The sequence below is a fragment of the Rutilus rutilus genome (assembly GCF_951802725.1).
Source record: "Rutilus rutilus genome assembly, chromosome: 14".
NCBI classification, from domain to species: Eukaryota; Metazoa; Chordata; class Actinopteri; order Cypriniformes; family Leuciscidae; genus Rutilus; species Rutilus rutilus.
Window position 1 is genome coordinate 12,192,928 of NC_140219.1, and position 72,089 is coordinate 12,265,016.

The window sequence follows — 72,089 nt, forward strand, 5'->3', positions numbered from 1 at the left end:
TCTCAGTTGATCTGAAATCTGCCATCTCTGCTCATAGGTACTCAGAAAATAAATATTTTGTCATCATTTCCTCACTTCCGTGTTGATCCATATGCTGTTAATTTACGTGTCAAACGCGAAGGAGAACTTCTAAAGAATCTTTCAGACACTTTCAACTGTTTAATGTTGAAATACAGTTTCATACAGTGCTAAATAGGAAAAGGATCTACCGCCAGCTGTTGATTTTGGTATTCTAGGTATTATCAACTGGCCGGAATTTTGAGATCGCAATAGACGTGAAGGACTATAATGCGTTAAGAGCTCGCTCAAATACTGGGGAGCTAAACCATTTAGTGCTTTGTAAGTAATCAGCAATATTTTAAAATGTATACAATGTTTAATAGGGAGCCAATGCAGTGTTGACAGAACCGGGCGGATATGGTCATACTTCCTGGTTCTGGTAAGAACTCTAGCTGCTGCATTTTGGACCAGCTGTAGTTTGTTTATTAAGCGTGCAGGGCAACGTTAATAATAACATTACAATAATCTAGCCTTGATGTCATGAACGCATTAACTAATTGTTCTGCATTTTTCATTGAGAGCATATGACGAAATTTAGATATATTTTTAAGATGAAAAAATGCATTTTTACAGATACTAGACACGTGACTTGATTGGTATCAAAGAGCACACCCAGGTTCCTAACCGACGAGGACTTGACAGAGCAGCCATCAAGTGTTAGACAGTATTCTAGGTTATTATGTGAGGAAGTTTTTTGTCCAATAATTAAAATCTCTGTTTTTTTAAGAATTAAGTAGTAGGAAATTACTAGTCATCCAGTTTTTTATATCATCTATGCATTCCGTTAATTTTGTGAATTTGTAAGTTTCGTCAGGGTGTGAACTGTGAAGAAATATAGAGCTGTGTATCATCAGCATAAAAGTGAAAACTAATGCCATGCTTCCTAATGATATCTCCCAAGGGTAGCATGTAAAGAGTGAACAGCAACGGTCCTAGTACTGAGCCTTTTGGTACACCATACTGAACTTTTGATAAATAAGACATCTCCTCATTTACTGCTAACGGTCAGATAAGTATGATTTAAACCATGCTAATGCAATTCCACGAATGCCAACATAATTTTCAAGTCTATTTAAAAGAATGTTGTGGTTGATGCAGCACTAAGATCAAGTAACACTCTAATAGAGAGATACAACCACGATCGGATGATTAGAGCAAATCATTTGTGACTCTAATGAGAGCTGTTTCAGTACTATGGTACGGTCCTGATTGAAAATCCTCGCAGATATAATTTCTTTCTAAAAAGGAACATAGTTGTGAAGAGACAGCCTTTTTTTAGAATTTTTTACAGAAAAGGTAGATTCGAGATCGGCCTGTAATTTACTAATTCTGTAGGATCAAGTTGCTTTTTTTTAACAAGCGGTTCAATCATAGAAAGCTTAAAAGTTTTTGGTACGTATCCTAATGACAAAGATGAATTAATGATATTAAGAAGAGGATCTATGACCTCTGGAAGCATCTCTTTCAATAGCTTAGTCGGTATAGGGTCTAACATACATGTTGTCAATTTAGATGATTTAACGAGTTTAGAAAATTCTTTCTCTCCTATAGCAATGAATGAATAGAATTTTTCCTTAGGGAGGCTTCAATTCACTGCCTGATGCGATACTGTAGTAGACACTTGCATTGTTTTTAATTTTCTCCCTGATATTATCAATCTTATAAGTGAAGAAGTTCATAAAGTCATTACTGCTGTGCTGCTTGGAAATGTCTGGGCTTGAAGCTTTATTTTTCGTTAGTTTAGCCACTGTTTCAAATAAATACCTAGGGTTTTGTTTATTTTCTTCTAATAGGGTTGAAAAATAAGCAGATCTAGCAGCTTTTAAGGCCTCTCTCTGTATGCAATTGTGCTCTCTTTCCATGAAATGTGAAGGAGGGAGGGGAGGGAGGAGGGGAGGGAGGTAAACCAGCCCAGTCAGTACCCGCCTAGCGGGTCAGAAAGTCTTAGGTGACCAGGGAGGGACGGGAGGGCTGAGCCAGGGCGTAGCAGACCGGACAGACGTCCAGGGCGGAGCAGGCCAGTTATCAGGTGGCCAGGGTGGATCAGACAGTCCATCGGGTGGCCAGGGCGGATCAGACAGTCCATCGGGTGGCCAGGGCGGAGCAGACAGTCCATTGGGCGGCCAGGGCGGAGCAGACAGTCCATCGGGCGGCCATGGCGGAGACGACCCCTTGGCCGGCCATGGTGGAAACCACCCTTCAGGTGGCCATGGTGGAGACGACCAGGGCGGCGCAGGTTGTGCAGGCGACCAGGACGGGGCAGGCCCTTCGGGTGACCACGGCACAGGAATAAACACTGGCTCAGAAACATGAACAGACACCGGCTCAGGAACAAACACAGACACCGGCTCAGGAACAGGAACAGACACCGGCTCAAGAACAGGAACAGACACCGGCTCAGGAACAGGAACAAACACCGGCTCACCGGCAGCCATCTTGTCCGGAAACACTGGTTCGGTGGCAGCCATCTTGTCCGGAGACACTGGCTCAGTGACGTCCATCTTGTCCGGAGGCACTGGCTCGGCAGCGGCCATCTTATCCGGAGACACTGGCTCGGCAGACGTGACGTGAATAGTCTCTGGATCGGCAGAACTCATATGCTTCCTCCATGCATGCACAACAGCCAATGCATAGAAAGTGAAGACAGCCCTCTTGGCCGTGGCAGGACTGATGGTGGACAGCTCTGGACCAACAGACATGACGTGAACAATCTCTGGATCAGCAGACATGGTGTGAACAGTCTCTGGATCGGCAGACGTGACGTGAACAGTCTCTGGATCGGCAGACGTGACCTGAACAGTCTCTGGATCGGCAGACGTGACGTGAACAGTCTCTGGATCGGCAGACGTGACGTGAACAGTCTCTGGATCAACAGACGTGACCTGAACAGTCTCTGGATCGGCAGACGTGACGTGAACAGTCTCTGGATCAACAGACGTGACCTGAACAGTCTCTGGATCGGCAGACGTGACGTGAACAGTCTCTGGATCAACAGACGTGACCTGAACAGTCTCTGGATCGGCAGACATGGTGTGAACAGTCTCTGGATCGGCAGACGTGACGTGAACAGTCTCTGGATCGGCAGACGTGACCTGAACAGTCTCTGGATCGGCAGACGTGACGTGAACAGTCTCTGGATCGGCAGACGTGACGTGAACAGTCTCTGGATCAACAGACGTGACCTGAACAGTCTGTGGATCGGCAGACATGACGTAAACAGTCTCTGGATCGGCAGACGTAACCTGAACAGTCTCTGGATCGACAGACGTGACCTGAACAGTCTCTGGATCGGCAGACGTGACGACCTCCATGTCTTGAGGGACGGTGGACGCCCGCTTCCTCCTTCGTCTACGAGAGCGAGGCGGCGCTGCAGCCTCCTCGGTCCTTCGCGCACACATGGCAAAATACTCAAACAAGGAAATTTGAGACCCTGAATCTCCTCCAGGTGGAAAAACCTCACTCCGCGGTATCCACATGTTGGTCAGTTCGTTCTGTAATTCCGCCGTGCTTGCTGGATCTAATGTCACAATGAGAGTCGAAGATCCAATTGCAAGCAAGCAGTTTATTGACAAACGGGTTGAACTGATGGAAACACTCAAAAACACCACGATTAGCAGGCGGGCGACCTGGAAGCAGATATACAGGAGAGGATGAGTGATATGAATAGTCCTTGAGCGGATGTCAAACGGTAACAGGAAGAAGAGGACTCCAACGATCTCCAGAAGTCTGGGAACACAGACGAGATCTAGGAATTATCTCCGCAAGGAAACCGGGCACTGGAACTGGGTAAGAGAGCATAAACAGGAATGACGAACCGACACCATGCAATAATCACTCCCGCTAGACATAGGCAGCTAACAAACAGAATTAACTAGCTGCAGCTGCGGGCTGATTAAGTGATCAGCTGGTTTCTAAGCAACAAACAAGCAACACACATAGATCCCCCACCCACAATCATATTTACAGATACACAAAATGAACACATGGATCGATGAACCGTGACATTCGCTCTGCTGCAGAATTTCAACGCCATCAACATTGATTCCATGTGATAGTATTAGATCTAGAGTATGATTAGGACAATGAGTAGGTCCTGACACATTTGTCTAACTCCAATAGAGTTAAGAATGTCTTTAAATGCCAATCCCAATGCATCTTTTTCGTTATCTACATGTATATTAAAATCACCAACAATTAGGACTTTATCTGCAGCCAGTAACTCTGATAGAAAGTCAGCAAATTCTTTGATAAAGTCTGTATGGTGCCCTGGTGGCCTGTATACAGTAGCCAGCGCAAATCTCAAACATGATTTATCATTTACACTAGATATTGTTACATTAAGCACCAACACTTCAAAATAATTATATATGAAACTAGACTTCTAAGTAATTCTGAAAATATTACTATAAATTACAGCAACACCTCCCTCTTTGCCTTTCAGACGAGGTTCATGTTTATAACCGTAATCTTGGAGGGTGGACTCATTTAAAGTAATGTAATCGTCTGGTTTTAGCCAGGTTTCTGTCAAACACAGCACATCTAGGTTATAGTCTGTAATCATATCATTAACAATAAGTGCTTTTGAAGTAAGGGATCGAATATTCAGCAACCCAAGCTTTATCATTTGCTCATTTGTATTATATTTGTTTTTTATTTGTTGAAAATCAATTAAATTTCTACCCTTAGATGGGTTTGGAAGTTTTTTGTATTTCCTTATTCGGGGAACAGACACAGTCTCTATATGATGATATCTAGGTGAAAGAGTCTCTATGTGATGGGATTTATCTGACCTCAGTGACGTGAGACAGCTAGCAGACGGTAGGTTTAGCCAGTCTGTCTGCTTCCTGACCTGAGCCCCAATTCATGTTTGAGCTCTAAGAATATGTGCCATATTACTAGAGAGAAGAACAGGAAGGGGGCCAGAGCAAATTACAGTGCCTGACATCATACTTGCGAGTTCACACACCTCTTTAACGTTAATTTTAGTGATCTCCGACTGACGGAGTCGAACATCATTAGTGCCGACGTGAATAATAATCTTAGAGAATTTATGATTAGCATTAGCCAGCACTTTTAAATTTGCTTTGATGTCAGGCGCTCTGGCTCCTGGCAAACATGTGACTATGGTGGCTGGTGTCTCTATTTTCACGTTCCGTTTAATAGAATCGCCAATAATTAGGGCACATTCAACAGGATTCACAGTGGGTGTTTCACTGAGTGGGGAGAACCTGTTTGATGTTGTAATCGCAACGGAAGAGTGGTGTTTTGTCCCATGACTACAGCGTCTCACCGTCACCCAATTGCCCTGCTGGACGGGCCGGAACCGAGCAATGTACAGAGTTCACTAAGCTAGTTGCATCCAAAGCAGTATCTAAAGCCCTTGCACTCTTAAAATTAACCTCGATTATAGTTTGGACGCGTGTCTCTAGTTCTGAAATCTTCTCCGTCAGCCTGACTATCTCCCTGCATTTATCACATAGCCTATACATCCTGTGCTGACAGAGAAGGCTATGCTATACATGTTACATGAAGTGCAAGTGGCAATAAGAGGAGAAGATGACATGACTCACCGTGTTTGTTGACTGATCCTGCTCACCAAAGTTTGTTTGATGAACTCGTAAAAGGCACAAGCAAAAGAAAAAATAAATAAATAAATAAAGAGCGCATGGATGGCACACTAACAGGCTAGTGAATTACTAGCATATTGTGCTAGCAATAACGATTTAGATTGAAGCTAGCGATGTCAGGTTAATGTGTGATGTTGAGTACGTTATTTTTAGCAGTAAAAACAACAAGGAATGATAGTAAATAATGATTCAAAACAGAAAGATATACGAAGCTTATACAGACGCAAACCAACTCAACAGCCAGGGAGAAACAAACTGAGATTTTGTTTGTTATTCTCTGAAATTCCTTCCCCCTATATATATATCCTTTTGTGTTGATAACAACAACAGCATGCTGGTGAAATACATATTTTTTTGGTTAAACTATTCTTATATTAGTGGGGTGGTATTGGCATGAAGGTAGCATTTCTAAAATGATGCTAATTTTAGTATAATTACAAGCCATTTTCTCATATATTTACCAGACACTACTATCCAAGGTGACTTACAAAACAAAGTGTATCATCCTAAGGTGAGTAACATGAGAACTTAATATAAGTTTGATTTAATTAATTAATTATTTTAATAAAAAAAAGTAAATAAATGAATACAAAAATTACTAACATTGATTTATTAAATTGCTTAAAAAAATAAAATTGCATTATTACAATGGCCACACAGTCACCTGTGAAAAATAATGCTTGTAAAATGCTTACCATTTTATCCCAGCATCTGTCGCACATCTGTCATGCTGAATGAAGACTTTGTCTTGTAGCACTGTTAGCAATTCTTTAATGTGTCATTGGTGGCATGACTTACACAGCTTGGATTCTTCTTTGTTGACAACTAGAAAACTCTCAATGGTACAGAAACAATACCCCATCAGCAGGTATAAGGACTCTAGTCTTGGTGTGTCTGCTCTTGACACTGCATGAATCAGCACTGCTATGGTCAGCAGAATATTTTGGATGAAGCAGATATTAAATATAAATGGAATCATATTGGTCACAAACACAGTGGCTATTGAAACATTGATGTGACATATAATGGAAAAGTGAGGTGGATTTGTGGAGGTGAAATAGGATATTTTTCCCCAAATTGCCTGAGAGGACCAGCCGCTATACACAATTTAAGAACTAGCCTACGTTTCAAGAAATATACAGTATATATTTAAAAAAAAAAAGAAAAAAAGAGAGACATGTTTATGCAAGCAGCACATGCAATGCATGCTGTAGATGTGGGACTACATTTTTTAACGCCCAGCTAATCAAGGCCTGGGGTTTACTTGAAAATTAAATGCAGGTGTTTTAGAGCAAGGTTGGAATTAAACTCTGTAGGGAGGTGGACCTCCAAAAGTAGGTTTGTGTACCCCTGCTGTAGAACTAAATAAAAAATTAAAGCAAGCAAACCTCGTTGTACTGGTAAAACACCCTCTGTGTTTTGTTGATGATGTTCTTGTTCACTTTGCAGAGATGTAGATCTGTCTTGACTCGTAAGATTGAGAAGATGCTCAAGTTAAATGACGCTCATTGATATTTATTGTTGAATATAAATATAACAAAACACAAATGCTAAGCCCTATAAGCTTGTCACTCCAACACACGCTGCCAAATGGTCATCCACACTTTCTCATCTTGCGGTTAATGATTGTTACGCTGGTATCAGCACCTCCTGCAGAACTGAATGACAGCCTTTATTACGAATTTTCTCCCAATACCTGCAGGAGGAGCACACACTACATAATAACTAAACAGAAAACTTTAATAATTTAGTAATTTTTGTATTTGAAACAAAAATGAACATGGCTCCTACACTGCCACTTAACAGTCTCTTTAAATGTTAGTGATCTCCTCAGTGCAAACATCATGGCATGCAGTTCCTTGACATTTAGCAGATGACTCATTCTCAAGTGGCTTACACTGTAGCAAATATAATTACAGGTAAAGTGCCTTGCTCGAGGCCTCAACCGTGATAGAGCTATACCTCACGGCCTGTTAAGGCTCACCTATATCTGTGATTAATCCAACAAACTTTATGATTCTTAAAGGGATAGTTCACCCAACACTGAAGGTTATGCCATTAGCCTACTACCCTTGTGCCACAACTTCCATGGAACACAAAGTATTATTATTTTGTATGATGAAAGTATAATGCAAGAGAATATAGGGGAACAAGCTCCAAAAATTACAATAAATAAATAAATAAACAAATTCAAGAGAAGTTTAAAAAATTGGCAATATAAATCATGCACTATGCGTACTATACAAATGTATATACAGCTCTGGAAAAAAACAAGACACTACAGCAAAATTAACAGAAAAAAACGAAGAACAGCTTTGTTTGATGAACAGACAAAAAATTTACTTTTCAATGAATCGGTTGATCCAAAGCCATCTGAATGATTCATTTACAAATTTAGAAAGATTTAGTTGTCAAGTTTCATTATCTAAATTATTTAAATTTCAGTCTTTTTCATCACACAAATCTATCATCTTCAGAAGACTTGGAATATACCACACAAGTCGTATGAATCACTTTTATGATACTTCTTTTGTGTCCTATTTGAAGATCGAAGCCCCAGTCAATTCACCTTTTTTATTTTCCACAGAAGAAAGAATCAAAATCATACAAGTTTGAAATTACATGAGGGTGAGTAAAATAAAAAATGATCATTTATGGTTTAACGATTCCTACTTTATCACAACCAGACTTCAAAAGTCCCTCAGTCCAGTTCATCCAGTGATGGCACCCGAGAATCCCCTGCAGACCAGTTTGATACATGGAAAAGAAATGCACTCACCCATCACTTATTAAAGAGAATGAGAAACCTAATAATACACATTATCTTCTCTGATTTTGTTGAAAGGATAGTGTGGATGAACAGTAGGGGCAGGGAGAGCATGGAAAACCTCTCAGCTCTAATGACACTACTATGTGTATGTTTAGGTGCTTTCAGGGTATAATCTTGGTCATCGATGCTGCTCTGAATGGAATGGAGAAGGCAAAGCGAGATGGAATGTGTAAAACTGGCCAATATCAAAGGGAACCAATTACAATACATGAAAGTATTTGATTTACTAACATCAAAGTACCACAAAAGAGATTTTTCTGCTTGTAACTAACTATTATCTGACCTGGTGGCATGGACTTTTGGGTTTCCCATTTGTAGCTGTACAGAACCATTATGGTTATATTCTCTTAGTCCATCTGCCGCCTGAGAAAACATGAATATGAAAATGCATTGAAATTCTTGACTATGGAGTGGATATAGACATTGAATTTGAAGAAACACTCAAAAAGCGGACCACTATTCCTTTTTTAGTTTATTTTTCTTTTCCCTTTTTTTAACTATAACCTATACTCGGCTGCCGACATTGTCAGAATGAGAGTCATAGATCCAAATGCAAGCAAGCAGTTTATTGAAGACAGGTTGAGACAGTGATTATACTCAAAACACCACGTATAGAAGGTGGGCAACCAGGATACAAATTCACAGGAGAGGATGAGTGATATGAATAAATCCAGCACGGATGCCAAACTGGAACTGGATGAAGATAACTCCAAACGATCTCCAGAGGTCTGGAAACACAGACAAGATCGAGGAAATAACTCCGTAAGGAAACTCAGGCACCAGAACTGGGTAAGAGAGCACAAACAAGAGTGACAAACCCACACCAAGCAATAATCACTCCCGCTAGATATAGGCAGCTAACAACAGAAGTAACTAGCTGCAGCTGCGGGCTGATTAAGTGATCAGCTGGTTACTAAGCAACAAACAAGCACTACACACTCAGACCCCACACCCACAACAACCAACAGATACACAAAATGAACACACGGATCGATGAACCGTGACAGACATAAAACCAAGAAATACCTCTGGGATCTTAACAGATATGATCTCAGTTCGGTTAAATCAGACCCAGCCTGTCAAAGCATTAAAGAAAACCAAACATAATGCCAGCTCTTATCGTCTCTCATCTCAAGAGGTGAAATGCCAACTCAGAATGCATCACAGGCTGGCTCTAAGCATCAGATGACCTGTCTTCAGATGTCCCTGAACGCTCAGTTCTCCTCACCCACTCAGAATGCACTGTCTCAACCTGATCAGAGAACGAGTGTCATTCACACGGGCTGAGAGAACAGTGTGCCATTTGAAATGGACACACACAACATGCATACCACTTGTGTTTCTTTGAGTGAAACCTCTAATCCACAGGGCTTGCTGCCTCCCGAAGCAGAATAAAAATGCTGTTATATCATGCTGGTACTTTGTTTATACTTCATTTCAAAGAGAACAAGGCCCTTTGGAAGCCCAGTGGAAAATCAATGGCCAGAATAATGATGCAGGCTAGTGTTGGCTTGGATCTGTGCTTTGCATTCAGTGTCATCCTGAACACAGATTGGATGAGAGCCCTCCCTCACCCACATTAAGTAATTTCATTCAGTTATGTTCTTTCTTTTTTCCTACTCTCTTCTTCTGTCTCTCCACGTATATCCAGGTAATGATGTTAGTGGACTAGTTTGTGCGAGGAAAAAAAAGAAGAGGCAATGACATTGAGTTTCATTGATAATTGTGTTAATAGTGTAAATTATAAGTTGCTTATTATGTTCAGTCAAAATGATCTCTCTCTCTCTCTCTCTCTCTCTCTCTATATATATATATATATATATAGCCTATATATATATATATATATATATAGCCTATATATATATATATATATATATATATATATATATATCATTCAGTAAATATAATTCAGTAAAAAAGCGATAATGTTAGATACTATAAAAATTTTTAATTACTGTATTATTTTTTGCAGTAGCTTAAAATGTAATTTCAGTGTCTTATGATCCTTCAGAAATCATTATATTACTGATTTGGTGCTGAAGAACACTTCTTTCAATGTTGAAAAATGTGATTTTTCAGGATTATTTGATGAATAGAAAGTTACAAAGAACCTGTGTGTTTTTGAAATATGAATATTTGTTATATTATATCCTAAATGTCACTTTTGATCAGTTAAATGTGTCGTTGCTAAATAAAAGTATTACTGAATCCAAATTATTATGAATTTTAGTGTATATTGTAAAAAATATATGTAAATATATGGGAAAAATATATTTAAAGTCTTATGTGTGGTTAGTTCTAAATTTTATACTAAACTTGGAATAAATTTAAGTCCAAACTCATTGATAGATTTTGCAAAAGAAATAAAAAAATAAAAAATTCTTAGTTACCAAATGTGACTGTGTCACATTTAAAAATAATGTAAAAATAGTGAGAAACATCTTCAGATTCACAAACAAATCCAGAATAGACTACTTTTTTGGGTCTAATGAGGTGCTTAGTGGTCCATGGGGTTCCCTCCGTGTGTAATTATGCCAGAGCGGAAATGTACTTACACTTAGGGGAGATAAAAGTATTTGTAAAGCTATGTAAGTACAGAAAAAGAGTGGTGTAAGCGATCAATAATTAATTTACTTTCAGCATTCAGGGGCAATTAACAGACTTTTCCCCCCATTACAATCTACAAGGCCACATTGCCTTCTCTACCCCATAATCTGACTGACCAGTGTGACAATCACGGATTACCCAACCAGGAAATCGATACATTAGGATAGGAACCACTCCACATTTGTGCAATTAAATCACATGGTTCACGTCCTGAAATGCACAAAAGGAATTTGTGGAGGTAAAGAACTTGTGAGCCTTGCAATGGGGAATTTGAACTGCCAAGCATTTTAGACGCTTTGGTTTTAAATGCTATTGTCCTTGATGAGCAATTTTTTTGGCACTTCTAATATTAAACATTATTTATTATTTCACACGTTATGAAGGTTTCATCAAGTACATTAATGTACTGTATGTTAAATACATAATATATTAGGAACAAAATGTCTTTTTTTCAGTTCTGTTTTGAAACTGTCCATTCAGACACATGCTTTGCTCACCCAAAGCATTGTCTGGGGTATGTCTTCCGTCTCCTCAATGAAAAGTAGCACAGCTTCTGAGCATGTGTGCTATAAGCCAAACATCAAATATTGACATTCAGATGTTGTAGTGTCTCTCAGTCAGCCAAGAAGAGATAAAGTCAAAATTCCAGTCACTGTCAGGTTAGGTGCAGGTATAAAGGCAGGATTTATTCTCTAAAAGGTTTAAGGGAAAGTGTAAAGGTATTTGTACAAGATATACAACACAAGGTTATAATAAGCTCCACATAAAGTGCGGCACTCCTCTTGACGTAGGGTACTCTCTCTCTCTCTCTCTCTCTAGCTGTATAGCGCTCTCTCTCCCTCTTCTTCAGTACACTACTCAAGTTCCCATGCTGGATGCTGACAGTTGCCTGCGGCATTCAAGAAGAAAAAAAAAAAAAACGAGGTAGAGAGATTCGGGGGGAAACTGACTTCTATTTACAGATATTGCCTTCTAGTGTGTAGACCCAGGAGAGCCAGCAGTTCCCTGATCAGAATCCAAATGTTCCGGTCCCTCACAATCATCACAGCCCCTTTAGAGAAACTGTAATCTACCGCTCAGCTCATCATGTGTCAAGACTGACCTCTGCTGTTACCTCAGTGCATGCATTCATATACAGTATATGTATACATGTATATACATATATATATGATAATATTAATCTCTATTTATCCAGAGGTTACTGTATGTCAGCCGTTTACGGTCTGTATCCAGATCAGACCACAATGCAGCCCTGAATGTCAGCAGAGATCCTCAACTTAGACAGTCGTCTGCGAAGGCCTCGTCGATGTGACAGCCGTCAGCACAGATCCTCAGCAAAGACCACAAGAACCAGACAGGTCCTTTGCAGAGACCCTAGCTTCGGCTCTGTGTGATTTGAATCCGATCTTCAAGCAAAAGGAACTGGATGAATATTCGAATGCTATCAATCCAGAATCTGATTTCTGACTTGTGATGCAGCCTGAATCATGATGACACTGTGTTCGTTTGTTGGCCAGAGGAGAACTGGCCCCCAGACTTAGCCTGATTTCTCCCAAGGAATTTTTTCTCCATTCTGTCTCCTGATGGAGTTTGGGTTCCTTGCCAATGTCACCTCTCTGGCTTGCTTAATATTCACATAATATTCAACAATATTTTTTATTTGACTGCACTGACCACATCACTGTTTGTCTGCAGAACTGCTTTATAGATTGATAATTGATGATATTTACAATAGAACTGAATCAACTCTGAACTGACTTCAGCTGAACAATGACACTATTTTCTTTTAGAGATGCCGTATACAGCCAAAATGAACTCTGTTCGCATCAGTGAATCATTTTCCTCTTGCTGCTTTGAAATAATCTGAATTGTATTAAGCGCTAGGCCTATATAAGTAAAGGTACCTTGACTTGACTTGACATGGGTGACGAGTCATTTAGAATCTGAGAGTGCTTCTTCAAAATCTTTTTTCTTGTCATCTAGTTGTATTTATATTTTACAGGCTGTGTAAAGTGAGTTCTAGAAAAGTGATATATGAATTAAACCTATTTTTACATGAAATTAACTTCAAACAGTAACAAAAAAAGAATATTTTATTCAACATATATAGGCTCCTAAATGTGTATATATAAGTCTTAAAATAATCATAAACATTTGAAATTTGTGCTATTGTAATATGTTAACTTTTTTTCTATGAAGAATGTTGTAAACCGTAAGTTTAGCTTTTTCTTGACACGAACGCCCCTATCGTCCAAACATGGTCATGACTTCCTTGTTTACGACAGTCTGTGCCGGTGTTCATTTACGGCAGGCACAGTGTGGCAGAAGGCACATGTGTTTCCAGAGTCAACAGCGTGCTCATTGATTTGATAGTCCAACCGAGCACATTTAAAGGTAAATTGTGCTTTTGACTTTTCAGTGCAAGTTTTAGGATAACATGTTTATGTAGAATACCGGTTGGTGTTATTTATCTATAAGTTATATTTCTTTTTGCAATTGGAGGTATTAGATGTGCTAAAAGGCTAACCTCCCTGGTTCACCATGCTCGACAGTAACTTTACTCCAGTACAACTGTTATTTCTTTCCTGTAAGATATGATATTATGATAAGGAAAGTTTTAAAATCCCCAAAATTTTCACCTGGTTATTTAACGTTAGTCTTTGGATCATCAGGATGATTAAACTTCATGCTAACGCTGACTTATAGTATTTAATACCACGTTGCCCAGTGTAACCCGCGATTCGTTTATGTGTTTTACAGGATCTTTATCATGTCATTCCGCGGGGGTGGTGGTCGAGGAGGGGGTCGTGGCGGTGGTTTTAACAGAGGTGGTGGTCGTGGAGGTGGATTCGGAGGTGGTCGTGGAGGTGGATTCGGAGGGGGTCGTGGAGGTGGATTTGGTGGGGGTCGTGGAGGTGGAGGTCGAGGTGGATTTAACAGATATCAAGACTTTGGTCCACCGGAATATGTTATCGGTAAGGTATATTTGCTTTCTTTCATGCCTCTGTTTGTATTTGCATTCTATTGCGACTGCTTGTCTCAAGCTATAGGCTAAATTGTATTGATGCTCCTCATGTCTCAGCTGTGGGAGAGTTCCTGCACCCCTGTGAGGATGAAATTGTCTGTAAATGTGTGACGGAGGAAAACAAAGTTCCCTACTTCAACGCTCCTATATATCTGGAAAACAAAGAACAGATTGGAAAAGTGGACGAGATCTTTGGGCAGATTCGTGATTTTGTATCCTTAACTTACTTGTTTTTGCATGTGATGTTGACAGTGCTGTCAAATTTAATTATATTATATTGGCATGTAAAAAGCCTTTTAGTATAAATGTAAAAAGAAAGAAAAGTGCTGTTATAGTGTTATTAATTCTTCAAATAATTTCTTTTAAATTATCTAGGATTAATACATTTCCACTACAATAAGATTTTTCTGAATGTTATTTCATATGTCAGGCTTTACAGGATTAATGAGCTAAATTGTTTCCTTAACAAATTCCTCAGTATTTTTCAGTCAAGCTCTCTGAAAATATGAAGGCATCCTCCTTCAAAAAGTTACAGAAGGTAAGCTCAGTTTTTGTCATATTTTTTTTTTATATACACACACACACACACACACACACACACACACACACACACACACACACACACACACACACACACACACACACACACAACACTTGCAATAGAAATTATTCAACCCAGGTTTATTGGCATAATTTACAGACTTTCAGCTGTTTGCAATAAACAAATCAAACATAAGTAATTGAAATAGCAATGCGACTTTTGAAATGAAATGTGACTTTTACAGTCTCAAAATTATTCGACCCCTTCATGGCAAGCATCTTTACTACTTAGTAGAACATCCTTTTGCTGTTGCATGACCTGCTGCAAACGAGATGTATAACCAGACACCAGCTTCTGGCAGCGTTTCTGAGGAATCTTAGCCCATTTCTCATGAGCAATGGCCTCCAGTTCAGTTATGTTCTTGGGTTTGCGTGCTGCAACCGCATTCTTCAAATCCCACCAGAGATTTTCTATGGGGTTCAAGTCAGGTGACTGTGATGGCCAGTGTAGAATCTTCCAGGACTTCTTCTGCAACCAAGTCTTCATTGTCCTTTTGGAATGTCCAATGACGGCCAAGCTTCAGCTTCCTCACTGACAGCATGACATTTTCTCCTAGGATTTCCATCTTGTCTTCAACACACTGCAGGTTTCCAGTGCCAGAGGATGCAAATGAGCCCCAGAGCATCACAGAGCCACCATGCTTAACTGTAGGCAGAGTGTTCTTTTCAGCATATGCTTAATTCTTTTTCTTCCAGACATACCCCTGATCCATAGGGCTGAAAAGTTCCAGTTTTGTTTCATCGCTCCTCAGAACAGAATCCCAAAACTTCTGTGGCTTATTTATATCATATTGGGCAATTTAGAGCCATTTTTCTTGTGCTTTTGGTTCAGTAATGGTGTACGCGTTTGGAGTTCTGGCATGGAAACTTCTCTTAACTTTTTGGACCATCTTTTGACATTTCTAACATGCAGTCAAATGCAACACTCAACAAACCTAGCCAGTTTAGACATTTCATGTGTTCTAGCTGAAGCACACCTGGTGCAGCTAATGAAGCGCTTGATTAGACAACACCCATTTTGCAGATTACTGCTGTTGTGAGGGATTCTATTCAGTGGGTTGGATAATTTTGAGACTGCAGAAGTCACTAAGGCCCTGTTTACACGAGAACGCTCGCGGGTGAAAACATAAAAATATTTTATCAGATGTGCCTTTCGTTTAGACGGCTACGGCGTTTTTGGGGCTTAAACTCAAAAAAGTGAAACCACCCTCCAGAGTGGAAATCTTAAAAACGCTCCACCGTCGTGTTCCCGTCTAAAGGGTAAAAACGCAAAAGTCTACTAGGGAGAGAAGTAGAAGGAAGGTTGTACGCAGGCGCGGACTTGGTGTTGTGTGGCAGTGCTTCACATTGCCACCTAGCCGCCTGGAGTGCATACTACATCGAATTTTACACACTTTTGCGTCACCATATGCACGCAGATTTCCCCCCCATAACGCTCGTCTAAACGCAGAATAAAAAGTGATAACGCAACGCCACTTTTGCGTCTTCTCTTTAGATCGTTTCCGTGTAAACAGCCTAAAAGTTGCATTTTTATCTTTTGGGGAAACCACTTGAAACATTTGTTGTGTTGAGCTTATATATATATATATATATATATATATATATATATATATATATATATATATATAAAACAAGATGTAACACCACATAACTTTTTTTTTTTTTTTTTTATGCGGTCTTCTCTAATATTTTTTTTTTTTTTTAAAGAACACCCCACCGCTTATCAGTTTTATTTCAAATATTAGACAACGATCAGGGTTCTTTTAGGATATCCATAATTTAGAAGCAGATATTGCTCCAGAATATCAAGGGATTCTTATGAGCCTTCAAGCAGTTTTAGCGTCTTCCTTCGGCTGTTCTGCCTCTTATCAATACACTAGGATGTGACTAACAGTATTATGATGTAAATTATTTTAATTAACTTTTTCTCTCCTCTTGCATCAGTTCTACATCGACCCCATGAAGCTGCTGCCCCTCCAGAGATTCCTCCCCAGGCCTCCAGGTGAGAAGGGGCCGCCCCGTGGGGGTAGAGGAGGAGGAAGAGGTGGAAGAGGAGGTAAGACCACACAAGAAAACAATATACATATGCTGATTGGTTCGGTTTTATCATTATCTCTGGTAATAACATCTGTTTAATTAACACAGAATTGTGTAGCATTTACATTGTGCTCTACATAATGAATCCTAAAACGAGTATTGTATTTGCAGGAGGCTTCCGTGGAGGTCGTGGAGGATTTGGCGGGCGTGGAGGTGGCAGAGGAGGCGGTGGTGGAGGGTTCAGAGGAGGCAGAGGTGGAGGCGGTGGACGTGGATTCAGAGGTAAGTTAGCAATGCTGATCCTCAGAAATTAATAATGAAATTGGATGAAAGTACTTAATTAAGGTAAATGGAATATTTTATCCAAAAATGAGATTCAAAAAGATCCATCATTTGATCCCCTTCATGTATTTTCAAACACATTCCTTTAGGGATGTCCCGATACCACTTTTTGCAGAACGAGTCTGATACCGATACTTTCATTTTTGGTACTCGCCGTTACCGATACCCTAACCGATCACTGAATTTTCACTGCATTTGTAATTTTTAAATGTATTAGTAGATAAACCAAAAGAATATAAATCATATTAGTTGGCTTAATTTGTTCATCAAATATATATATTTCTTTTGGTTATTTTCATGCTTAATTAAGCCTGCTAAAATGCATTGTATAAGCTTCTGTTACTGTCACTGTTCATTCTATTGCTCTATCATATTTTATCTTTCATTTAATAGCCACAGCACATATTTAGAGCTGCTTCAGCAGGGCTCAGTGCTGAGGATCAGGTCAGCGGTTCAAATGTTTGTCAAAACCAGTGAAATATCAATTATTTAGTCCAATTTTGATACTACAACAAAAACTACCAGCCTAATTAATGTGAATTTAAAACAAGTAAGCAGTCAGTAACAAAATAAGAACAAACAATCGAATTACAAATAGGACAAATAAATACAATAGAACAAAGAAAGGCTACAAATGAAATAAACAGTGTTTTTAGAGTTTTTCGGGTAGATCTAACAGGTACAGAAATTTGAATAAAGTAATCAAATGTGAAAAGCATATTCATTACTGTATAAATTATATATAGATATTTTTGTAAAGTTGAAAAGGGTAGCCTATTTAGTCAAGAGCAGTGAGTATTTTGTCCTTTGTTTGATTAACATTAAAACACAGAAGCAGGTTTATGCTGCCCCTTTAAGACCGAACACACGGACCGCATTTGAACATGGCTACGTTCATTTGAGATATAACCGACTTTGTTTACTATAGGATACTCGCCAAGACGGGCGTTATTACTTAATTTTGTGTGAATTCGTCCGTACAAGCGCAAGACGTGAAAGACAATTTAATCCAGTATTCGCGCGCTGAGACGCTGGTTTGCGGGGCGCGCGCTTTGTATGTTTGCGTTCATGGAACTTCTTGACCTGCACACGTCCTGTAATAATGTAGGGAACCACTCGTTATACTTAAATCAGGTAACAGTTCATGTTTTACTTTACTTACATATACGATTTAGTTTTCATCCAAATAACATGTGCTGAGTGAACGATCAGCAATCAAGAGCATTCAACAGAAGTGCGCTCGCTCTCTCTCTCTCTTATCAGTTAAAGGTATAGTGGAGGATTTTCCCGAATTTTAGAAAAGAACCGCCCTCTCCATCTTTTGAAAAAATGCACATGCGCAACACTCTACCTGCTCCCGAGAGGGAACGCCTATTAAACGTGTGCATGAGAGAGCATGCACGAGCCTAGTGCGTGACTTGTGCCAGGGCTAGCATCGCTAATCATAGCTTAACGTTACATTAACTTTTACTAGCAGTGATTTTTAAATGGATTTCTCCAAATAGCATGCCAAACTTTACCTGTCGAGTAGAAACTTCGCGACTGAGGCATCAGTGGGAAGCCCAACCTGTGCTTTTAGCGCACACCAGCGTGTGAAATATTCTCCCAAAAACACTCTGGTCTTGGACACTTTTTCTCTTGCGACCCTCAGACATTTTGAAAAAACCCGGTCAGAACGGCGAGCTTCAATGAATGGCTGAAACCGTAGCTCACCACACATATACACCTGAAAGTGTGCATGTGCAGAAAGTGAAAACTATCTAGGAACGAGCACGTACGACGGCCTTACGTAAACATATCACCAGAATGATTGACAACTAGGAGGACCAATAGTCTTGATGATCCACCCGGAAAAAGAAAATCCTCCACTATACCTTTAACGTTAATAATAAGCTACATGCCTCATTTTATTTTCTTTGCCATTGACATCCGACTGAACAGTATCGGCCCGATGCCAGTATCGGTATCGGGCCATCCCTACATTCCTTGGTTACCGTTCAAAAGTTTGGAGTTGGTAAGATTTTAAATAATGTTTTTTAAAAATATCTCATGCTGCACCAATACATGCATTTATTTGTTCAAAACAGTACAGTAATATTGTGAAATGATTAGAATACAAAACTTTTTTTTGTTTTAATATATTTTAAAGTATAATTCATTCCTGTGATGTCACATGATATTTTAGAAATCATTCTAATATGCTGATTTGGTGCTTAAACTTTTTTTCAAAATTGTCCTGCTTAATATTTTTGTGGAAACTGATGCATTTATTTTATTAGTATTTTACAATGAATAGAAAGTTCAATAGAACGCAATGTATTTGAAATAGGAATGTTTTGTAATTTTGTAAATGTTTTTACTGTCATTTTTGATCAATTTAATTCGTCCTTGCTTAATAATGGTCATTTATAAAGTATGAACATATCTGAGCTGCTCTTTTCCATTTCCATTGTAGTAGGAGTAACACCTCATTTTTTTTTCTACTTTCTTTGCAGGTGGAAGATGATGAAGGACTCATAGGGTGGGATCTGTCCTGTCATCTTCTGTGGAAACTTCCGGTGAGAAGCCAGAAGCAGCATTTGGGGCCTTGCCAGAGTCTTTTGACTGTTAATTCATGCCTCTGTTGTACAGCTGAACTTTTTACTTTTTGTATTATATATGTATTTTCTCAGCAGTGGATTTTTTTTATTTGATCTACTGATAGGACTAATGTTTTAAGTTGCCACATGTCTGTGTACAAGAGGACACGAGTCTCCACAACGTTACGTGGTTGGTTTGCATCCACTTGCGTTTTTAAATTTGCTGGAGGTTGGACCAGTATCTACTTGAACAACGTAACGTAACGGGTTATGTAGTGACAAAATGGTGAAGTTAACTCCACAAATAATGATGTCAAAAACTTTCATTGTTGGATAATAATGGATGTCTGCATTTACAGAATTGCAAATTGTTTCAGTTGACCTCCAGATGCCACCATGGACTTGCAAAATAAAATCTGTTATATGGTCAACTGCAGTTTTGTTTTTAATTATTTTGTGATGTACCAACATGTTTGCTATTGCTAAAGTGTAGATCTTGGGTTGTGACATCTGAATAGGAGAGACTTGAGTCTGCAAACCTATCAGAGATTGTTTATAAAAGGCAATGCGTATTATCAACAGTTAGAGTGAGTGTTTAGTCAGGGATTTTCCAGATCTTCATCATAGAACCAGACAGAAGTGAGAATTGTCTAGACTTTTCTTGGAAAAGCAATACTGTGGTGCTGCTGACTACAGCTTAAAGTAACAATAATATAAAAATAGAAAAGGATTGCCAGAGCTTTATGCTAAAAAACAGTGGTGTGTTTTTGGTGACTATATTTGTACATTATACATGTGTGATTAAATAATTTATAGAGTGGTGCTGGTATGACATCAGAACCCGGAAGTCTAATTGGCCACTTGTTCCTTAATTTTGTAAGACATTATGAAAAATCCACCTTCCTTGCATAAATAAGATGATACCTCTTCCCTAAGAGAGAGAAAAAACTTGTTTGTGTTTTAGCATAAATGTACGGTGACACACTGCCAGCATTCACAGACATTAGAAATATAGCTATCTATATAAAGCTTATAAAAAATGTCCACCAACGAAAGAAATCCAATCGAAAGCAAATACGTACGGTTGCCTACCATCTGATTATGTAAACCTGTCCGTATGAAATTGGCGCATCTAGGCTAAATTACAGAGATGTATGGAGATATGTTTGCTGGCAGGCTATACTGATTTAGAAAAGACTAGTTCATTAATAAACAATTAAAATGCTTTGCTATTTTTTTCACACACATTTATTATCATTAGCCTACTTTTGCCGGTGCTTTGCGGCAAGTTTTATGCGTGCGCTTGAGCGCGGAATATAGGCTAGGCCTATAGCCTATTGGGTTTAGTAATTAGCTGCAATGTGATAAATATTGGAACCTCATTGTGTAAGAAACATAGGGGGAACAGAATCCGACGGCAAATAGTTCAGCTGTCGAAATCCGTTCCCCCACCCCAATGATGAGAGATGTTGATGTAATGGCTTAAAAAATGCTGATTTTATTTCTGTGTGTGGATGGATCTTAAACAGCATCAATTTGATAAATATTAGAACCCCAGTGTGTCAAAAATATGGGGGGAACAGAATCCGACGGCAAAAAAAACCAGCTGTCGGAATCCGTTCCCCCACTCCCATTATGAGAGGTGTTGATGTAATGGCTTAAAAAAATGCTGATTTTATTTTTGTGTGAGGATGGAGCTTAACTTGCATCAGTTTAGAGACTATATTTTTTTGCCTTTTATTATGATAGAACAGTATAGTATCAAGAAAGTTTGACGAACCGGGACTTAAACTCGGGTCGCATTAACCTGAAAAGCAATTAATATCTGTGCAGAGTGTAGCCTACTGACCACTAGGCTATTGGGATTTGTAATAAGCTGCAATGTGATAAATATTAGAACCTCATTGCGTAAGAAACATAGGGGGAACAGAATCCGACGGCAAATAGTTCAGCTGTCGAAATCCGTTCCCCCACCCCAATGATGAGAGATGTTGATGTATCGGCTTAAAATATGCTTATTCTATTCTGTGTGTGGATGGAGCTTAAACAGCATCAATGTGGTGTTATATTCAATACATGCACCCAGGATTGAATATAAATGTGTGATTGGTCCTAATTGCTGAATGACTACTAGTCTAGAAAAATCTTTAGTCTATGGCAACTCTAATCAATAGCCTACATTTAATATTTGACATTAGTAATTAATATCCAGCTCTTTACATTAAATTAGTTGAGTTAGCATAATTAGTTGAATGAACTAATAAAACAATAAAATAAAGTTTAAATTAAGATAGGCTACTAACCATATATTTCTATATAGCATTGCTTATTCCACCACACAAAGGACTGTTTATAAGGTGACAATCCGTTATGTGAAGATTGTAGGCTGTATCTTGAAGATTTTTATTGTATTGTATCTTCTGTTATAAAGATGAAGATTGACATTTCGTTAATTAAACAAAATAAGACAATGTTGTTAAAAATAAACAACTTAGGCTATGTTCTGTTTGATGTGTTTGACTACTTTTTGTTTAATTATATATCTAGGCAATGAAGATATAGCCTATTAACAAAAATAAATATTATATATAATATAAAAAAAACCTTAGGCCTATAAAATATATTTGAAAAAAAGGGCCTCATTGATTAATTTGCCTGATTGGGGGCTGCTAATTTGCTTAAGCTTTTTGAACGCAGAAGTGTACGTGGTAAAGGCGTGATAGGCTATCAATTTTATGTGGATAAAGCTTTACAGTCTATGGGATAAAGGCATATTTTGTACATGACTACACATGTCCTTATAAGGCCAAGAAAAGATGTCGTTTTAACGACATAACATCTCGTTATTACGAGAAAAAGATGTCGTTTTAACGACATAAGACCACGTTATAATATGTCAAAAAAACACCAATTTGTCTTATAATGTAAGTGCGTTCTCTTATGGATCATTAAACTAGACTAGTTATATTTAACTGTTAGACTGTGACAATTTTGATTTGAACACTTTTTTTTACCTCAAGTTCACAAGGCCAAAAGTGCCCGTAGTTGAACCCTATTACGACATAATTGAGGGGCAGCAGCCGCAGCAATATGCGTCACCGTATTAATGTAAGTCCTTGTTGAATAACATTTTCTCCGTAAAGTGTGTATATCCAGTGTTACAGTGTAGAAGGCATCATAAATGCGTTGTCAGGCTATTTCTAGATCGAGTGAACATTGCTCTTTCATTCATTATTTATCAGTTCAACAGACCTATTAGATGCATAAGCGCTGCAGGCGCTGAGAAAAACAACGTACTTTGCTCAAGCGTAACCACATCCTGGTCTCTCATTGGTGGAAGAAAGCTGTTCTTTAGTTTGCCACACCTCTCCTTCCCTTTCTCTCGTGGTGGAAGAAAAGCATGGACACAACTGGGAAAGTAAGTTAGCAGAGAAATTTGCCCTCACCCTACAACTACGTAAAGTATTAATAGTATACATTTGTGCGCGTTTAATGTGCACAAATGTGCAACATTTGTGAAAAACATCGAGTGTCAAGACAGTGCAGTTCAATCAAAAACGCTTTCAAATATGTAGCAGCACTTGTGCATGACAGGAGTGCAGATCTAGATACAAAGATCCATTGTGCTGCTTTGACCTGTTTTCCGGTGCCCTTGTTTTTTGTATTCAGCTTTGTGACAATGCATGCATAAAAGATCAGAAACATGTTATTCTAATCTCTGTATTGTTGCATTCAACGCGGCCTTTCTCCTTAACCACAGATTTTTTTTTTTTTTACAGCATGTGAATAGAGATTCACATTATGTTGTGCTAATTTTGCTATACGTAAACTGTATTAAACATCACTTGTTTTTGTGTTTAACTGCTTCTCGTCCTGCACAGCATCTACATAAAGTCATCTAAAGCAGTGATTTGCATAACCTTCATTTTAGGTGAAAAAATAGTCACCGAAGCATCTCTTCTAACAGTGTTTATGAGCTAACAGCTTCTTTGATTCATCCTCAGGTGATCAAATGCAAGGCAGCAGTGGCCTGGGAGGCTGGTAAGCCTCTTTCCATTGAGGAGGTGGAGGTTGCTCCACCTAAAGCCCATGAAGTTCGAGTGAAGGTAAACCATTAATCTGAACATTGTACCTCTTGACAAAAGCAATAGGTTATTTGAAGTGCATAGATTGTAGATGACACAGAGTACTTTGGTGCTCCGTAAAATCTTTGTTTTTAAAGTCACCATGACATCAAAATGGACAATTCTTTTTTTTCTTTTTTTTTTTAATGGAATAGTGCAGTATTAACTATAAATGATTTATCCATGCACGTACGTTTTTTAAAAGTCATCTGCCCTCATAATCTTTAATCACAATAACGTCCCCTCCCTCTTGCAACAGCATCTGTTCTCTGATGATGTGTTTACTGGCGTGAGGGCGGGACAACCTGTCACTCATATGAGATCATAGCAAACCACAACCATCCAATCATTGTTTGAAAAGCAGATATACAATAGGGGAAAAAAGTATATAGCAAGTTCGCAACTTCCGTTTCATGCTGCCTATAACATTTTAAACTGACATATCGGGACATTATGAGATCTTTTTATAATTGATTTAGACAAGATTTCTCTTTTTAAATTGCACCAGCTCTGCTAAAGCTGTAACAAACCGGCTTGCAGCTGCACCCTGTCAAATCACCATGTTTTGTGACAGATTTACACCGAGCAGGTTCAGTTTTGACCCTGCTGTCTTCAGTGTCTTGTGCCGTGCATGATTATGTAGAAGTGTTGTGTTTATGATTGTGTTCTTTATTACAAATAATTAAGCAATCAACTCGTGTATAGAGAAAAAATGTATTGTGCTTTGAATAATAATAATAATAATAATAATATAAATTCAAATATAATGGTGAGAAGTCTTGCGTGGTTGTGCGTTTCAGATTCATGCTACAGGTGTGTGTCACACTGATGCCTACACCCTGAGTGGAAGTGACCCTGAGGGCTTGTTTCCTGTCATCCTGGGCCATGAGGGGGCAGGCACTGTTGAGAGTGTTGGCGAAGGGGTCACCAAATTCAAAACAGGCATGTCAAAACAGGCTATTTACCCTCACTTCAGAGACATTTAATGTGTAAAATGTGAGCAATTTTGGGAGATGGGCTGAAATCCTGAAGCTCTTTCACTTTTTGTGAAGGTGATACTGTTATTCCACTGTATGTACCCCAATGTGGAGAGTGCAAGTTTTGTAAAAATCCTAAAACCAACCTGTGTCAGAAAATAAGGTAATTATGAATTATTTCCCATCATCATTCTCTCCTTTATGAAAATACACTACCATTCAAAAGTTTGGGGTCAGCATGATTAATAAAGTGATCAAAAGTGACAGTAAAGAGACAGTAAATTATTTTTATTTTATTTTCAACTTAATTTTATCCATCAAATAATCCTGAAAAAAAGATCACGTTTCCACAAAAATATTAAGCAGCACGCCTATTTTCAACATGGATAAAATGTTTCTTGAGCAGCAAATCAGCACATTAGAATGATTTCTGTAAAATCATGTGACTCTGAAGACCGGAGTAATGGCTGCATCGCGTTTTAAATATATTAAAATAGAAAAGTTATTTTAAATTGTAATAATATATCATGTCTTGGTAAACATTAGAGATTGACCCAGACTTTTTAATGGTTGTGTAGGTCTTGTTATTGTTCATGCTAACTGTAATTTGGTTTATAGATGCTCAGTTGTGATGCAATTCTTTTAGGGTGACCCAAGGTCAGGGTCTGATGCCCGATAACACCTCCAGGTTCAGCTGTAAAGGCAAACAGCTCTTCCACTTCATGGGTACCAGCACCTTCTCCGAATACACTGTGGTAGCAGAAATCTCTCTGGCCAAAGTGGATGAACATGCCCCCCTGGACAAAGTGTGTCTGCTGGGCTGTGGCATCTCTACTGGATACGGAGCTGCCATCAATACTGCTAAAGTCTGCTTCATTTAATTAATGTGCATGTCTTTATAATTACTAGAATGTTTCCTTCTGTCTTAATGTCACATGATCAATAGACGCATATTCCCCCTGGTAGGTTGAAGCAGGCTCTACTTGTGCTGTGTTCGGTTTGGGAGCAGTTGGGCTCGCAGTCATAATGGGCTGCAAGTCAGTCGGTGCCACCAGGATCATTGGCATTGACATCAACCCAGACAAGTTTGAAACTGCCAAGAAGTTTGGAGCCACTGAGTTTGTGAACCCAAAGGACCACAGCAAGCCCATTCAGGAAGTGCTGGTGGAGCTGACAGATGGAGGGGTTGACTACTCCTTCGAATGCATCGGCAATGTTGGCATTATGGTAAAACTGCAGAAACATCAGCCGTTTAGATAGGGATGAACGAAAGCCGACTAATACGGCCATCCAGATGTCTACAGCAGAACTGTAGATCTCAGCTTAGTTGAAGTCATCATTGTTCCTCTAAATAATTGCTGCCATGGTAACTCATAATTAGAGACAGTATAGTTTCCACTATTGTACTTGTGTGAAGTGCATAATTGCCCAGTTTTATACGGCTTAGGATGCTCATGATGACCATTATAATTGTCACTTTTCTTTTGAATTCAGAGAGCTGCTCTTGAGGCTTGTCACAAAGGCTGGGGAACCAGTGTCATCATTGGTGTGGCAGGAGCAGGGCAAGAAATCTCCACCCGCCCTTTCCAGCTGGTCACAGGGCGTACATGGAAAGGCACAGCTTTTGGTGGTGGGTGTATTTTTTAATTTTTTTGTGTGTAATTTAGTTTTTTTTTAATCATATTAATTGTGATATGATTTTATATTATTGTTGTATGGTTATATTATTATATTTTAATATAAATGTTATAATGAATTTTACTTTAATATATTAATTATGAGATATGATTTTCTTAGTTTTGTATAATATTATTCATTTTATATTGTTATTTTATCTTATTTTTGTATATCTTTTTTTTTATTATATATTTTTATGTTACTATTTACATTTTCAAATAGCATTATGATATATGCTTTTTTTAGCATGTAGCATATAAATATAACATATTAGGTAATTAACTTCATAACAGAAGGATTTTCTCTTTGCTTTTAAGGTTGGAAGAGTGTGGAGAGTGTTCCTAAGCTGGTGAATGACTACATGAGTAAGAAGCTGATGGTGGATGAGTTTGTTACTCACACATTGCCCTTTTCCCAGATCAATGAGGCCTTTGACCTGATGCATGCTGGGAAGAGGTACATGCCTTATAAAATGCCTGTTTTTATCTGGTGCTGTTTGGTAATATATTATTAATGCAATGTGGGAAACAAACTTGATATCTTAATGCAAACTTTTCTCTTGTGCGTCTTCCACAGTATCCGAACCGTCCTGCAGCTTTGAGCCTACGGGTTCAAACATGAGTCCTGCCATGAATAAGATCTTGTTGCTTTGATACTAATCATCAACATCCTTGTCTCAATAGTTGCAGTGTTGACTGTTGTGTTAATTAATGGTTATTTGTCTGTAGAGTTCCAGTTACACACTGAATAAATGTACCAAACACAAAACATTTTGTGCCTCCTTTTTATTTGATTTGTTTTATAGTTAAAATGTTGAAATATTAATGGCTTGGCATCAAATTCTATTCTGTGTAAATCTGCTCTGTTATAAATCTTGAATGTAGATTAAAACTATATAAAATATCCAAATAAATTATATGATGCATGTATAAAATAAATCAATGTATTCAAAAAGACTTTGGTTAAAAAAATGGTCAAATAATGGTGAAATTCTCGATAAACACGATAATTATGATGATAAAGGAATATTTTTAAAAAAATGTTGACATTTGTGACATGCGATAAGAATATCAGAGTTCAGAGGAACAATATTGTTGAAAATCACTTTCAGAAAGATTTTTCAAGCTACTTTCAGTTATAGAACATTTAAAAGAACACATTTAAATACATTTTTTATACTTATCAATCTATTATACTAATATGCATAAATGAAATACTTAACTGAAAAACTAGGGTTTGCTCAAGCAATGAATCATAAACAACCATAGCTTTACGGCGGGAGTCCTCTTCTCTCTGTGTCCTCTAGGGGTCGCTGTCCAAACGCGTGCTCCTCGTTCACTCACATGTGTTCGCTTGAGTTTGGCCAATCAAATGGTGTTTTCACACACGGAAAGACCCTTCACATTTGTAGAAGATGGCGACTGCTGAACCGGTGAGTCAATATAAGTACCCCTACAAACATTGTGATGATATCCGTGGTAGTTATTAATGTTAAATACGTGTTTTATTTTGGTCAGTGATTGTGTACAAGGACAAATATGTTTCTGTGGAGTGATATCTCTTAAAGCAAACAGTCAATTGAGCTCATGTGTCTGACTGTCGCACATATGCGTTTGAAGGATATTGTGCAAAAGTGTTATCTTAAATATTTCATGTTTTTATCTCTAAAGGGGGGCTGTGAGCATATTTGATGGTTTCTCTGTGAATTTAACATGTTGTTTAACCATTCTGTTTCTGTGATCTAGACTTATGGTTTGCTGATGTGTCACTAAAAATATAGTGTGGTTTTGTTTTTAGTCTCTATGGACAACGCTTCATGTAGCTCAAAAAACAGATATTTTATTAAAACTTAGAAGTAAATAAGTCAAATTGTTAGATGTTTAGTTTTTCAGTTTGTAATGTTTAAAAGGACCTTTTGTCAATGTCAAAATGTCTACAGTTAACACAGTTACTTGTTTAGTTACAAGATTATTGGTCTCTCTGTCTGTTTCTTTCTAAACATACATATTTGTTATTGTAAAAATGAAAGGATACTTGAGGCACCATATCCACATACAGCCTTTGGAGAACCTTTATTTTGGCTACATTTTCAAAAAAGGGCAGTTTTCTGAAGAAGATCCTGCAAGAACTTTGAAGAATGTCCATTATTCATAAAGGAAATACTTTGAGACACTTTAAATATTATATTTAAGTTATCTGAGTATGCAGCAGGAAATTTAAAGGCTGCCTAGAGGTTCTTCAGGAGGTTCTGCCAGGTTCAGAGCCTGAAGAACCAAAATGGTTTATTCTGTTTATTTTTATAGTGTCAGATATCTTAAAAAAGTTTAGTGTGTTGTTAATCCCTAATATTTAAAGATAAATGTGTGTGTGTATATATATATATATATTTTTTTTTATTATTATTATTATTATTATTATTTTTTTTTTTTTTTTTACTGCTCAACAAAATAGTTATTTTGTTTGAAATGTCACTTTCGGCTTGTAAATGTTTAGATAAAATTGTGGAAATGTAACAGAAATGAAATGTAATGTATGTTCCTTGTAGGAAAATTCAACAAATCCACCAAATTCAGAAGAAGAAAAAAAGGCTGAAAATACGCAAGAGATTGTGAGTCTGGAAGATTACATTAAACATCCTCTGCAGAACAGGTGAGTCACCTGGCCACACACACATTTCATGGTTTTTGTGCATTGTAATGCAAAAAAAAAAAAATTTATCTGGAAGAGTGATCTGTTTTTTGTTTTGTTTTTGGGTGACAGATGGGCTCTTTGGTTCTTTAAAAATGACAAAAGCAAAACATGGCAGGCCAATCTCCGTCTCATCTCAAAGTTTGACACAGTGGAAGACTTCTGGGCGTAAGTATTAACCAGAGGGAATCGAAACAACATGGACAGCATGAATGATTAAGAAAACCTTTGGTTAAATAAACAGATTGTTAGTTGTAAGCAGCAATATGGCACTAACACAGGTTTGGGTGTTTTGTTCCCAGGTTATACAATCACATTCAGTTATCAAGTAACTTAATGTCAGGATGTGACTACTCCCTCTTCAAGGTAAGGCATAGTATAGCATTCTCAAGATATTTGAGTATTTTGAATCCATCTAAATGGATCCTTTTGCACTTTTCGGAGCAGGATGGCATTGAGCCCATGTGGGAAGATGAGAGAAACAAGCAGGGCGGCCGCTGGCTGATCACCCTGTCCAAACAGCAGCGCAGAGCCGACCTGGACCGCTTCTGGTTGGAGACGGTAAGTCTGCACTCTGTCTAGTCGGTTTAACTGCATTATCTGCAAAATTCATTGTGTGCTCATAGATCCTGAAGGCTTAGGTGCTCTATCTCAATTCTGGTTTTTTTTTTTTTTAGCTTTTGTGCCTTGTGGGAGAAGCATTTGATGACCACAGTGATGATGTCTGTGGTGCCGTCGTCAACATCCGAACAAAGGGAGACAAAATAGCGATATGGACAACAGACTACGAGAACAAAGATGCTGTTGTACACATAGGGTAAACATAGTTTTGAGAAATTATACCAATATGAACACCTAGGTTAATGTCAGCAAGAATTGAAAATTCACCCTATCTATTTTTATTTCAAATGGCATTTCGCATGTTATGAATCTTATTTTTCACCGATTCATCCGCGCATATTTCATTTCTGACCTCAAAAGGTCATAACTTGATCTTCAGTTGAAACGGCAGACTTCTCTCTGGTGATGTTTGCAGTACTTCTCCATTCATTTTGTCCGCTGATACCCCGCCCCTTCACACTCACATTCATCTGCCTCCATTCTTAAAGTCGGCATGAAATGGAAGTTGTGGTAGTCTTGTGATGTATATCCGAGTGAAATAGCTTTTCAAACAAGAACAAATGTAGGTTGGAACTTGATTTTGCCCATTGGTAATTGATTGGATCATGGTGGTTTGCTATTACAATAACACTGCAGTATCCCATAAAAAAAAAAAAAACTGTCCATTTTGATTTCATGGTGACTTTTTAAGGGTGTGGTCACACTTGGCAGGTTTGGTTTGATTAAAATTAACTCTGCTGAAGTTCATTTGATTAAGTGTGAACACTGCCATTCTAACCCTGTTACGCACCTAACAAGCGGACGGAGACTCCTGAAAAGGTGGGTATCGGTCCGCTTCCAAGCGAACTCTGGTGCGGTTCGAATGAAATATGAACGCAACACGGACCACAGACATCTAAACGTACCAAAAACAACCTAAAAAAGACAGAATGCTGAATCGTACCTGTTTTTTCTCGTCATAGGAGCTATGTTGCCCAGTATAGTTCAGTACAGGCGTCAGGAACAACGTTGTTTGTGTGCAACGGAGGAATTCCTGCCGCTGTTTTGACTCCTTCACACATTTTATAAACTCTTCGAGTTCTCAGCTGGTCAGAATACCATCATATGCACACACCTACAGCAAGCTCATTTAGTCCAGAACACAGCATTGGTTTGGATGTTCGTCAAGTTCTGTCGGAAATAGTTTTTAGGTTTTAGGTTCAGTCTAAAATGTACAGTGTGAACGCTAAGTCAGCTAGGACTAAATGCATTTTTAATTATTTTGTCTGAACCAAGAGAACCGAGCTACAAGTGTAAACATACCCTGAGTGCCATGCCCACATCTCCAAGTGCCTGTCCTAATTTAATTTTATCTTTTAAATTATTATTCTTTTCCAATAATTCGTTGCACTCGGATGTACATCACCAATATGGAAGAAAAGATCTGCCGCTACTTGTTTAATCGTGACTTAAAGGGTTAGTTCACCCAAAAATGAAAATTCTGTCAGTAATTACTCACCCTCATGTTGTTCCAACCCCGTAAGACTTTAGTTCATCTTCGGAACACAAAGTAAGATATTTTTTTATTAAATCTAAGTGCTGTCTCACTCCTCCATAGGCTTCTATGTTATTGAAACTTGCCGGCCCAGAAAGTTAGTAAAGACAATGTTTAAAATAGAAGTGACTACTGTGGCTCATCCATAAGTTTATCAAGCGATGAGAATACTTCTTGTGCGCAAAAAACCCCTAAAATAATGACTATTAATTTTCTTCTATGTGGGCCTCTGAGTTAGTTCACGTAGTGTAACAGCACAGCTCTTCTGTGTTGTACGTGACACGCATCACACACATGACAAGCGTCGGCCAATAGTGAGCCTTCGTGCTGACGTACAACACAGAAGCGCTGCGCTGTTACACTACGTGAACTAACTCAGAGGCCCACACAGAAGAAAATGAATAATTGAATAAAGTCGTTATTTTTATTTTTTTTGCACACAAAAAGTATTCTCGTCGCTTGATAAACTTAAGGTTGAGCCACTGTAGTCACTTGGACTATTTTAAACATTGTCTTTACTAACTTTTCTGGGCCGGCAAGTTTCAATAACATAGAAGCCTATGGAGGAGTGAGACAGCTCTCAGATTTAATCAAAAATATCTTAATTTGTGTTCCGAAGATGAACGAAGGTCTTGCGGGGTTGGAACAACATGAGGGTGAGTAATTACTGACAGAATTTTCATTTTTGGGTGAACTAACCCTTTCATCTTTACAATCTTTTCATTTGTGGCTATAAGGTAGACATACAGTATTATCTTATGTCTTGCCTTCATCTGTAAATTTCTACATTTTTATCTGTTTATTCACAGGCGTGTGTACAAGGAAAGATTAGGTGTGCCACCAAAGGTCATCATTGGATTCCAGTCACATGCTGACACGGCCACCAAAAGTGGTTCCACCACCAAGAATATGTTTGTTGCTTAAGGAGCCTTTTAAACAGTGGGTATTTCTTGATAGAGTCTTGTACATTTACATTGTTAATTAGTAAGATTGTTCATGTTATAATTTCATTTCAGATGCTGCAACAACAGTCTGAATCTTTATCATATTCAAATCTTCATCGAAAGAGACAGAAAAATGAAAACAAAACTGTCCTGGGATCTGACCTTTTCACAGAATGCTGTGGGGGAAACACTAGAAAATTAAAGGCCTTCAGATAATTACAAAACTGTACAGTGTATAAACAGAGCCACGTTCTTTTTTTTAAATGTTACTGCATACTATTAGCAGATATTTCGCTGGCGGGGATGGGAAGTGTATTCAATTCAATTTATGAATGTTTTTCTTTCATATTCTGTTCACTTTTTTATGTTGAGTTGCAGTTACTAAATCGTAAGTGTAATTTATTTTAATTTTTTTTTACTCAATCCATTTATTTCTGCTTTGGGGTTTAGTGTTCGAGTGATGTGGACTGATCATGATATTTCTAATTACACTATTACACAATTCTTGTATTGCAGCTTGAGAATGTCAACGGTTGATTCTGTTTAAAGACTCGTATAAATTTGTATTTTTGCAGTCTTGTTCTACATTCCTCATGTAAAGTGTTCAAGGCAGTATTGAGAAAACTGATATCCATTTCTAACATTTTCCTAAGGGGTTTCATTGAGTAGCCTGATTAAAAAAAAATATATAGAAACCCCTTTCTTGAAAATGGGTGCTTATTGAAAATGTATGGAAATTGACTGTAAATAAAATGTACAGTGCATTGTCTATATCCAGTAAAGAGCCACTGAAATGCATATGTTGACGATAAATAAACAATCCTTTCTGAGATTCTTGAAATGTGGGAACCATTTTCTCATTCCAGTAGGTTAGAATTTTGTAACCATTTTAGCTCAAATTAATGACTAATTATAGTAATAAAAAAATGAAAAAAATGTATGCATTATTTAGAATTGGAAATAGTTAAGCAAAATTGCTTTAATTCAGTGTTTGTTAAAGAATACCAGAGTATTCACACTAATGTACATTAATGCCAGGTTAATGAAAATTAATGAAATGGGTTTCATTAATGGAACCCCGTTTCCAGAAAAGTTTTTTGTAACATTGGATCATTTTTTGTTTGTTTGTTGTACTTTAATCTGTGAATCCCAATAAAATGTCCCAACTTTTCTGGAAATGGGGTTGTATGTCAGATTTAAATGTATTTACTCATGACCAGAGAAATACTTTGGGCGAATAAAACAAAACAAATTGTGCCGCTTAAAGTTCGACATCCTTACTCTTTCAATTGCTCTTGAGGCCAGTTTCTGATTCCAGCTTGATCTGTTTGGCCTACAGACTGGGTTGGATCTTCCTCCACACGCTCAAGATGATGATCCAAAGTACTTTCAGATAACACAGATGGTGTCCTGCTCCGGGCATGTCTGGGTCCATCCTCCTGGAAATGTGATAGGCCTTTGGTATGATAACTAGGGCTGGGGCTGGCAGAGGACAGGGTTCTCTGGCTCCCATTTAGGTAACTACCATAGTTCACAGAGTCCTTTGAGTCCTGCCGTGAGTAGAAGGAGTTGATTTGTGAGCCCTGGTAGTTGTACGCTCTCCAACCTGGCCGTCTCCTGCGGTGACATCTGCATTTCAGGATGCGGATGAAAGCTAGCTTGAACTCCCGGCTGTAGCATGGATAGATGATGGGATTCAGGCAGCTGTTTAAATAACCAAGCCAGAAGATGATTTTGAAGACAGTTTCAGGGGGCCGCAGGCTGGCGTTGAATGCGACTGCAGAGAGAAAGCACACCGGTAAAGGTCGAGTATGAGATATTATTGTCAGAAAATGAGCCATATGACATGAGTGTTCTGTTAGTTATTCAAATTGCAAACTAGATTCACATTGCACTTGTCATCATGTTAAGAATTTGAAAGTGACACAATATTCAGAGAAAGCCTAAGCCATGAAGTGAATTCCAGAGAAAACTTGTCCATTTTCTGTCATGCTGTGTGAGTGGGATTCGTTGTTTTTTTTCTCTGTCTTATTTAACACATGACTGGTGTGCCCCCTGCTGGCACAATTCGTGACTGTTCCCCCGCCATACAACTGTTATGTTTTAAAGATCTGTTATTTGCTTTAGCATCCTGCAGGTGGCAGCAACGCTTGCTTAGCAAAATGTTCCTCTTTCAAGTTGGTATGAAACTAAAAATGTGTCATTGACAATAAACTAAAAGGCAGATGTGCATAGCATTTATAAAGAAGGAAGTTATCATAAAAAAAAAAGTTTAAATAAATGACTGTGTTCACCCTTGATGTGAACTTGGAAGAAAGGGCACGTGGTGCGGTTAAACATATCAATCAAGAGTAGTTTGGATGAATCAAGCCTATGTTTTTAGGACACATAGAATTAAGTGAATAAAGATAATATGCTACTGAAGTGTTCTTTTACATTATTATGAAGGGAATATGATGCCATAAAGAATCGCATGCGCAGGGTAAGATTTGTGAAAGTGTACACAAGTTTGCAAGCGTAAGTTAAATTTGCATGTGCAAGATTTGTAACGGTGTAAATCGCCTTTCAAGTGTAAGAAAAAAATATTTGCAGCATTTTACTGTTATTCGTAAGTGTAATTCACGTATTGTGAAACTTCAGCTTCATGCTAACGTAAAATAAATAGGATCTGTATTCCTCTGACTTCCATTTTTCCGCGCGTACACTTTTGGCACGTTTTTTGCGCACAAATACGGCCAAACGCATTGCAGGCCTGTGAACAGCAATTTGCAAGCGAAAAGTCAGGAACTGCAAAACAGATTGATTGCGTAAACCAACCTTTGTGTATAAAAAATAACCTGTTGCAAATGTCTGAATGACTTGTGTGCATGGGGCAAAAAAGTTCCCGAAATAACCCGATTAGTAGCCTACATTTTCGTCTTTTTGGCACGATTCTCTCACTCATTGAGTTTTGCAAGCACGAAGAGGAGGGCGGGTCCACCTTCATCATGTAGCCAATCAAATGAGCTTCTCGCTGACTCTTATCTGATTGGTTCAATAAACACGCCAGTCGCCAGAACACATCTTTATCTTCATTTGGCTCTGAAACGTTCTCGTTTTCGAAATTTTAATGCACACATACATGTAAATTAATAAATAAATCATGATTGCTTTAATCAGCTGTGCACCATTAGGCTGACTATATGAGTTCATACTGAAATACGATCGAGCCATTTCGACATTTGCACCAGGTAATTTTTTTACACAAAGGTTGGTTTACGCAATCAATCTGTTTTGCTGTTCCTGACTCTGTTGTTTTCGCTTGCAAATTGCTGTTCACAGGCCTGTAATGCTTTTGGCCGTATTTGTGTGCAAAAAACGTGCCAAAAGTGTAAGCGTGGAAAAATGGAAGTCAGAGGAATACAGATCATATTTATTTTGCGTTAGCATGAAGCTGCAGCTTCACAATATGTGACTTACACTTACGAATAACAGTAAAATGCTGCAAATAAATTTTTTTTCTTACACTTGAAAGGCGATTTACACCTTTACAAAGCTTTAAATTAATTTAATTTACGCTTGCAAACTTATGTACACTTTCACAAATCTTACCCTGCGCATGCGATTCTTTTTGTCATCATATTATCTTCATTTAGAGCTGTGAATCTGTGCCATTAACTGCTTTAGACTGAGATCCCTGGTGTGTAAACCGGAAGCACCTCAATGCTGCAGTGCACCTCAGTGCATTAACCCCCTGCATTCAAAGTACCATGGGAACCATGAGACTTTGGCTGAAATAATGAATTCATGAATGAAGGCCAAGAGAGTTAGTGGCAAAGATAGGCTTCATCCTTCTTAAAGAAATCATGAATGGACTTTAAATAGGCCTTAATTAATGTTAGCACAGCAAAGCAGCTCACTTAAATAATAAATACTCTCATTATCCTGATAACCCCTCTTATATATAAAAAAAAAAACTCCTCTAGAATGTAATTGTTCTAGAACAGTATTCAGAGGAAGCAAACAAGTTGACATATACTGTCCACATCCTTGCATCCTGTTTTTCCAACCTGTATGCAGTCAAGTGGCTCGCTGGGTTTTCTTCCATTGTCTAGTATGACAGGTTAGGAAACTTATCAACGATTTATGTAACACGACTCATAATCCCTGTTAGCATGTGTATCTCATGTGTTCAGCAATGAATGAGCCACAATTATGAGCAGATCTTCTTAAGCTAAATAGCTATATATAATTACCCACTTACACTACTGAATTGAAATTATTTTAAAGATTCAAAGTTTTAAAGAGTTTTCATTTAAACACAAAGTGACCTTGTCTAAATTAACTCGAAACATTGTATCATGATGTGTTCATGTTAATATGACCTCTGTATCTACACTGTAAGGATCCAGTAAACACGCTACTGTTTTCCACTTAAGTTAAATTCAAAGAAAAGCACAGTTGCCTAATTAAGAACCAGGCTAGCTGAACTTCGAAGCACACTGCCCTGCTGAGATAACCCTGTCTGGGACAGGAATGACTAATACGCTACTTCATTAATCATAACCTGCCTTTGAGTATGAATGTCTGCGATCCAGGGCCTCGTTCTCATACTCCCTGCTGTGACAGCCAAACGACGGATGCAGCGGACCCCACACTGGGGGCCCCATGAGAGGAACGAGGAAACAAAGTGCAAAAAGATTTATTCTGTCTTGACCCCTACTCTGCGGTCTTCCCACTGACCTCAAGCGTCCAGCAGCAGAAGGCTTAGTGTTGGATAAATCATTTGTACGTATTTCCTGTGAGTGTAAGGCAAATCTATTTAGTTGAATAACTAAAGTGAGTACAAAACACAGAATTGAAACTTCCACTGTAATTTAAGCAATTTTAAGCAAGTCTTATGTTAAATTATTCTTATTATTAAATTTTTTATGCAGTTTTTTATTATTATAAATATAAAGTTGTTCTGTATTTTGTGTTGTTCCTGTAGTAGGCCTATAACAAAATGAAATAAAAATAGAATTGGAAAAAAAAGTTTTCCATTTACCTTGCCATCCTTGCTAGAATCAATAGACCAATTACAATGATTCATTATTTGTTAATGATTCATTATTTGCATTCAATTTAAACAGTAATAATGATTACTTTTTGTAAAGATTGTTTCATCTTAACTGCTGTTTGCTAATCTTTCATAGACCCTAAGTAATGACATGAGAACAAATACTGACAGGCATATTGCAAGGCATCAAGATGTTTAATGCCAAACAGGATGAAGGGAAGGATGTCATTAAGAATTTACAATTTTATGAATGTCAGTATTTTAACTACAATTTAATATTATTACTACTAATAGCTGAAATAATAAATCAATTGCCTAAAGTGGTTAGCTGGTCTCCTGAGCTGATCTGTTGGCTGGTTTTAAAGAGGTTTTGGCCAATTTTCTACTGGTCAAACTGGAAGACCAGCAAGAATATCTCAGACTGGCATAATGATAATGTGTGTGTGTTTGTGGCCTGGTAAACCCTACATTATGGGGACAAAATGTCCCCAAACAAAGATGGCAATATATGAAATCCTTGTCCTTGTTGGGAGATTTTTTGGTCCCCATGAGGAAAACAGCTTATAAATAAAACTTTCAGAAAGACAAGGGTATATTTAATAAACCTAACAGTTGATTGAAGCAAGTAGTCTGTTTAATTGGTACAAGCTGCTACATATACTATTTTATATAAATCATTAATTAAAAAATGGTTAGATATTTTTATGTTACCTTTAAATGTTCTGTAAAAGAAAGAAAGAAAGAAAGAAAGACCAGCTTAAACTGCTTTGCTGGTCCTAGCTTGTCTGTTAACTGCCAGCTGGTTTTTAGATGATCAGGCTGGGAGAGTTTATACCAGCTAAGACCATGCACTGTGGATGATTTAATGAATTTCATTTTGCTTAATAAGCTGCATAATGTACTATGTCATTGCAGCTTCTCTTTGTGACAACTTAGTGTGACAACATGAATGGGAGAGGGGGGACAAATTGTGCAACTGTGTATAATAAAAACCTACCAAGTGGTAAAGTGAGGAAGAATGGCAACCAGCACAGCGTAAACATTCCAACCACAACCCCCAAGGTCTTAGCTGCTTTCTTTTCCCTGGAAAACTTCAGGAGTTTGACCGTGAGAGAATTCCTCGCCTGATGTGCGCGACTTCTGGCTGCGGTGCTGGTGTCCTCGTGCACCTGCGAACCCCTGTGAATCCTCAGCGTTATTTCACCCGAATTCATCGTTTCCGTCTTCATGCCAGCTTCTAGATTCTTCGTTGTCCGTTTAGCCACTACATAAACACGGCAGTACATGACTAGAACAACAATTAAGGGGATATAAAAGGAGCCGAGCGATGAGAAGAGCGCGTAAAAGGGTTCCTCTGTTATTGCGCACACCGTGTGGTCCGGTGACGGAGGCTCCTTCCATCCCAGCAGGGGTCCGATAGAGATGACCAAAGACAGGACCCAAACTCCCAGCATGGCCAGCAAAGCTCTGGGTCCTGTCACGATGTTGGGGTATTGCAACGGATGGCTCACTCCGATGTAACGGTCAATGGATATTACGCACAGACTCATGATGGATGCTGTGCAACATAACACATCCACAGCGGCCCAAACATCACAGAAAATCCTCCCGAACACCCAGTAACCCAATATTTCCAAGGTGGCTGATACGGGTAACACAGTTGTACCCAGGAGCAGGTCGGCAATAGCGAGATTTACGATGAAATAATTAGTTGGAGTTCGCAGGTGCCTATTGCACACAACTGACAGTATCACCAGGATGTTTCCAGCCACCGCAAAGATGATAAAAGCCCCCAAAGCCAAGCCGAGCGGGACGGCACGGGACAGGAGTAGAGGCTCGAGTCCTGTGCCATTTAACTCGGAAGAGTTTGAAAACACCGGTGACTCTTCATACGCATCCAAAGAACCGATTCCCCAGGACAGTGGGACTTCATCTTCATTTTGTTGGTTCATTTTGGCGAAAAATATTCTCCATTGCTGACACTTTGGTTGCCCGCTTGAGTCAGGTTCCTAATAAATGACTAGAACATTGTGTGATTTACTAATGAGCAATGTCTTCATTCTGATGCTCTCACGTAATGTGAAAATAAGAGTCTCTGTCTCAGGGGTAAGACTTTAATACCGCCCATCCCTGCTTCAGTCTCTCCAACCTGAATGTCGATTTATTTAAACAGAGGAAGAGTGCCGAAGAGGCAAACAAAATGCTCTAGCCATAGGAGGAACTGGAGAGTGTCTTAAACTTTTAAATAACATTTCCATATTTGTACACCATGTATCCAAATAATTAAAAAAGGTAAAAAAATGGGAAAGAAATAGATACAACCCCACAAATGTAACAGACAGATAATAATTTTGCTTATAAATCAAAAGGCCATTCTTTCAAAGTTATTGGTGATCACTGCAAACGAGCGGATCTGTTTTAAATTAATTGTTAAATATACACTCAAAAAATGAATTTATTTGAAGAAAGTTTTTACGCACAATTTCAAAATAAATCAGTTTAGTTGCTTTAGGTCAAACTGATTTACTTTTACTTAATTTGAATTTGTAGTATGTTTAACTCATTTGTCAAAATACATTTTCTTTTGTTGGTCCAAATAGATTTTTTTAAATTAATTTTGAATTAAGGTTTGAATTATTTAATTAAGCCATTAAAGAAAAAATCTGAAAAAGTTTTCCAGAACATTTTGTGAAGCATGCAGTAAACTAGTGTGACATCACAGGTTTATTTCTGGCATCACAGGCTTTCACTTGTACCCAGACCAGACCACATAACAACCATGCCACTTTTGCTACACAAATCTGTCTCATGCAAAGACTTCATTAGCATATCTCCTGTGGAGTCTGAAGATGAGCTCATTGGGTCGGAGACATGAGGTTTTAATCTCAAGGTGTGCCAGGAACTGGAGAGCTTTTTGGTTCCCAGTCTTACTTTGTTCTACTTTTTTTTTTACTATGACATTTGACAGACTTATTTTTTTTAAACTGACAGCAAGTTATATTGTACGCATCTTTATTCATTCCCTGTGAGTCGAACCCATGACCTTGGCATTGCTAGCACCATGCTCTACTATAGCTATAGTTGTTATGAATAGCTATAGTTGAGCCGATACAGCAGCATTTACGCCAAAGAGACGTCTATAGAATGCCGTAAATGGCATCTATTTTATGATCATAAAGCTAGTTTCTTAATGTATTTATCTCTATAATTTTGCTGAGCAAAATACGTCCACGCTTGTGTTTATATATTAGATATAAAAAATTCAAGCACAATAATAAAAAAAAAGAAAAAAAAGAAAAAAAAGACCAAATAGGCAGTATAAAAGTATGGAAGTCCACTGACTTGAGAACCCATGTGCAGCATCTATTAACAAAACTTGAATAAAATACAAAATAAACAATGACTTGGACTTGTCTTACAACCGAAACATAAACCTCACCAAACAGCAGCAAGAAACCAACATCAAAGTCCCAATTCGCATACTATCCGTCCTAAATAGTATGCGAAACTAGAATTAGTACGTCCCAAATCGTAGTATGTTGAAATGAGTATTCCAAAGATACCCGGATGGTCTACTATTTCCGGTTAGAATTCGAAGTGCAGATCAATGCACACTCTAACGGCTAATATTGCCCACAACCCATTGCGTGCGGGAGGGAGGAGCTTTGTGGTGATGGTGGTGATGTAAACATAGCAGCCGGATGCGGCAGCGCAGATGCACCCTCAGTTTTTAAGTGTAAGAATTAAAATGTTTAACCCTAATTAAATTTATATTTTATTGTCTTGTAATATTAATGGGTTTATGTTGTGCCAAAAAAGTACAGTGTTTATCTTGTAGGGTCCGATGAAGATACTGAGCGCCTCATTGGGGTTATCAGGCTACAAAACAATAAATAAAAAGGCTCTAGTAATGTTATAGTGTCATGCAAGTGTCTTTTTTATGTATTTCTTTTGATGTTTCTGTCTGACTTATTTGTAGTAATACTGTGGCTGTACAGATGTTAACTTTATCAGTCCAACCAAAGAAACATGGTTACTACACTTTTACTATAGTAAAAGCATGGTTCATTTTCATCTGGGTATTTTTAAGTATTATACATAAGTATAAGATTAAGAATAAAATACGTTAAACAATAGTTATACTATAAACTTTAAATATTTTAACTCAGAAAATAAGTAGCTTTCGTTACACACATTACACATGAACATCAGATCCAGCCGCCTCACAAACGACCTGTGTTTGTTTGATCTACGACGACGCCCTGCTTCACTCCTCAATTTGGTAGAACACATTGTAAATGTATTGTGGAAAAAAAGATGGGAATAGTAAATAAAATTATATTGGATATGAATGAAATGTAAAATGTTTTGTTAACAGTCGCGGTGTGCGTAACTAGGCAACCACGTTCTCATTTACGTTGCATGACATCATCGAAGTATGTCCCAGAACGTGCATACTCTTTTGCTACACTCAAAAGTATGTACTTTTCCCTCACAAAAAAAGTACATACTTTTAGGTCGTAGTATAAGAAGGCGAATTGGGACTCAGCCCTAGACAGAGAACAATCTTCTTCTTCTTTTGTTTTGTTGGCATCCAACTATAAGGTGCATTATCGCCACCTACTGAGTGTGGGCCTGCTCTGGCCTGAGCATAGACAGTATATAAACTGGACACAGCGACCCCATTGGATTGAACGGAGACAAGTGAAGTCAATTAGAAGCACTAACTTCCTGATGGTCGAGCGTACTGCACAGACTCACACTGAGCTTGACGACGTAGATGTGACGTGAGCAACCCGTCTGTCTTCTAGTAGCTGTGCCAAGAGAAATCTGAATCATTCCCTTCCGAAACTTGCAGAGACGGAGAGCGTAGGAGGTGTCCATGAGCTAGGAGCAGGAGTAACTTTTGCTAAGTATTCTGATTAATTACTTTGTCATTTTGCCTCCACGTCCCCCCGATTGCGCGCGAGCTTCTCCTCCTGTCCATACGGTAATTCTCTACTGTGCGACAGAGAGTCGCGTGGTTATGACGCAATCGTTAGCCTATTTTTACAAAAACTGCTTCTACGGGGCCATAACGTAAGATACAAGGTAATGGAGCCTTTTATACATTTTCGTGTTTCTTTAGAAATAAATAATGGTCAAATGGAGTCTTTAAACGCCTCAGATGTAAAGTTATTCGCTGTCAAAGTGACGCCAAAATGAATGGGAGTCAATGGAATGCTAACAGCAGGTGGGGGTCCGCTAGCCAATGGCGAAATAATATGAAACCCTGCCCCCCTGGGCCTGAGTCAACTACGGGCGTCGGAACCATTGTATATGGGTGGGACAAGACCCACCCACTTTTTAAGACCAATGATGTTGGACCCACTCACTTTTACCGTCTCTAATTCAGCTCAAGTCTGTTCACTTTTTTCTCATGCTATAGCCAGACAAAAGTGTCAAAACACATGTTATAAAAACGGACACTTCCAGTTCTTGATTATTATTGGCTGAGCGGTGTTCGATGCCATTGTAATATACTTTGTAACCACACAGTTGAGAGTCGTAAAATGAGACGAAGCGCTGCCAGCAAAGTTGCAGTGGAAAAAAAAAACCATCACAGTTCGAGCGCCAAATACGCACGGGGATAGCGGCGAGGATCAGCTTCAAGAGAGAGTGAGACAAATAAATATATCATGTAGCTTATCACATCATACGAAGTTTAAAACATTTAAATTGAAATTAATTAGTAATTAATGTACATGAATCTTAGTTTATTATAGGCTATTAGAGCTGGTTTGGTTGCTGAGAGACGGAGACGCGCAGAGACGGCAATTAACGTTTGATTTGTGATGGTGCTGTGCTTATACAATATGATACTCGAATGAATGGAATAAGGCTTAAATCATTTAAATATACATGCAATAATATACGATATGTAGTAGCCTATTTGAGTTGATATTACTCTTGCCAAGCTCTGATTTCTGAGAGATGCAGGCGACGGATTTGCGCTCATTTCATTTTTACGCACTCATAATTGCATAGAGATTTTAGATAAGGTATTTGTCTTTGGGAACACCCCTAATCTACTCCAGTAAAAAAAAAAAAAAAAAAAAAATTTGTTTTGTTTTTTGCTTCCGACGCCAATTACCTCACAAATAGTTTGTATGTGTATATATATATATAAAACACTGTCCTTAAATTCTGTTAATTAGTTCTTCTCAAGTAATTTGACAGAGAACAATGGGAACATGAGGGCTATTTATGCAGAGAGACTTATGACTAACAAGGAACACCTGAGAACAATCAAACAATGAACCAATGAGAACACAGGACACATGACTAGAACAACCAATCAGACCTTGACACATAGAAAGGGGAAGCACATATCAAGATACATGAGAGGCTTGTTCGACTTGAACCGACGCTGCACAGACCGATCGGTTTATGACATCAAAGTACCGCGAGAGCGATTGAAAAGCATACGGAGCCGTCTGCTCTCTAATCTCTCTCGCGGTATTTTGATGTCATTCACCGATCGGTCTGTACAGCGCCAGTTCAAGTCGAACAAGCCTGAGGGCAAGGGAAGCACATGACAAACAGGAAGCATGAGAGTGAGAATTACAAAATAAAAGACATGAAAACATAAAACCAAACGTGACAAACGCTAACATAATGGTTGTTCTTCAGCCATTCATTTCCATCATGATTTTGTGATTTGTATTTTTTTTTATAAATTATTGTGACTATAGGCTACTTTTATCTGACTTTTATGTGTTTGATCATGTTTTATATTGAGAAACTTTATATTGAGTTATTAGCAGCTGCGTTGCAAAGAAAGCTACTAAAGGGTAAGTTTCTTTGGTAGAAAGAAACCATAGCAAGCTGCTGAACAGTAATGTTAAAATGTATATAGTAGATTGTATGCAATTTTGTAATGATTTTCCTACACCAGTATTGCAATAACTTGTCACTTTTGTAGGCCTACTGCATCATTGTGTATGCATTGTCACACATTCAAATTTATTTGACAGCGTTTATGTTTCTGGGTTTTGTTTCTCCAGCATTAGCTAAATATTATCAGTCTTTTGAAATGTTGACAAATTGCCATTTTCCATTCATGTCTGCTGTGTTGTAAATTGTCTAGAACAATAATATTAGTTCACCAAATTGAGACTAGTTTGACAGGTGAGATTCTGCTGCTTCTTTTCAACATAGGGCTTGGGAATGAGATGAATAAAACATAGAGCTGTTTCTCTAATTCATATTGATCCTAGTCGGAGGTGTTTTTAGTGTAGAATCTCTTTTGACAGCGTAATAGTCCATACTGAGGGTTAATCTTTTTTCCAGGAAACTTGCCCATACATATTAATTAAGCTCCCGTTGTTCTTCATGTCAGAGTGCTTTTATTAATGATTTGGGGGTTTCAGTAGACATGAAGCATCTGAGTCGTGATAAGAGAATATTTTCGACTAAACTTAATGTGCAGCCAGACACTATCAGGTACATTTGATGCTTGGCATGCGGGATTGTCCATGTACAAAGTATCTCCTGTGTCCTTTTTCAGAGAACATATTCAGATAGAGATTTTGTGGTTGTCCAAGCACCTGGAAGGCGTTTTCTTTGGCAAGGGAACATTACAACCTCCTGACCTTCCTGGTTATTAATCAAACCCATGGCATCTGCTGAAATAAGAACACAAATCCATCCACTTAAAATCAGTTTACAATGCCTTGAGAGAACTCTGAAAATAATCTTTTTTCTAAGCATTGCTCACATAACATAGTCTTATATAGAGTTCAGGTGGTATTGAGTGGCTTTAAATGGAAATAGAGACTGACTGACTTAAAAGCCTCAGGGGAGAACGACAGAGCACGGACAGAATAAACTTTGATCAAATCGTAGTCTCTTCATCAAATCATGGACTCTTCAAGGGATAGTTTATCCAAAAAATGAAAAGCCTGTCCTCATTTCCTCACCCTTTTGCCGTGTGACTTGTCCATGGGACACAAAACCTTTTTCTTATTTTTTTATTTTTCACCTTTAGTGACAATTCATACTGACCAAGGGCCAAAAAACTGAAGACAAAAAACAGACAAGCAAAAATATATATACCAAATTTCATGCTGAGTATTGGCCTACAACAAATACATTTAGATATTTATACATTAAACCTGCAATTGTACTTTTTACTCAGTTGTAGTTGTTATTGATGTACTTAAAGTCTGCTAAATTGGAACAACTAATTCTGTACTTCTTATCTGGAAATAGTGCTGAGATCCAACCAAAGATACACTTAAGTATATGTGATTGTGTTAAAATGTAACTATTGCAAGTATATTTTAGGTACACTTTCTATATCTTGAATTTAAAGACTGAAATTATGCATAGATCATACTTTCCTTACTATTAGTGAAATTAAAACACATTTTAGGATTAATATTAAGACATTTTGCATTGTGCAATATAGAAGTACTGCAAATAAAGGTGTATTATCAGTATTGTACTATGCATGAAATAAATGTATTTTAAATACATTTTGGCATAGGCTTTTTTTTTTCACTAGGGAAGTAGTCCATCTGCCACATTTTCAAAACTGGGTTGTATTTTTGATATAAAAAGAACCTTCTGTGTTCTTTCGCAGAATAGATCACTTGTTTGATTGCTAGTCGCAAGATTGCTTGTTTACAGCAAGTCAACTATATTTCACTTCAGTAGCCTATGTGCTCTGGTTTTGAAATATGTAAGCATGTCAGGCTTAAGCACAGATGAGAAGTGAGCCTTTTACTGATGCTAGGGACTTTTTAATTCCCAAATCATCAGACTGTGGGAACTAAGAACGAATCACCTTCTCTACGCCACGGGGAAAGTACCGGAGCTGAGAAAGAGGACGTGCCTTATACCTCTGAACCGAGATATAAGCTTAAATGCCTTGCATGGGGATTTGACATTTCCCATGATGTTTAGTTTACTATACATATGATGTTTAAAATTATTTTCCTGACCCTCTTGGTCTTGATGAATGATTTACTGTAGGACATGGCAAAGATTCCCTGTCCGTTAGCACTCAAGTATTTCATCAAAGTCAGGCACTTTTATGTCCCAAGGATTTATTTTTATTAAAATGAACATATTTCAACCTTTTTTTTTTGGCTTCTATTCAAATGCCATGTACTATATTTTTAATTGTATTGTTTTACCCTTGTCCCAGAGCCACACTATCTTAAATCTTAAAATATTATTAAATATAAGTAAAAAAGTAATTTATTATGCTAAATATAATGTGATGTGTAAGGAAATATGAAGGTAAATATTTTATTATGTGCATTTCAAAGCTGTATTTTTCTCAATTCATGCAACGTGCTGTTCATAACTGTCTATAATAATAACTGCATTATTTAATAATAATTTGAATATAATTATGCAAACGTTTTTTTGTGCATATTATTTTACATATACATGCAAAATACTGGCTATGAAATTAGTCTGTAGCAAGAGAGAGGCATCTGACATTTCAAAATTCCACCACAGAATGCTATCAAATGATAATATGTAATATAATAAGTAGTGTTAACGATATTTGTTGGAAAAATCTTTAGAAAGAATGTTAGGGAAAAAAAGACAGTATTTTCCTGTGGTGCTTGTAAAAGTGTTTAAAAAATGCGTAAAAAGAAAGTTGACTTTCTTTCTTTTTTCACAGGGCCAAAAGTGGCTGTTGGAGAAACACTTACTTACTGAAATATGGGTTTGGTATTACTGTAATTCATCAGTTTAGCATAGCTGTTAATTTATCGTTTGCGAATTCCTCTCACTCCTACTTTCATTACGTAACCTCTGACAACTAAGTAATGCTGCGATGAACACACAAATCTTTGCTTCATACTAAAACTGTCAGATTAATGTTGAAATCTTAACATATGTCTCTTTTTGATCGTATTTTGTTGTGCTTCAGACTATAACACGAGAGCTGAGCTGCAGGAATAGAAAAACTGTCACATATAGCTCTCTGAGCCACTATAACATTTCCACAAATAGACATTTATTAAAATGATTTATCTTGAGAAAATCTTCAGAAGCTAAAGTGCAGCAAACATAAATTAACCTTCATTTTCAGATATAAAGTCCCTGTGCCAGGTACATTATGCAAATTTCGCACAAAGACTTCACATAACTCCATCTAATATAAAGCATGTCATCTTTAATATTTTCTTTGTGTGAAAATGAAATGGCTTGGAGCATGTAAGTAATATAACCTTGTCTGAGCTGTTTCTTTTTGCAAAGTGCACCTGTATAAAACCATGTTCAAATGCCTTAAGTACAGCCAGCCTTGTTGTGTCTCGTAGGTGAAATGCTCTTTAGCACCCTGTTGTGACACATTTGTCTCAGGCCACGGTGGTTATGCGGTTCGTATCGCACCTTTTTAAAACCCCAGCACCTTTGCAGACCTCTCGATGCGGCTTTATCCTCCATCTCAGGTCAACCAGACACCAACCCAGTTTTGTTACAGACATGATGTGAATCCCAAGGGACACAAATCTCATTTACACTTCAAGGAGGAAGTCTCAGGCAGCTCGGGCTGAACATGCCCTCGTGCGCTTAGTGTCAGATATGCTTGTCTGAATTACAGTCAGTCTAAGCTGACGGCTGTGACAGGAAAGAAAGAGGGCTTTCTGGGAGAAATAGCCTGTCTGAAATGTGTGTCAGAGTGCATTAGAGTTTTGGCCTTTTGGATGCCGTTGAAAAGTGTTTGGTGTGGGAAAGCGGTGTGGCGTAGACTAAAGTTGCGCTCAGCTCACATTTACCATTGTTTGGGGAATTTGTCTTGGACGATCCGGGTAAAAAATTTCTCATAGATTTTCCATATGGATTTTTTTGTTTGAAAGTGACTTATCTGTGTGAAGCCTGCTTCAGTAACACTTTAAAATAAGATCCAGTGTGTTCAAATTAGTTAACCATATTAGTTAACATAAACTAACAATGAAAAAATGTCTAAAGCATTCATGAATCCTAATCAATGTTAATTTCACACTGCAATATATATATATATATATTTTTTTTTTTTACGTGGCAATTTGTCTTGTTTTACAATACAAATATCTAAACCATCTTAATTCAAGACACATTTACTTGAGAAGCAAAATTAGGTTACACTTTATTTTAAGGTGTCATTGTTACAGTGTAATTATATATTTAAGTACTGAGTAATATTAAGTAACTACATGCACTTACTATAGGGTTAGGGTTGGTTTTGGATTTGGTTGAGGCTTAGTTACATGTAATTATGCATCATTTATTTTTATTACTATGGTAAGTACATGTAACATGTAACAAGGACACTGTAAAATAAAATGTTGCCCAAAATTACTTCAATATTAAGTCATTTTTCTTTTTATATATATATAAAAAAAATCTGCCAATGAGGTCAGAAAAAAAACAATTCATATGGTCAGAAAAAAAGCTTGTTATCTTGTCCATGTGACACACAGTCACGAAAAGAACAAAAGCAAGCAAGGCCTTGAAGGGCAGTGGTGAGGTCAAAGTAAAGCTTCTCTGAGGCCTAACACAACATGAGCCTTTTTACTATGACTAGTATAAAACACATTGTGAACGCTCAATGTGAAACATATGGTGTCTTTATCTGTTGTGGCTGAGGTAGGAATCCAGTCTTTGAAAGCAGCATTCATGGTGGGGAGGCACTAATGCCAACAACTTTATAAAACAGAGACTCTTTTCAAGTGTACTCAGGCAAATCAAAGCAGCCTTCAAGCTGGGATTCCCTCTCAAAAGGTATTTCCAAGCTGTTTACATTTCATATGAGTTCAATTTTTGAAGCTTTTGATTGATTTGATGTTGATAATAGATGCTTCACATGCCTTTAAACTCTTTAAAATTATGTTAATACATGTTTTGAGTAGATTCAAAAGTCATCTGGGAGTTGGTTGCGCCAAGAATAGTTTGTTCTTTCATATTCTCAATGTGAGGACACAGGCAAGTTGCTGAGAGCACAGAGGGACACTCAACGCATGCCGAATAACTTGATTTAACAACATACTGCAACTCCTCGGGGAACAGTAGTGCAAACAAGATTGTTTAGGACTTCCTGTGTGTGTATGAGCCATAGAAATACAGGATCTTTTTTTTTTCTCACAAATTGTCAAAGCGATTTGAGCGTTGTCTGTGTGAGGCGGACGGTCAAATAAATTTATTTGACAAGCGTGTGTTATGAAATAAATCTTCATTTTATTCCAAATAAACAGTGTGCGCTGAAGTTTAGGTTGTTTTGCCGCATCTTCATCACTTTGAGAGAAATACGTTCTTGGGAGAAGGGCGGCTTTGGCGAAGCTGTGTTTTACATAACATAGCCTACTTAATCTGTATACAACATGCTTATGGGAGCAGAGTGACATCCACTGCAATTGATCTTTAGATATTCTGGGAGCAAACAAGTGACAGTGGCTGAATGGACATTTAAGGAAATTTATAAACATCCCTGGAATAAGAGAAGTGGGGATGGCTCTCTTGATATCTGTCTGTGCCAAGATCTAAATCCAAAGGGGGAAAGAGATATTTTCATCCTGAGAAATGTTAAGTGTCCCGAGACCCCTCAGTCTGGACATAATGAGGATAAAGCTTTCTCCTACTTATCTCTCAATCATTTCTTCCTCTCTGTGTGCTTTCTTTATGGGCTGTGTGAAATGCAGTGTTCCTTCTGAAATACACAGTGCCTGATGTTATATTGAATCAGATTTTTATTAAAGTGGTGTGCCTATAACATTTTAAATGAAATTACCGACAATAATGTAATTATGCAATAGTACCATCAATTATCAAAGATTAGTCAGAGATTATGCTGAACTGATAAAAAACATCAAATGTGCACAATGCTTCCATCTAGTGGCCATATCGCATAATCTATCTATCTATCTATCTATCTATCTATCTATCTATCTATCTATCTATCTATCTATCTATCTATCTATCTATCTATCTATCTATCTATCTATCTATCTATCTAAAATAAAAAGTTGATTCTATATGTTTGTAGGCTACTACATTATAAAGACCTCGATGCAACAGCTGCATATTCTACATTGTATGAAATTTAAAAATGAAAACAGGGATGTACAAAATCCCCCCAAAAATGTACAAAATCCCTTTGTTTTTTTAAATATTTTTATTCTGAGCAGTTCTATGTGTTCTCTTTGGCATCATGACAACATTTCACAGACTAATGAGTCTTCTGCAGCCAATCAGATGAAGGTAGCCGACATCTGGAAGCAGATCAGTAAATTCAGGGCGCACCGAGATACTCTCTGGGAGAACCAGTCATTTCATCCTTTCAATATTTTTCATTTTATACCTTGCCACACTGGGCAATTTTGTGATGTTGACCAACCTCTTTCCACTGCTCCCAGGCCTGCACCCACTCTTGAACTTCCTCCATATTTTGCAGCATTCTCATGAGGACATCAAGACGCATGACATTTAATGGACGAGGGGCTGGCAGGGAGGTCAAGCTGAGGGGCAGACTGGGTCTGAGGAGCTGAATAGAGAACAGCAGGATGAAGAGCATGATTTGAACATAGCAACTGTCTTACTAAAAACATATAATGTGTGAATTTTGATTTTGAAATATCAGGCTAGGTCATTGCAAAAAATCTACAAGTCTGATATGAAAGCTGGAAATCCCTTAATTTTGTGTTTTTAAAAAGGACAGATCATTTTTAGGCAGCTTTGTGGCTTACACAAACACAAATGTCATAACGTCTCTTATAGTTATCAATTAATAGGTGTTTATTATTATTATTATATATTTTTTTCTGTCCATAAAAATGTATGGTGTCCTTTTTTTAATGAGCACTCATGAGTTCACTATCATAATTGGGACAATACACATTTTTTTGGTGTATTTTTATTTATTATTGATGACCCATGATAAAGTTGTTATTAAAAAAAGTTGGCTAGCCGTCAGTTACCCATCATTTTAAGTCAATAATTATACAGACAGAAAATATATATTTTTTCTTTGTTGGATATAGATGATCTATATCTAAACGTTTCTATGTTTAAATCAATACGTTTTATCCTATTACAAATGAATACTGAAATGAGGTGCGCTTCACGCCATGTCAGAATTACTGTAATTACGAGTTTCCAACGTCTTCATAACTCGTAATTACAGCTAATCAATTTTCTGAAAGCTCCTACTATACTATTTTAACATTGATAGCGTTGCCACAGAAACTCATAATTTCAAGTTCGAGGCGAGGACGTGAACCAGAGCCGAAAAGATGTAGAATATCTCAGGTTGTCATCTCGTAATTACGGTAACGACATGGCGTGAACTGCTCGGAAGTGAACGCGCGCGAACTCCCAACTCTGAGAATCAGGACCTGCAGGTAAGCCAATGATACTTGAGTGGTTTATATAAAACGCGTTTCTGGTTTCCAATATGCTGCTTTTAAATTGTTCGTGTGCAAACATCTGCTTGATGGGTGTTTTTGACCATTGCATTTTCATATGGCGTCTTAAAAAAGCGACGCAGATCCTTTCCTCTTCTCAGTGAGTCTTTGTAATTAATTATGTCTTAGAATCTTGATGAACATTTGTATGGTTCTGTTGATTTTTTTCTATTTATTATTATTTTTAAATAAATAAACATAATTCTAACTTCTAGTAGATATTCTGTATATTTGCTTGGCATGGTGAGGTTTTGTAGTAGGCCTATGGCTCCATACATGAAATAAGTTTGGTAGCCTATCTCTTTTAATGGGAAAGTAATAACTTAAAAAATGTTGGTAAATCATGAAGTTATAACATTGTTCAGAGATGATTTACAGTTAGTCATACAGACAAAACGTTTGGTTTTCTATTATGTTTTTTTTTCATTGTTGTCTGCTAGCTAATTGTCACCAAAATGATGTTGGCTAACATAGATGAGATTTTATTGAATTTGCAAAAATGACTTCAGTAAAAATGTGTTGAAAGCTACAAAATAGTTTTGTCTCGCCCGTCGCTTTCAGGCATATGTGTTTAAGAATATGATGTTATAGATGTATAATTTCTGGAAAGTAATTTCCATGTATTTATAAGTGAATAAGACATTTATTGAAAACTATAGCTAAATATTTATAACAAATATAAAATGCATAGCTAAAAATGTATTGTATTATTTTGGGGTGGGCTAGTAAAAATCAAAACCATTGGCTTGCAAAAAAACATTGTAATGGTCCCCTGAACCTGAGAGGTTATACATCACACACGGTTTTCCACTAAAAACTGAAACTTTTTAAGCGTTTCGGCTACTCATTTAAACTACAAGGGTGTTTAAAAATGCAAACTATTGAAAACTGGTTTCAAATTCAAGTTTTTGAAAACGATATACTGTTATCATGTCCCTGTAAACAGGAACGAATTTGTGAAAACGGTGACGTCATGCGCATGCGTATTGCATGTTCAGCTCAAAGTGTTTCTTTACAAAGTGACATCGCCAACTGGCCTGGCAGCAGAATACAGCGTTTTTGCAGATCTGTGTGAACGGGGATAGTTTTGACAATGTTGTACTCTGTACACGAAAAACGCAATGGAAAAACTTTTCCGTTTTAACCACTTTTTAATTGTTGTGTAAACCCTGAGTACTTATGGCGCTTTTCCACTGCATGGTACGGCTCGGTTTGGCTCGGTACGGTTCGACTCGGCGCGGAACGGTTCGGCTCGCTTCGCTTTTCCACTGCGTGGTACGACTCGACTCGGTACGGCACGGTTCGGTTCGCTTTAGCTCGGTTGCTTTTCCACTGCAGTTAGTACCGCTTCAAAGTGGGTGGGACTGATCGTTATAGTTGCCGTCTTTACTGCAAAGACATCATCATATTAAATGCGAATTTTTCATTCCGTGTTACCCCATCCGCTCCTCGGCAACCAACGAGAGGAAAGTACGCACCTCGTCCACTGACCACGATTCAGCCATTTCTTTTTTTTAAGTTTATACTCTTTTAAAACAAGTAAAACAAGTACTTTTAAAACAAGTGCTACAGCGTTGGCTGTTGTCTACTGGCTATTTAAATCTAGCGGGTTTAGTGTCTCGTGTCGTAAATACAATGACGCTGGTAGTTATGTTTCTGTCTGACCAATCAGTGACCTGCAGTGTTTTCACGTCACATTTTAGTATCGGTACGGTACGCTTGGAACCTCGACAGAGGTGGTACCATTTAAAGCGAGCCGAAGCGAGCCGTACCGTACCGTACCATGCAGTGGAAATGCGCCATAAGTGAGCCGTACCGAACCGAGCCGTACCGTACCATGCAGTGGAAAAGCGCCAAAGCGTGCCGTACCGAACCGAGCCGTACCGTACCATGCAGTGGAAAAGCGCCATTACATACTGTCCAGTGGCCTGCTGCACGAAGCTAACTGAACAAACTTTTCAGAGTAGGTTAAGATAAATCCAACCTGGTTTAGATTAGGTTCAGCGGTCTCACAAAGCTCTTTATAAACGTTCTCTGTCAACTCAGGTTTGATCCAGAGTTTGCGATTAACTCTGAACCAGAGTTTGCTCAAACTAATCTCGGACTTACCTGAGTAGCAACTGAAACCAGTTTTGTGCAACATGCCACAGGATTTTTTTTTTACTCTTGTATTTCTCCGCTTGTCTGTGTTTGCACATTGCAGACTGTTTGCATGTTTGTGTCGATTTTAGTGAAGCTTTCTGCAGATTGCGTTGTTTTGCCAGTAGGTGGAGACAAGTCCCAGATAGCAGACCAACATTGAATCTACATTGAATCAATGTTAATGCATTAACCAAAAGACATGTGTCTTTGTGTATTATGAGTAAGTCATTAAATCATTAATTCAACTGATTCTTCAATTTAATAATAATAACAATATAAAAGACCGTAGTTTATTTCCATGAACCTCTTCTATTCCAGTCAATCAGTGTTTCCTCCGTGATTGCAATTCATTCTGTAAATGATATAGCACTCCAAGTGGAGTGGTTTCTCTTCAGTTTTGGGCCTAAAGTTTTTGGAAAAGAGCAGACTCAAGTTGTTTGTTTGGGAAAGAATGATTAAAGAAGGTGACATTCAGCATCAAGAGGGCAGCACAAATACTATGAGTCTAATCTATCACTGGAATGCATAATGCATCCACCGGGGTGCATGCTGCCACCACACAAATGTGAGTGGACGTTTTCAGATGGGCCTTATTGTGCAAAAATGATTACTTTCCCTCCACTGAAAAATGCCGCTCTGATTAAATGCATCAGTGCATCAGAGGAGACTGAGATTTGTGTGTGTGTGTGTGTGTGTGTGTGTGTGTGTGTGTGTGTGAAAAAGAGCTCACATTGGCTAATCTTTGAGAAAATTCAAGTTTTGAAATAAGTAAAGAACAGTCACATTTTCTAAATGAAAGTGAGAAAATAAATTCACACCTACCCTCCCACGTCTCTTCATCCAGCTTCTATCTGCCTTTCTGGGTGTGTTTGGGGACCTTATCTTTTTTCCCTTCTTTTTTTAATATAAAAGACTAATTACATATTAACACTTTTAATTAGACAATGGAATTTATTCTGAATTGATTCTTTATTTTAATAACCAACATAGTATATTTAATTGTTTGATATTTTGCTAGATGAACTCCCATTGGAATGTTCTATTCAAGAATATCCTCTTTAATCAACTGTTTATTTGAAGTTAATTGGTCAATTAAGCACCCTTGAGTACATTGAAAACATTTGCAAACAAACACAAAATAAGAGTGCATTTTCATAGTATTTTACCAATGAAGTAAATTCCGTAAAAATGTGATGTCAGAACTTCTCAGTCACCGCTTTCAGTCCCAGCCCGAGCACTGAGTGCCCACCGTCCCTCCCTCCTTTTGCCCAACCCCAGACCACATCGTTGCTGAGCAACAACAACGGAAACATGTAGAGAAAATACTGTTCAGTCGATGGATGCACAGGGGGGCAGCGTTTCATATTATTTTGAAGCTTCCCCGGGCGCCGCCATTGGCTAGCGGACCCTCACCTGCTGATAGCATCCCATTGACTCCCATTCATTTTGGCGTCACTTTGACAGCGGATAACTTTACATCTGAGGCGTTTAAAGACTCCATTTGTCCATTATTTATTTCTAAAGAAACACGACAATGTATAAAAGGGTCCATTACCTTGTAGCTTACGTTATGGCCCTGTAGAAGCAATTTTTGTAAAAATAGGCTAACGATTGCGTCATAACCACGCGACTCTCTGACAGTAGGAAATTACCGTATGGACAGGAGGAGAAACTCGCGCGCAATCGGGGGGACGTGGAGGCAAAATGACAAAATAATTAATCAGAATACCTACTAAAAGTTTCTCCTGCTCCTAGCTCATGGACACCTCCTACTCACACTCTCCGTCTCTGCAAGTTTCGGAAGAGAATGATTCAGATTTCTCTTGGCACAGCTACTAGAAGACAGACGGGTTACTCACGTCACATCTACGTCATCAAGCTCAGTTTGAGCAAAGCCCGTCTACGGAAAGCCTGTTCACTCCAACGCCCTATTAAGTCCTATTGGTTGTAGTTCCAATCAGAGTTCCACTGGGGGCGCTCGCCATGAGTGCAAAATGAATGGGAGTCAATGGGGCTAGACGGCTAAATTTGTCTCCCTCACCCGATTGCCGTTGAGAAATCTCAGATTTGATTGTAGGTTTTGCAAGTTCAACATGGGTTATAGATCGAAAGTTGAATGAACGAGTACTTATTTCTTTTCGATTTCTTACAGGTTGAGTTGTTGTTGCCCATAACACGCTAGCATTCTGCTAATGACGTCAGCATTCTGACGTCATTGACATTTTGAAAGACTTTTTAAAGCAAATAAGTGACTCTAAAAAATCTAACACCAAGCAATGTGTAATTTCTTTGCATCCCCTTTCGAAAACAACATTCAAATTACTAGACAAAAAATTATATCCTAAGAAAAGTGGATTTTGAGCGGTATAGCTCCATAGACCTCCATTCATTCTGCACTCGTCATGTGAGCGCCCTCATATGGAACAAGAGTGGAACTGCAACCGGAAGTTTATTGAGTGGCACTTCTCCCCTCATTAGACGTTCTCTGGTTTGAGTCTGCGCAGTACGCTCGACCCCCAGGAAGTGAAAGCTTCTAATTGACTTTACTTGTCTCCGTTGAATCCAATGGGGTCGCTGTGTCCAGTTTATATACTGTCTATGTGGATGCATAGACAGTATATAAGGGATGGATGTAGAGACCTGCACTCCCGCGAGACCAGATTTGATGGCCGAGTGAGGGCGCGGGCGGTAAGGCACTCGTGTGTGTGCGGGTTGCAGGAGAATAGAAATAATATAAATTGCAAAATAGAAATATCTCAAAATAAAGCATCTAAAAACAAATAAATCGTTATTCATATGTTGCACAAAAGCAACAAGAATAACTAAAAGTAAATAAAAACGATTTACAGGCCAGAGCGAGTTTCTATTTATAACATGTTTGCAGCGTTGACCAATGTAGCCAATCACAGACATATGTGTTGATTTCTTGAACGCAATGAGATGCATTAAATGATTAAAGATAGAATCCCCTCACCGCTCAAAACTGAGATTTTGTTCAGTGCTGAATTCTGCATGCTGGAAAATCCTCTGATTAGAACAAACGAAGTGTAGACATTATGAAAGATTTATTGTCCCATCAGCTTCATTGATAACGGTGCTTTGTGAGATCGCGATGAACTGAGATATCAGCTTTTTAGGAATTATTAAGGGAGCGCACTTTGCGCTATTTCTGTTATGCCAAACCATGCACGTAGTAGGCCTAGCCTATGTTTGCTTTTATGTTAAATTAACAGTAGGCTAGTTTGTGAATGTTTATGCTCTAACAAATAATTTATCACCATCATTACAGGTGTTTTATTTACCTTACTTGTGAGCATCACCAAGCCACAGCAGGCTACAGCATACATGACCCTAGTCACTTGTGGTTAGCCTGGCCGACGGCCGTGCATCGCTCAGAAAACAACAGGCCAATCAGAAGAGAGGCTCATGAATATTAAGTAGACAGGCCAAAATCTACCTGTTCTTGGCAGAGCTCCTGAGAAAGGAGCTGTAAAAACAGACATGGACTCTAAAATAATGCAATACACATGAAATCACTAACAAACAGAAAAAGTTACACAAAACACCCTAATGTACATTATTGATAACAGAAATAAGAAGAAACAAAATTATTTGTGTGAAATGTAATCATATTTGACGTGTCAGGCATGAACTTAATTTTTATTTTATTTTTTTCAAAAACCATAAATTAAGTATTTTATAGTAAAAGGACAATGCAATGTTAAACCAAATTTTTCACAGTATACGGTAAGGTAATTTTTTAATTTTGTAACATTTTTAAACCGTTTTAAGGTGCAGCTATAAAATATAGAATTTTGAAAATAATTTAAACTTAAATCAATATTTAATGTCTGCGAATTCAGTCGCTGTGTAACAAGATGGATAATGTACAGTAGTCATTATCGCAAAATATTGTGCCATAATAATAACTGACTGACTGTACATTATCTCTCACACATTACATCTGCTAGAAGTATTTGCCATTTTTAAAATGTCCACGACATCTTGCTCTTCATCTAGATGGGCCAAAAGAGCTGAGTCAGCACTAATTCTCTCAAGCGACTTCCTGTCGTGTCTCTATAGTTCACTCCGCCGCCAGTCATTCTCATCTGTCCCACGATGGCAGCTGTCCCGCAGAGGAGTGGCACTTTCTAGAAAAATTAGGCACACCCCAATAATCTTTAATATTGTTTCATGAAGCATAATTAAAAAGACTTTATCATTGGATGGAGGACAGCTTCAGTAATGAACTGTCTCCACTCATGCAGAGAGCCATTAATACACACGCAAATACGCACACATGTGCACTGACGCACACACACACACACACACAAATATCAGATGCATTCTTCACAACCACATACATGACCGACTATCAGTCTGTCTATTGGGTCACGGTGATGAAATTAAGGGAGAAAATACCCTCATCTTGTAAACTACTCTCTCTCTCTCTCTTTGTCTCTTAAAGTCATTTATTCCCTCTACTTTTATTATCTCTACTTTTACAGGGTGATTATGTTTCAATGACAGACGAGGGGAAAGAGAGAGCAAGTGAAAACGGGAGAGCGAGATGGAGAGAGTAAAGCTAATAAGTTAATGCAACGTTACTGAGAAGAGAGGGATGATACATCACTTTGGCCAACTTAATGAAATACTGAATCTGCCTCCATTACTCACAAACCAATACAGGAGATTACATTTCATAGCAAAGAAATCTCTCTCTCTCTCTCTCTAGCCTTTCACACTGCTCTAAAGAACGTCCCACCTACTTCATTCAGTTGGCCAATATGCAGATTATATTGTATGAAAGAAATATGAAACCTTTTATTAATTTAAGGTGTGTGCGTCTCAAAGTGTGCATGCCTTAAGGAGCTTTCAGAGAGAAAAGGTGCAAAGACAATTTATTTTTCTTTTCTAAATAAGAATAAATGCCTGTCTTATAGCATTTATACTTATTGCAAGTTTTGGACAATATAATAATAAATACTTTGCTTGTTACATATACGTGCAACATTTCAGCTGTAGAATAAATTATAGATGTTAGCTTAGATTTTGTTCATTACCTGTCTAGCAATGTATGTTTATGCTGACATATAATTAAATAATGGTTTGTATCTTAAAAAAAACATATTTCGTCATGTGTGGTGAGTTGGCTCACGTGATTTGTTTCGTGCTTTAGAACTTCCATACTGAGCATTGATGCTCCCTGGTTTTCACTGTGAATTGTGTGACTTTTTAGGGAGCTAAATGTTCCAGAGTACTGGAAGGATTTTGCAATTGAGACAGCCCGTAAAATGTCTGACTCCCTGATCAGTGCCCTGACTACTGAACCAGGGAGCTGATTGAGACGCACTCATGGTCAAGGTGATCTGTTAAAGTTCAAATTGAACATTAGAATTGGGAAGAAATGTGATTTAAGTGACTTTGAACTTGGCATGGTTGTTGGTTCCAGACAGACTGGTCTCAGTATTTCAGAAACTTTTGATTTGCTGGGATTTTTCATGATTTGTCATCTAGGGTTTACAGAGAATTACAGTGAGCAGCAGTTCTGTGGGCGAAAAATGCTTTGTTGATGCCAGAGGTCAGAGGAGAATGGCCAGACTGGTTCGAGCTGATAGAAAGGCAACAGTAGCTTGAATAACCACTCGTTACAACCTAGCATCTCTGAAAGCACAACACGTCGAACCTTGAAGCAAATGCCTACAATTTGCATGATTTTACCAAAATTGGACAATAGAAGATTGGTCTGATGAGTCTGCTGCGACATTCAGATGGTAGAGTCAGAATTTGGTGTAAACACCATGCAAGCATTAGATATATATACACACAGTGCTTAACCAATTTATTAGACCACCACCCAATGTTAGGTTTGTGCCACAGCTCTAAACTAACAGTATTGGTGATTACCAAAATAATTTTTTATGTTTCTGTAATGGTTAATCCACCAGTACGTGTAAGCTCTTTAGTCATAGTTGGCCAATTCAATGTCCGGACTTGAATCTTATTGAACAAATGTGGGATTTAGATAGGGGTGTAAGAAAAAACGCAATATAGATTTTTTTTTTACGTGCAAAAATATTCATGGTAAGACAGTGGTTCACCTTTATGTTGTGTTTAAATCCCTACCATTAGATGGCTATGCTGAGACACACCACTAGTGTCCATAAAAATACTAATTGAAGTATCAACAAAGGTAAAGCTTTTAGCTTAGATCTAACATTTAAGGGACTCCGTAATGTGAGCAGCAGACAGAGACAATCAAGCATATAATGGATTTAATAAATGAAACTACAAAACATGCAACTACAGTTACACCAGAAATATATACACAGAATAATAGCAGTGAATAAACGAAAGAGGAAGAATAAGAAAGAGAGAGAATGAGAGAGAGATCACAGAATGGCAAAATCCCAGACAGTAAACCTTTGAGAGACAACAAGAATCAAATCGCCCTAAGCGGGGCAAACAATCTTAAACGCATTGAAAGCTCGTTAAAACTAATACTTGCATATAGTTCTCTTTGTGTGGCTGAGGGAAGAAGGCGTGTGTGTGCCGGTCCTTCGGAGCTTAGCGCGTTCTCTCGTTCTTCCGGAGCAAGCGGAGTCGCGGGAAGATTTAAAGGTCCACTCGAACGTAAAGTTGCCAGAATTCTATGGGGTGAGATTTCGGTCACAATTCTGCGCGCGCAAGATCACATTTTGAGCGTGGAAAAGGGCATTTCGCACGCGCGTGAACTGAGTTTTGCGGAGAAATGTTCGTCTCGCAGATAAGAAAATATTGCGAGCGAACGAAAATCAATTTTGCATTTAAAATAAGTATTTGGATGTGCGCGGACGTTCTCTTTCGCGTGTGCAAAGTTTCACTTTCTTACTCCTTTCATACCAGCCGTGAGCGCTCTCTAAGCGCAGACGGCTCGCTTGCTCAACACAACCCAGCGTTACAATATGCCATAATTCCAGCCAATCAGAGATGAGACTGCTAAATTCTGATTGGCTGGCTTGAAAACCAATCACAAGACTCCCTGCATCACCTACTGCGGATTCAGAGAACTAGTGCAGTTGAGAGTAAAGTTGGCAGTAAATTCACAGATTCGAACTTCCCGGGTCAATAACTCGTGAGCTAAACGTTGTTACTGCACAAATGACACCTCTTTTTATAACAACACTTATTTTGTATAAATATCGTTTTGCATATATTCTTTATGATTATTATTTATGAAAAATATTCAATAATTTCACTGTAATTCACTGTATTGTTGGCAAATTCAGTTCACATCACTGCTGTCCTGATGGTTATACAACAACACTTATTTTGGTAAAATATATAGGCCTATTTTAAATTGTATATACAATTGTACTGTAAATGTATAATTTTTATGAAAATATTCAATAACTTCACTGTAATTCACTGTATTGTTGCCTAATTTAGTTCACACATCACTGCTGTCCTGAAGGTTATACTACAACACTTATTTTGGGAAAATATATATTTTAAATTTTATACAATTGTAAATGTATAATTTTTATGATTTTTATGAAACATATCTTTACTGTAATTCACTGTATTGTTGCTAAATTCAGTTCACACATCACTGCTGTCCTGATGGTTATACAACAATCGAATCTGTGAATTTACTGCCAACTTTACTCAACTGCACTAGTTCTCTTCCGACAAACATTACTTTTCTGGTCCCTTTTGTACAAACACAATTTTTCTCCCAGTAGGTGTTTTATATGGAACAATAGTAATATCATTCATAATAAAAAATCTGTGTACATGGAGAATTGGGTCCAACACAACATTTTAATTGTTAGCCAACTAATTGACAAAAATGGGCAATTTTACACCTACCCTAATTTTATTTCAAAATATGGTTTATTTGTAAATGAAAAAGAATTTAACAAAGTAATTAAGGCTATTCCTAATGGCATACTAATATTAAACAAATTTTCAGATGTAGATATCAATAATACATCTTTACAAAATCCTCAACTCTTTGTAAATGGTCTCTCTTTATTTGATAAAAGGTTTTAATAACAACTTTATAAGAAACTCCTTTAATGTTGGATCCAGTCCTCCATGTAAATCAAAGTGGCTTAAACCTTATTGTATATCTTGGCGCAACATTTGGACTATGCCCTATAAGTTTATTATTTCTAATAAAGTCAAAGAAGTAATGTACAAAATTATTCATAGATGCTATCCTGTAAATGCAACCATTAGTAGATATATTCACGCTGTTTGTGATAAGTGCACTTTTTGTAACACATCACTTGAAGACAGAAAAAGGGCAATATAAAAATAAATGTTCAATTTCTTTTTGGACTGACTTTAAAATAGATATGACAAAAAAATTGAACAGATGTCTTGATTTAGACCCTCATGACATTTTACTTTGTTTCAAAAACCCTTTTTTTTCTGAAAAACAAAATTATATAATTAATCTTTTTATCATTTTGGCGAAATTTTATATTCATAAGACAAGAATAACTCAAAAGAAAACCTCCTACGGTATATTGCCTTCTATAACACTGATCTAACAATATATTTTGAAACTCTTTCAAACATGAGATCACAAAATAAAAAGCTTATAAAAACAATACAAATATTAAAGCTTTTCAAATACATATAAATGCCCTGATATTTTATACTTATATTTTTGTATTTGTTCTTATGTTTGTTTATTTTATAATAATAATAATAATTATTATTATTATTATTATTTTGGTAAAATATTTTGAGCTGTATTTAACTGAAGATGAATAACTGAAGGTGAGTAACTGAAGTGAAGTGAAACTAAATGTTCCGTCCTTTTAAGGAAATCCTTGTTCACGCCTCCTTTTGCGTGAATGGCAAATCACCTTCGGAGATTTTCGAGCGGATATAGTTTATGTCTATGTCAGAATTCGTCGCTTCTACTCCAAAAAGATGGTACACACAGAATAATACATTTTACTGTAATCTCCTATGAATAGCTCAGTCAGACCGAGACAGTTAATGCGATCCCAAGAACGGCAGTTACAGGAGGTGGAAATACAAAGTTACATTCAATGCATGAATATGAGCACTTATGAGTTCACTCCTTCACCTAGAAGATCATAAACGAAGCGAATATGAACTGGGAAACACAGGAGTATATTGTATACAAATGACATGCTTATATTCTAAGTTTAATGTTCAAAGTTCGTGCATGTGTGTGTGAGATGGCTTCGTAATCTCCAGGGATGAATCTGCGTGTGTGGAGCACACAACGGGGGCTTGGAATTCCTTTGATGCGGCCAAAATGAGTAGAGAGGAGTGTAAGATTGTCTCTGGAGAGGAGAAAATGGTGTCAGAAAGCAATCTAATCCCAGACCTGTTGGCATCATGCCGGTAATTTAGATTGTCGAGAGTCCTGATTTACATTCATGAGTTCAGAGTATAAAAGCTTTGGATTTCAGAAGGAATGTGCATTATTTGTGTTAAGATTAAACGATTTATCCAGACGCTACAGACGTCACCTTTTTGGTGTCCATATCAAATTAAATTGACAAGTCATTTTATATACAAAAAAAACAAAAAACATGTTAAATGCAAGTAAAGTGTCTACTTTAATATTTCAAATCACTTTTGTGAGAATACAATGTCAACATATGGGGGAAATAATGTTCCAAAGTGTAAAATTGTCATTCAGCGTAATGGTCTGGACTTTGATTTTGCCATTACATCTTTAAGTAAACATAAAATACCAAGTTAAAAAATATATTTGTTTTCTTGGCATTTTCAAATAAGTGTTGGCTGTGTTATTTTAAAAGGACTATGTCTTTTTTTAAAGTATTTAAACAACCAGGGGACTTTCGTCCCGATATTGCAGTTTGTAAGAGATCATTCAGTGTAACAGGATCAAGAAGCCATTCTGAAATCATATAAAAGCACTAAGCAGATAGTCATTCGACAGTCTGTAACATCATCAAACGGCACCCCATACTGAACACTGTGTGCTGCTGTGGAAAAGCGAGTTCATTGCTCTTAAATATTTGACAATTCCACCTTTTCATGGTGTGGTAGCCTTAGTTACTAAAACGCATGTCATTCAGAGAAATGCCAAAAAACACTTATTGTTAGATTTTTTTTAAAGATAAGCAGAGGTTGTAAATAATTGTGATTAACTTTACTGGTCAAGCTCACAGTTTGAAATAGGTGGCCAGTTGATGGCCTGCAATATTCACCTTATTTTCCACGACAACAAGGGTGACGCCATTACGTTCGTTTTGTCATCTTACTTCCGGCTGAGAGGGACTTCAACTTCCGGCTGAAAGGACCTACGCTAGTTTCTAGACGTAATTCTATAGTTGTAACGATAAAATATGTCAAGTATTATATGGCGTAGGTTTGATTTTGAAATTGGTGGGGACGGGGACATCAATATAAATATATTTTAAGTTTTGATCGAAATTATTGCTAAGGATATATCAGTGTCACTGGATATTGGTAGGGACACGTCCCTAGCGCCCCTACTAAATTCTACGCCCCAGTTAGGGGCTGCCATAACAATTGGATTAAGAGGATAGAAAAATTTAACCAACGGTGTTACGAACACAATGTCATGCGATCGGGGTGTTGTGGTGTACTTTACGATTTACACCCACCACCACCTAAAGACGAGGAGCACCTGAGGCAATGGCGGAAGGCGCTAAACTTGAAGTGCTCACCCAAGGGCTCTCATGTGTGTTCGTACCATTTTATGGACGGGAAGCCGACTGACGAACACCCTTACCCTGAGTAAATGTTCTGGTAAAGAAGTCCCGCCGGGTGCTGGAACAGGTTGTCAGATTCAGGTAAGCTAACTTACCTAACTGTTGTTACCTAACTTACCTATCTATGTGCTTGTTAGCCTAACATTAGATTCGTGAAGTCCGTTCTATGAATACATTTAAGATTAGTAACGAGCCGTTAACAAAATACAACGAATCTTGCATGATTACCATTGGCCACCTACAGTATATATGTCATATTTCTTATATTTCGTTTACTTTGTGATATGGACCTAAGGGTCTGAAATAAAGAATGAATTAATGAATATATTCACAATATATTATGGTACATTACAGTCTTACAATAGCTCGCATTATTCCTGTAAGGCGGCCAGCTAACATCTCTCATTCAGATATTGATATTGACCTACGTAGAGTTAGGAGATTGTGTGTATACTGTCTCGTTTTTAATGCATCTCTCTTTTTCACACTGTTATAAGTATGAGTGCCATCATAAATTAATTCTCATGATCTATTTTAAGTACTAATGTAAAAATGTTATACAACTTATTTAATCATTTATATTTAACCAATTACCTAATCTCCTATCCTTAACCCTAAATATTCTCATTCTTATTTACAAATAATTTTTCATTGCTGCTCCATCAACTCCTTCTGACAGGACGAAGTAGTTAAATATGTCCCCATATCTCACGCATTCACCGTGAGACACACGCAATTGACACTTTTCACACGCTCTCACGCCACACATCCATTTTCTCACGCACAGAAAAATCGGGAAGCAAAGAGGACACGGAGACCGACAGACTAGACAGAGCAGGTTACTTATGATATAAAACAATCTCAGATCTCAGATTCTGTCACTTTTATTACGAAATTCAAACAATAAATACCGTTTTGGCGCTTGTAAATGTTACGTTCACGTTTACATTACGTGTCACGACAGATCCCTAGCGCACGTGAACCGATCATCTCTACTAGCTTAGTAAAAAAAACAGGAACACTGTTGAAAGATACAGTACAACTTACGGAAATTCCTCATACATAATATCGACCAATCAGTGTTTTTCATCAGCGTGAAGAGGTCAATAACATAGCTGGAGAACAATTATGTCACATTTACCTCAGGAAAGCCATTTAATGAACATAATATGCTATTTGGCAAGAAAAAAAATAGCTATAGAGAGTATTTTGCTAAATATGTGTTCTATATTTATTATATTTTTACTTATATCATTAAATAAAGTTTTTATTATAAAAATAAAAAAAAACATTATATTTAATTTGAGTTATTTTTAACTAATTTTTAATAGCCTACTACCAGCTTGTTTACAGCATTAGGTGAGTTTTTTTTTTTTTTTTTTGAGAAAAATTAACGCCTATCTTGTGTAGCCTACCTAATATTTATCCAGATGAGTCAATATTAAATCAAATCACAATAATTGAATTGAATTGAAATAATAAAAAACCGTAGCTTACCAGAAATAGTACATGTAAACATTGTAACATGTTGTCACTAAACCTAATAAAATTCTGTTTAGTTACTAGAATGTTAGTGACAATCACAATACACTTATTGTGATGCATTTTTTTTTATGCCCCGTGTTTGTTTAATGCACTGACAAATATGTGTTAAACTTAATACATATTTCAATTTTTGTATTGTTTAATTTGTGTTATTGTTCATTTTAGATGCCCACGAAGATGGCACTCTTAAAGCCCGTTCACAAGAACAATAACTATAAAGATAACTAATGGTAACTATATTAGCGTCCACACCAATGAACGGTAACGCTGTTCATTCTAAGCATGTACTGCAGTTTTGTTGCCTGCCACTTTAAATTCTTGAGCTCGTTATAGCAGGATGGCTTTTAATTGGCTGTCAATGTTTTTACCGTTCATCAGCTGGATAAAATCATTCTGAAAGTGATTCCAACATTATTGTTTGTGCTGTTATCGTTATAGCTATGGTGTGAACTCTGCTATACTTTAACATTGAGAATGATTTTTAGAACTATATCTTTATTGTTATCTTTATAGTTATTGTCCTTGTTGTGAACGGGCCTTAAACATTGCAATTATGGTAACAGTAGCAATATTATTTCCCTTTTTTGCAAAGTGTCATTCAGAGAAACAAACCATGGTCATTCAGCGTAACCGATGTATTTATGTAAAAATAAAACAATATACTTATTCTGACCTGTAATTATTAAAATGCATAAAAGAATGATCATACGGTGGCCGAGAGAGCTCAACGCGTTGCAACCGAAGAAAACACCCGCAAATTAAGAAAACATCTTCATCAATTTTACATGATGTGTGCTCCAAATACTCACAACACAACCAAATACAGAAAAGCGCTGCAAATAGAACAGAACACAACGGAAATTTTTCCAGGGGACCCCAATAAGTGACGAACCCGGCTGGGACGTGCTTGCTGCTCGTGAGCATCCCTATGCCCTACTCCCTTCGAAGAGCAGAGCCCTTGAAGTGGGGACTTTGGAGAGAGCGCGGCACTTGTGTGCCATTATGTAGCCGTTTGGAACACACTTGGTGAAGGGAGCAACGAAAGACAACGTAATTTCCTCATTATTTTTACCTGGGATGTTCCCATGACATCGCAGCACCTTGTCCATCAGCTGAATAGCTGTTATTACCAGAAATATATTATTATTGCTGTTAATTGTTGCAAATAAATATACATTTTATACAAAAACGTTTTTAAAATATGCATTATATATATTTGTGTGTGAGTGTCTCTACTTTAAAACTTGCCGTCTCATCTTTGGACCCTGCATTACCTAACATTATTATGAAACTTATTTAAACATAGCATGACAAAATTTGTACAATGTAACTGATGTATAGAATAATATCTTACGCTCATGCTCTTTTTCTCTATCTTATTATTTTTTTAGTTTTCAGCTCATTGTTAACCCTTCTTTTCTTATTTGTATTCTGATGACATTGAACATATTGTTAATACATTTTGTATATTGTATACAAAGTTATATGTCATCTCTGTATGTTTTTCACAAAAAAAGTTTATAAAATAAAATATTAGACTTTGAGCTATAAGCGTGTCCCAGCCTGGTTCATCACTTATTGGGGTCCCCTGGAAACATTTCCGTTGTGGTATGTGTTATATGCAGCGCGTTTCTGTGTTTGGGTGTGTTGTGAGTATTTGGAGCTCACATCATGTAAAACTGATGAAGATATTTTCTTAATTTGCGGGTGTTTTTTCTATTTGCATGTGTTTTCTTCAGTTGCAGCGCGTTGAGCTCTCTCATATAATCATGCAAAATGTTATAATATTTTTAAAAGAACACGCCGACCTTTTGGGACTTTAACTTATTCACTGTATCCCCCAGAGTTAGAGTCATCTCCTTGCGTGCCTTAACTCTGTCTGACGCACCCACCGTTAGCCTAGCTTAGCACAAATACTGGAGGTAAACGGCCCCATCTAGCATACTTCTCCCAATAAGTGACAAAATAATGCCAACATTTTTCTATTTACATCAGCGTGTACAAATAACAAGGTCACATGAGACACAGCCATCTTCTAACCGTATTCATACTGGGAACTATATTCTCAGAAGGCGAAGCACTGCTACTTGTGCGGAGTGATTTGCTCGCAGCACCTGAGAAGCCCCGTGGTGAGGAGCAGAGAGTTCGCTCAGAGTTGGAGTAAATCACTCCGCAGAAGTAGCAGTGCTTCGCCTTAGAATATAGTTCCCAGTATGTATAGTCCAAAAAAGTCGGCGTGTTCCTTTAAATTAGTGTTTGAGGGCTGCACTGTAATCCTTAAATAGAGTCTTTTAATATGTCATAAATGTTTTAAATATGCCTAATAAGATTTTCTGATACATAAATATTTTTACACTGAATTACATTTTAGTGGGTGTCTTCTGTAAATCATGGTATAAAAAACATGCATGATAGTCATTACTTTTTGCTCTGCAAAATACAAAATTACAGACATGACAACATTGAAGTGAAGCATTTATTTACACATTCTTTGGAAAGCCAACCCTTCTCTTCGCAAGAGTATTTCCTGATTTATACCAGAAAAAAACAACCTGTCTAGACTGACAATTTTCTGATGTCTGGACTACCTGCAGGAGTGTAGAATTTACACATACTTCCACAAACTGGTAAGTTGAATGTTCTCTGAGAAGTTACACCTAACATTAGCATAGCAAATGTCACTCCGTAACCATCTGTACACAAAAAGCATCTTTCTCCAATGATGGTCGTTTAAAAGTACCCATGTACTGTGAATGTGCCAGATCCTTCATTTGGAGGGCTCTTAAAAACATGAAATAGACTTAGATTTTTCGATGCCTTTTAACATCATGATAGTTGCTTGTGAAGGACTTGGGGCTGTGCATGGTCTTTTGGTGCCATTGACCAATCAATGTTGTCATGTGTCAGTCCTAGGGTGACCACCATCAAACAAACCAAATGTGGGACGATTATAAGTTTGTGTGGGACAATGTGGGACATTTTACCAACACTAAAACATAAACCACCCCTGTGTTTCTGCACCCTTCATACTGATTATCTTTAAAGATGGACTTTTTTGTTAGTTTTTTTTTATTATTAGCCTATATAGGGCCCTATTTTAACGATCTGAAACGCAAGTGTCAAAGCGCAAAGCGCAAGTAACTTTGTGGGCGGGTCTCGGCGGTGTTGCTATTTTCCCGGCGGGATAAATGACTCTTGCGCCGGGCGCAAATCTAAAAGGGGTTGTCTGAAGTAGCTTCATTATTCATAGGTGTGGTTTGGGCGTAACGTGAAATAAACCAATCAGAGCATCATCTCACATTCCCTTTAAGAGCAGACGCACTTTTTCCTTGGCGTATTGCTATTATAACGGCGGATTTGCCAGGCGCGCGTCAAGAGCGGTTCACAGCCGAGGAGACCAACGCTCTCGTCACGGCCTAAAAGAGAGAAAAGTGACATTGGGGATGGGAGAAACACACCCAAATTAGCTTCGGTTAAACAGGCATATAATAATGTGGGTAAATGTGTAAGCTAGATGTATGCTTTTATAATAAATTATTATATTTATAATAAATTGTCTATCTATCTATCTATCTATCTATCTATCTATCTATCTATCTATCGTTTGTAATAATATTTACATTTAGCTGACGCTTTTATCCAAAGCGACTTACAATTGCTATATATGTCAGAGGTCGCACACCTCTGGAGCAACTAGGGGTTAAGTGTCTTGCTCAGGGACACATTGGAGTCTCACAGTGGATTCGAACCCGGGTCTCTCACACCAAAGGCATGTGTCTAATCCATTGCGCCACACCACCACCAATATGATTTGCAAAAATGAAAACTGCTGCTTCTGTGTAGATTAGAGAATCACAGTGTATGAGCGTTGTGCACTCTATACATTATGGTCAAGCATGCGCCCTTAAAATAGCATAATGAACAACGCGCAACGCGCCACTGACTTTAGACTAGGTTTTTTCTGGCCAGTGGCGCAATTGTTTTCTAAACCTGTAAAATAGCATGAAGGAACGTTTGCGCCGGAACACGCCTCCTTTTTTGCGCTGAACCGCCCAGGGAGCGCAAGTTCATTCCCTAGTTTAGCGACGTGCTTCTGTGGAGGGAAAAGCGCGCTTTGCGCGGGTGCAAAATAGGAATGAAACATGCGTCGGTGTACAAAGTCAATTGCGCTGGGTGCAAGATAGGGCCCATAATGTCTAACTTAATAAAAACATTTGAATTCTGCCTTTCAGCTGATAAAAATTCTTTATTCTTTAGTCCCTTCCAGAAAACACCATTAGCCTACATCACAATGTAACATAACATGTCTCTATTTGACATGTCATTTAAATTCAACATCACTGAGCCCAAAGGCAGTATGCATCATGCAGATAACTATTTTATAAACAGTTCTGGCCAAGTCCAATTAAAATCCAACAAAATAAACAATGAACAAATAAAATATAAAACAACACGAAATTAGATCATTGACAGTCTTATATTTAAGAATATATTAAACCAAAAACTTTCATATTTTTAGAAAGGATGTGAATTAAAACAACCACAGCAGGCAACAAGTTGATAAATTCTGTTAAATTGAATAGTTTAATTTAATTAATTATTAATTATTTAGTTATTTAACAATTAAGTTCATTTTAATTGACCGAATTATCCATTTGTTTTCTGACAGGAAACACATGGAACGAATCACCGGTCCACATTTTGATTGACAGCTGTCACAACCTACTAGTGACCGTGTTTACTCCTTTCTTTCCAACCATAGGATTTAAAAAAAAAGACTGTTGTGTTTGTACTTCTGACGAAGCGCTGTTAAATATAGGTGAAAAACTACAACGCAAAAAGAATAAATAAAATGCTTTCTTAAAAAGGCAAAAGAACATGTGGTGGATTTTTCCTGAATCTGACTACCTAGAATAAAACTGTTGCGTCTACTCATCGACACAGAGCGTCTACTAATCGACACTTAATAAATAAAACTGTTGCGTCTACTCATCGACACAGAGCGTCTACAAATCGACACTTAATAACCTTTATACTCCAGCTCTTGCGTCTTCTGTCGACAACTGGCCGAGTCTACTAACCTAACTTCTTTGCTGCGCAGCATAAAAACAAATGAGACAGACTTCAGTAAATGTCCCTCCGATGGTTTATTCAAAACGGCCGGGAGTTCTCGAGCAATACTCAGAGATTCTCGGCCCAACATAAGAATACAATAGGCTTTATAGGGTAAAGCCAGACACATCAAAATAGAATCATCATGACTAACATGTCATGTGCTATCAATATGATTGGTTAAATTGTTTAAAGCAAGCCCCCCCCCCCCCCCCCCCCCCTTCATTACCCTTTGTTAGCTACATCAGCAAAATATCAAAAACATTGTAAGGGGTTAATATTTCAGTCAATCATTTCACAATACAGTCAAAATAAACAGGACATTGAGTCCTTTTTCAAAGTTCCATTCGACCAAGGTTACATTGAGTCAAAAGTTTGTTAGAAGGTTAGATCATATCGAAAGTTCGTCTGGTGGCTACATCCTAAATAAAAGGAAGTAAAAGTTATCCTGTTTTATTGTTAGATCTAGAATGGAAAGTTAGTCACCAGTCATCAGACATAGAATAATAAAAAGTTTATCATAAGATGAAAATCTAAGTTCAGATTTTCATGGTTAGTAACATAATTAATCTTATCTAATTAATACTACTACAAACACATGCACGTTTTCTTAATATGAGTATTAAAAACCAATAGAACAATGAAAATGCGGGACATATTCTCAATATGTGACATGCGGGACAAGGGGTGAAAATGCTGTGTGGTACAATGGTCCCCCTAGTCAGTCCCCTTTAGCATAATTAATTACATCCCATGACATGATGCTTGTCTTTCAATTCAATTTAAAACTGCTAGTTGTG

The 72,089-nt window shown here is 37.7% G+C and overlaps 4 protein-coding genes across 4 annotated transcripts; 3 read left to right on the plus strand and 1 right to left on the minus strand.

Annotated features, from left to right (window-relative positions):
* The first annotated feature begins 13,420 nt into the window (after positions 1–13,420).
* Positions 13,421–20,138, plus strand: gar1 (GAR1 homolog, ribonucleoprotein). The gene is made up of 7 exons (XM_084430854.1): positions 13,421–13,518; positions 13,885–14,099; positions 14,207–14,361; positions 14,628–14,687; positions 16,694–16,805; positions 16,958–17,068; positions 19,624–20,138. Exons 2-7 carry the CDS (start codon positions 13,895–13,897, stop codon positions 19,632–19,634), a joined length of 654 nt encoding a protein of 217 aa, XP_084286980.1. The 5' UTR covers positions 13,421–13,518; positions 13,885–13,894; the 3' UTR covers positions 19,635–20,138.
* A 2,626-nt stretch (positions 20,139–22,764) lies between these two features.
* adh5 (alcohol dehydrogenase 5) lies at positions 22,765–27,253 on the plus strand. The gene is made up of 9 exons (XM_084431244.1): positions 22,765–23,125; positions 23,712–23,813; positions 24,632–24,773; positions 24,884–24,971; positions 25,455–25,674; positions 25,775–26,035; positions 26,303–26,438; positions 26,803–26,941; positions 27,062–27,253. The coding sequence occupies exons 1-9, from the start codon at positions 23,108–23,110 to the stop codon at positions 27,084–27,086; spliced, it is 1,131 nt and encodes a 376-aa protein (XP_084287370.1). The 5' UTR covers positions 22,765–23,107; the 3' UTR covers positions 27,087–27,253.
* Positions 27,254–27,818: 565 nt separating this feature from the next.
* eif4ea (eukaryotic translation initiation factor 4ea) lies at positions 27,819–33,113 on the plus strand. The gene is made up of 8 exons (XM_084429401.1): positions 27,819–27,917; positions 29,031–29,134; positions 29,246–29,341; positions 29,476–29,539; positions 29,621–29,734; positions 29,851–29,990; positions 32,138–32,267; positions 32,345–33,113. The coding sequence occupies exons 1-7, from the start codon at positions 27,900–27,902 to the stop codon at positions 32,250–32,252; spliced, it is 651 nt and encodes a 216-aa protein (XP_084285527.1). The 5' UTR covers positions 27,819–27,899; the 3' UTR covers positions 32,253–32,267; positions 32,345–33,113.
* Positions 33,114–33,222: 109 nt separating this feature from the next.
* On the minus strand, positions 33,223–39,391 carry adra1bb (adrenoceptor alpha 1Bb). The gene is made up of 2 exons (XM_084429400.1): positions 38,308–39,391; positions 33,223–34,049 (listed from the first exon to the last, which is right to left on the minus strand). Exons 1-2 carry the CDS (start codon positions 39,260–39,262, stop codon positions 33,550–33,552), a joined length of 1,455 nt encoding a protein of 484 aa, XP_084285526.1. The 5' UTR covers positions 39,263–39,391; the 3' UTR covers positions 33,223–33,549.
* Positions 39,392–72,089: the final 32,698 nt, after the last annotated feature.

Bases quoted from the DNA above. Each gene is read 5' to 3' on its own strand.
- adh5 (XM_084431244.1), top strand. The intron at 24,972-25,454 runs GTAATTATGAAT...CAATTCTTTTAG, and splicing joins AACCTGTGTCAGAAAATAAG to GGTGACCCAAGGTCAGGGTC. The intron at 26,942-27,061 runs GTACATGCCTTA...CGTCTTCCACAG, and splicing joins CTGATGCATGCTGGGAAGAG to TATCCGAACCGTCCTGCAGC.
- eif4ea (XM_084429401.1), top strand. The intron at 29,540-29,620 runs GTAAGGCATAGT...TTTTCGGAGCAG, and splicing joins GTGACTACTCCCTCTTCAAG to GATGGCATTGAGCCCATGTG. The intron at 29,735-29,850 runs GTAAGTCTGCAC...TTTTTTTTTTAG, and splicing joins ACCGCTTCTGGTTGGAGACG to CTTTTGTGCCTTGTGGGAGA.
- adra1bb (XM_084429400.1), bottom strand. From the start codon at position 39,262: ATGAACCAACAAAATGAAGATGAAGTCCCACTGTCCTGGGGAATCGGT. The intron at 34,050-38,307 runs GTAGGTTTTTAT...TTCTCTCTGCAG, and splicing joins CTTCCTCACTTTACCACTTG to TCGCATTCAACGCCAGCCTG.
- gar1 (XM_084430854.1), top strand. From the start codon at position 13,895: ATGTCATTCCGCGGGGGTGGTGGTCGAGGAGGGGGTCGTGGCGGTGGT. The intron at 14,362-14,627 runs GTATCCTTAACT...CAAATTCCTCAG, and splicing joins TTGGGCAGATTCGTGATTTT to TATTTTTCAGTCAAGCTCTC. The intron at 16,806-16,957 runs GTAAGACCACAC...TTGTATTTGCAG, and splicing joins AGGAAGAGGTGGAAGAGGAG to GAGGCTTCCGTGGAGGTCGT.